Genomic DNA, 71466 nt, shown 5'->3' on the forward strand with positions numbered 1-71466 from the left:
GGGCGAGTTCGGAACGCCTGTGAACCGATTAACGAACCGCGTTGGAATGACGGTGAGCATCGCTGCCGGAGAAAATAGTGGCATCGCATGTTGGAGAGCGGATGTGTTTTCGTCGACGCGATGCTCGATCGCGTGCTGATCGAGCGGTATTTGTCGGACCGCTGTCAGACATCGTTCCACTCGTACGATCGGGTACAGACACGGTGATTGCAACCCGAATGCAACCACGCCGCGAGGAAACTTATCATTTCGAGGGACGAGTATTCTATAACTCTCTCGCACGCGCGATAGAATAATCGCGATTACACCGGCCCAGAAGAGAATTTACGACCGTCGGAGTTCATGCTGACTAGACTGATTTGTGACCTAGACTTTGACAACTTATTTTTGAAGATTCGTCACCTCGATACGGCACACGAAAGAACGTAATTTATTACGAAACAAAAAGAAAAACGACAAAGACGGATAACTAGACTCGGGGAGACTGTTGCGTGATGCGCACTTTCTTTGTCGAAACGTCGACTTTTATTTATTGCATGATAACGATCGCAAACGGTAGATTAGTTTTCCCGTATCGGTTTTTATTTCCAACTGTCCCGCAGCATAATTACGTGGGGTGGGAACCGTAGAGTAGGTAAATGTAAAAGCAAAATATGACTTCAGTTTTTACCGAAAGATTTTTCTTTGTCGCTGAACAAATCGTTTAGATTTGTAAGTAATATCATGAATGTTATATTCCTAGATAAATTTATTTACTATTTTCTAAATAACATCAAACAGGAATAAATGTGGTTACCAACACTAGAAATGTCAATCATAAAAAGATAGACGCGATTACTGCCACATATAATCATATGTAGATATGCATAAACAGAATTATAGTTTGGACAAACTTGTTCAAGAAAAATCTCACGTTTCATGACGCGAAATAAATAATTTAAAAGAAAAGGATATACTGCACTTACCGAAATATATCCCACCGATTCGAAAATCCTTCCTCCAACGCTATTAAAAGCTCCAAAGAAGTACGAGATCACGGTTTTCAACTTTCTAATAACGAAATAAGAGACTGTATGTAAAAATGAATAATTCTGATGTGACAATACATAAAACGTTTAATATCGATGTTATTTCCCACTATTTTGCAATACCAACAATTTGACTCATGAAAAAAAAGTTAGTCAAAAAACTTTGTTTCTTTGAAATACCACCGTACCCTTTATTTTGATCAAAATGTTTAGAAATATAGTGGTGTAAGTTATAGCTGTACGTATTTATAGCATCAGTATGTATATGAAATTTTTTATTCTTCGACCCGAAGTTACCTGAATGCAATTCGATCCGAGAACACGGGATGAACTATCCGGTTTCGATACCGCAAGACCGTTTCGCCGCTACCAATGGTACAAAAGAAACTGTTCTCCTTGAACAACTATCGATCTTCTATTTATCGCACAGTAACGATCACAAAACATTCTTCATCATAACAAATTCTTATATTGATCTTTATTTCAAACTGTTTCATAACAAAATATAATACTCTTAAATCCTTAGTTACCTAAACATAGATCCGTGAACACGGGACGAATTACGAGGTTTCGATATCACGAGCGCTTTGAAATGCTGAAACAAGGGCATTCAATTGTACCGTTTCGCTGCAACCGATAGCTACCCTTTTCTCAATTTCTGCCATTTTTATCACTAAATCGTTAAGAATCGAGTCCGGGAATTCAACTGAAATGGAATAATTGAATACGTCGCGTCGTTCTGTAAAATCTTATAATAAACGAGCTACTTACTTTTATTTACGAACAAATGGAGTTCTGTTAGTATATCTTGCAATGCAAGTCCTTTCTTCAGTTTTATATCTTGTATTTCTGTGTAACGGTATGTTAAGGAATATATAAAGAGTTTTGTATGTAAAAATAAGGTAATTAAATGTAATAATTTCGTATACATGACAAAAAGGATACTGCAATAACATAGTTCGTATGACTCGTTCAGTAACCAATTCGCAATATTCTTGATATCGATGGGACGAGGATGTCCAACGCAGGAATAAACGTTATCTTCCGTGACCTCGCCAAAAGCAAGTGACGTACTTTGAAGAACATTTAAAACTTTCCTCATATCTCCCCCGCTTAACGTTATTAACGCGTTCTTTCCATCTTCTGTGACGTTTAAACTTCAGCGTTCATGTTTACATATATATAAGTTTCATTAGCGTATTTAAGTATTTATGCAAAAATAATAAACTTACTTTTCTTCTTTAATAATGTCATCCAGTCTTGGCATTATTTGATTCGCAGACAATGGACCAAATCTAAATTTAGTGCATCGAGACTGAAGAGCAGGGATAATTTTACTGAGGTAGTTGCATATGATGCAAAACCGTACATTGTCTGTGTATTTCTCGATAACTGGAACACAGTCTATCAAAAGAATACATTCTTTACGTTTAAAATATCTCAATCAGCGATACATACTTCTTCTGAGAGCATTCTGAGCATCGTTTGTCATAGCATCAGCTTCGTCGAGGATGATTAATTTAAAACCAGATCTATACATAGTACCAGTACTTGCAAAACTGAGTATTTGTCCTCTGACAATACCAATACCTCTGTCATCCGAAGCATTCATTTCTAATACCTGTATATAAAAGAAACGTATAAATACGATACAAATTTCTATACTATTAGATTAGTAAAATGGAAGAAAAATGAGACCATCGAGTTGAATTGGCCTGACGAGTATAATTTACGGGCGCACGCAAGTATCGTACTTGTCTTCCCTGTTCCGGGAGGCCCGTAAAACAAGAGATGAGGAAGTTGGTTTTCGTCAATAAATCTATTTACTGTCACAAAAAAGTAATCGTTTATTAAATATTAAATGGCCTTAATCCTTCGTGGAACTAACAAATCAATGGAAAATACTAACCAGTTTTTATGATTTCCTCATGAGATATAAGATCATCCAATTTCTTTGGACGATACTTTTCAACCCTACAGCATTAAAGTCAAATCATTATTTCGTGTACATTTACGTATATTTATAACACAATAGCCAATGCAATATAATTCTCACCATGGTAAATTCTGGAACGTTCCAGGTGTTACTGTCATGTCTTACAACTCGAATATTTATCACAAACTTTAGTATAAATACGATAAAAGGTTAGAAACCGTGCGTCTTTTCGGCTATTTTAACCGGCAAAAATGACGTCAAAAGCGCGGTATTTTCCTTTCAAAATTTTCGAACCGAATGTAACGATTGGCAAACGTTTGTAACCAGTGTGGCCAGATCAGGCATAATTGAGTGCATCGAAATCGACAATAGTGACGACGAAGTTCCTTAGCGTCTAACGGAGTGGTGGGGATAGCAGGCATATGCTACCGCACGAGCCACGTGTATGTACGTGAGCTCGGCACTTCGTACAATTTTGGGAAAACGATAAAGAACGCGAATGTGAGCCTTTCCTTCTTGCTCTTGTAACAGCTGAAATATGACCTGGCGATAATCTGCATATGATTCCAAGTCTCGACTGCCTCAGCATTTTTACTTTCCGACCTACGTAAGGTATAAGGAAAGTACCATCACAGACGAGGTATGTGGTACCATAATGAAAAACAAATTTCGAAAATTTTTTTAGTGGAAATACACGTTTTAGGACCCCCTGATCATATTGTGACTATTAAAAAAAACAGAAATTTTTTTTTGTTCCTATACTATTACCATGATTGCGTCTAAACAACCGAATGAATTTCAATGAAACTTTACATTTAAGTTTTATGTTCTCGTTTCAAGGTTTGATTAGATTTTGAGCGTGATCAGCTCCCGGATAATGATGATTATACGTCTTATAGTTTTATAATTATTTCGATACATATACATTATTTGTAACAAATTTTTAAAACGATTTATATAAATCTGAAGAAAGAGCATGATCGAATAAACTTTTCTTCTATCTTTTCTAGAAAGGAAAAATTAAACAAAATCTTATACATTGCATAACTACCTAAACCCCATTAAAAACATATTCCACAAATATTTTAGAATAATGTTGTTCAAAGCACTCTCACTCGTAAAGGGTTAATTAAGAAATAAATGTTTAGAAATTGAAATAAGTAAAATCGATTAAAATGAAAAACCACTCTTAACCAGTACCGTGCATGCTGTAACAATCTTCAGTAACAAATATTTCCTAAAGATATGATCTAAATAGGAAAATTAATTGCAACAGAAATAGATTAATAATGGCTTTCCCCGCTATGATTTTCAATAACCGTATCAATTTGTTACACAGAACCAAATGTTATACAGGGTGTTCGGCCATCCCTGAGAAAAATTTTAATGGGAGATTCTAAAGGCCCAAATAAAACGAAAATCAAGAATATCAATTTCTTGACTGAGGCTTCGTTAAAAAGTTATTAAAACATTAAATTAAAAGATTTCAAATCATTTTGAAAAATTATTTTTGGTTGCAGGGGTCAATTATAATCATTTTTTGTAAATAGATATACCCCCAAAATCCTAACCATTTTCGAGAAAAAAATTCCTTACCGAAAATATAATTTCAGGCCATGCACCCCCGGAATTTCATGCGAATCTTTAAAATGTCATAACTTCTGAATGGATTGGAGGATTTTAATGTTTCAAACGGCAAACAACGCGTATTTTGACGAAGAATATGTACAAAATTCTAAAAATATTCGAAAAGTTGTTCCTTAACCCCGTAAACTCACAAAAACTCCATAAAACTGGTCCAATTTTCAAACGGCCATAACTCCTACAATAGTGAATAGATTTGATTGAAATTTTTTTTCTGAAGTAGAGGTCATGGGTACCTACAAAAAAGTATTAAACAAATTTTCTGTACAGCGCCAACCAAATTTATTACAAATAAAAAACGAATTTTTAAGAAAAATCGACAGGGTAGGGCTTAAATTTTTCGGCGAAAAAAAAAATTTTTAAATCTTTCTGGAAAAACTATTTTCGGTTGCAGGAGTCAATTACAATCATTTTTGGTGAATAGACATACCCCCCAAAATCCTACGCACTTTCGAGAAAAAAATTCGAGTAGGTCGAACAATTTTTCAACAAAATTAAAATATTTCAAATCATTCTGGAAAAATTTTTTTTAGTTGCAGAGGTCGATTACAATCATTTTTAATGAACAGATATACTCTCGAATTCCTACTCATTTTCGAGAAAAAAATTCAGAGAGGCCTAAATTTTTCGACGAAAAAAAATTTCTTTTTTTTAATAGTCACAATACGATCAGGAGGTCTTAAAACGTGTATTTTCACAAAAAAAAATTAAAAAATTTTTCTTTCATTATGATACCACAGACTGATGATACTTTCCTCACAGACGAGGTATACGAGTGACCTTTCACCACAGACGAGGTATACCTTGTCTATAGTAACACACACCACTTTTCCAGAGAGTTATTCGAATACATTCTCAAACGGCGGTTACTTTAAATAATTAAAATTAAATTGGTGAATTGAAGAACAGTAAAAATCCAAAAATGACTAACCTATGAAATATGTAGAAAAGTTTCAACAGTAAAGTAATTATAATTGGCCATTCTATATATTTTAAAACGTAGCAAAAAAAACTCTTATTTTATGGTTTCTATGGTTTCAACCCACGTTTCATTCTACGCATTTGAAATGAAAAATGAATAACAATTCTTAATTAGAATTAATTAATAGCAGGTACTAACATGCAAAGAAAAAGTAGATAATTCAAAAAATCGTAACGCTTTGTAGTTTAATTATCGATAGTTTAATGTTTCTTATCATTTTTGTGTTATTTCGATATACAATTGCTTATCGTTATGCAAATAAAGTTGGTTAAAAGATCTGAACAAGTCATCGATTAAAATGAAAACTTGATAACAAAAAAAAGATAGGTCCAGGTACCGTTAAATAAAAATTAAAACGAAAGATCCGAATACTATACCGAAACTCAAGTAGTAACATTCAAAGGAACATCAAGAATATCATGAGTAATTCAGAAATATGGCACAGAACCCCCGATTACATGCTGCTCTCCAAATTGCGGTTCAAGCTAACCCTACCGGAACTACGAAGCGACGAAAATTTAAGAAACGAATTCCTCGACGTAGTAACGAGCAAAAACATGTCCAAATATTACGAAGACGCGTGTAAAACGTTCGACTGGAACATGGACGAAAATCTGCTCGAGACAATGATGCACGCGAACGAGGTTAAGTTGCAAGAATTAGAGTCTTCCGACAATACGACTCTCGAGGATGTTGCAAATGCAAAATGGCGGGAAAAGGTAGAATTGTTTTGCGAGATCGGTGACCTCGATCGTGCCACAGATGTCGCGAGCATGATCTTCGAAGACGAGAGCAACTCGTCGAGCGTTAGGGTCGAGGCTGCTTTCGGTTTATTTAGAATAGCGTATCTCGGATACAATTTTCGCTCGATGGGAAAAATAATCGGCGACATAACGAACCTGATGGAAGTAACGTGCGTATCGAGCAGTGATTGGTGTTGCCGGAATAAATTAAAAGTATACGAAACCGTCTACTGTCTCGCAACACGAAACTTCGCACGCGCCACGTTGCTTTTATTAGATTGTATACCCACCTTCGAGTCTTACGAATTGCTAACCTTCAAAGAAGTCGTCGAATACACTATATTATCCGGAATGATCTCTTCATCTCGATCGGATCTCGATCGTCGATTCAACAATAACGGTCTCCTGCAACAGGCTCTCATCATGGAGTCCCCCAAATACAAAGAATATTTTTATTCCCTTTACGATTGCCGTTACAAAGAGTTCTTTAAGAATCTTGCATGGGTCGAGTCGGAGCTCAAGATCAATCCTTTGCTGCATTGTCATTATCGTTATTATGTAAGGGAGATGCGATTAAGAGCGTACTCGCAGCTATTGCAAGCGTATAGGACCATTAACTTTAGCAGAATGGCGACAGAATTCGGTGTTACAGAGGAATACATAGAACAGGAGGTGGCACGGTTTATTGCGAACGGCAGATTGCATTGCAAAATCGATAAAGTGGCTGGAACGATCATTACCGTCAGTGCTGTAGGATGCGACAGGAGCCAAGCACCCGATGCTACTTGCGGTCGCGGAATGATTTATCAAAATACAATTAAAAAAGGCGACGGGTTGCTTAATCGACTGAAAAAACTCGGTCAAATTATCGATTTTTGAACACAGTTTCAAACACCGTAAAAACTATTCCCGGACTTCGCATTTCCTAATCCTTTCACGGTATGATTTCATTACAATTTTTCAAATATATAGCATTTAATTTGTTCGCACACTTGTCATTTATTGGTGAAGTATTAACACGTTGACTGGCATACCAATACAGTAAAATTGACGATAGAAATAATAGTAAATTGATTTTAAATCTTCGATTGAAGTATCAAGTCCTGCATATTATACACGTGCTCCTATTGTTCTTGGACTAATACAACAATGGCGTTGCAAATACCGTAAAGCATTGACAATGTTTAACGGAATAAATACTATTTATGGAACGGAGTAATTGCATTTTAGTCTACTGATCAAAGTTATAGTTTAAAGACACAGTATCAGAAGTTTGTTGTCACCTTCGAAAATTTTCGGCGAATAATACTATAACATAACCTTAATTACGTACAATTTTTGGAATTAAAGTGAGTACATACAAGATCTGGAACGTCCTTCAATGAACTATGGCTCATCGAATTTTTAGAAAATATCCTAGGTCTATTTATAAGGGATCTAAAGAAGTCAAGCGAAATTTCGATTACTTGCTTGTACTTGATTTTGAAGCTACATGTAAACAGTTTGAGAAATTGATACCCCAGGAAATCATCGAATTTCCTTGTGCGGCCGTGTCTACGAAAAGCTGGCAAATAGAGAACATGTTCCACGAATATATCAAACCAAAAGTTCATCCAGTACTAACACCATTTTGCACAGAACTCACAGGAATCATACAAGACATGGTGGATGATCAGCCTCATTTTCCAGAAGTGTTTGACAAATTTTGCAGTTGGTTGGATGAAAATAATTTTTTCAAGGATAACGAGTGCGCTTTCGTTACATGCGGTGATTGGGACTTAAGAGTGATGCTTCCACAGGAGTGTAAATTGTCGAACATAACGCTACCGGTATATTTTAAAAAGTGGATAAACTTGAAAGACAGTTTTTGCGACGCAACGCAATATTACCCCCGAAGTATGACTGATATGTTGACCCATCTCAAACTTTGTCACGAAGGGAAATTACATTCTGGTTTGGACGATGTAAAAAATATGGTCAGAATAATACAAATTCTTAGTAAAGATCACGATGCACAGTTCAAAATAAATTCTGCCCCCGAAGTGTTGAAACAATATTTAAATAATACATTTGGAGTGTAATTAATTAAATTGATTTATTAATAATAAAAAATTGCTCGTATAAAAATGTAAAACTACAGCGTATTCTTAACGATACATATTTACGTAAAATTATTAATTCTAACATTCTAATTTATGGTCGTTTAACGTTTACTTTTATCTGTACATCTAGCTTGTTATTTTCTGTAAAAATTTCAAGTACTGCATTAATACTGCGTTCCATCCTCGCTTTGCATTGAATTTTTAATTGGAAATCTCTTCTCGTGGGTATCATGCCCTCCGTAGGAACGACGCTCAAATATTCTGTATTTGACAAACAAGTTTCAAATGGCTCTGCCACGGTAGAAGAACTTCTGATCGTCACGATTGCTTCTGTTCTAATCGGTGGAGTTAAAATTATGGTGGACGGACTGGCCGTAACATTGCTAGTATTAGTGTACATACAATTTCCTACGAACGTTCTGAAAATGTTGTAAATGAAAGTAAACATTCATGAAATTTTTCAACCATTGAAAAATTTTCGAGACTTACTCGGAGGGTAAATAACTTTCGCCGTGTCCTTCGTATACATGACTATTATCGCTACAAAGAGAGTAAAACATTTGCGATTCGTCTGCGTTGTCCTGGAGGACAGACAACGTTTCGTCAGCACACACTTCCATCGTCAACAATATCTCATGTTGACGTATTCCTCGGCAAAGGTCTCCAAGGTTTTGCTTTAGAATGTATAAACTAATTTATAATACAACCATAAATTAGTTAATAATTGTTACAATTTAATTGGTAAATTTGCAGTCGTTTACCACTGAATCACGAATAACATTTATGTCCGGCATTAACTGTTCCCCAGGGAAAGCTTTGCATATTGGGTGAAGTATGTTTCTAAATGCTTCGTTTTCGTTTCCGTTTAGTTCACCGGTTTCCTTCATTTTGTTGTACAATCTGAAGGTTCAATTTTCAATTAGTATAATCTTCATTACAAAAGTGATGCAAGTCCGTTTTTATTACACGAGTCTTGAAGATATCTAAGAACTACTGGTAAAAAAAATAGATTTACAGTATCCGAGATCGACCAAATTAATTTAGAGGAGAATAGCAGAAACGAGAACTCTGATGCTCAAAATTTAATAAGAAACTTACACCACTTTTATAATAAATGGTTAAATTAGTGATTGCTTTTAAATTCGATAACCGTTCACCTACGAATTCGCCAACGCGAAGGTTCGTCTCCGTGAGTGATTATTACTGTTCCTACGTGAGATACATCCGAGCGTTGTAAGAGTGCTAAATCTTCTTTACGCGGTTGAAATTTCAAAGTCACCCATTGAATTTCTTTCGGATTCAACAATAACTCGGTTGGATTCACTTGCCAACTCGAAACCATAGTAGGATACACGGCTGAAATTATTCAGAAACAAAAGGTAGTGATCACTAGAAAGTGATACACATTTATTTAACACATTCATTTGTTTAAAGAAAAACCTTTTGGCGTTAATTTTATTTTAACGTATGAACACAGATCCCCCGTGTTTTGTAATTTGATCTTCGAGTTCAAAGAACCTCCGGAATTTAAAGTACCGAGCGATAACCACATTTTTCCGCTTGTGTCCTTGAATGCCTCAAAAAATTCGACCCTGCTATAACCACCATAACCGTATAAAAACAACTGAAAACGACAGGGGTTAAATTCAATATAAGATTATTGCGATAGAAAACGAATAAACGAGAGAATAGATTTGATCGTTTACCGCTTTTGTCGGTCGAGATTCGTTATCTTCCCTCCTAGGTTCATAGTGTCTAAATACTATTTTGCCGGTAGCTGCGCTCAGATGATGGGGACTAAACACGACAGACAGCGTTCTGCTCTCTGAACCTTGTAAAATTAATACAATGGTCGTGCCAACGGCTTGTCGTTCGCGAAGGAACTAAAAGAATGTTTAATGTCTGAAAACTCGTCGATTAAAATTAACCGGTTTTGCAATTATTCGTAGAAATTACCCGAAAATTCTTATCGTTGTCCGATATAACGGCTTGAATCTTAATTTTGTTGTTGCTTGTGTTGCGAATGGTAAATTCCTTAATATCCGATTTGCCAGTCTTCACGCTGTTCCATACCAGGGCAGCGTGAGTGGTTCTTATGGGAATTTTATCACCGGCAACAGTCGAACCCGACACCGAACTAAGAGGCGAATTTCTCCCGGATATTCCAGATCTATTGTATCCAATATGGGACAATTGAAACTTGACGAAACTTCGATCAACAACCAAATGAACTTACTTATTTGAAGTCACGCTATTCGGGGACGATGGAGAACTAACGGACGATAAGTATTGAGGCGTTTCGCAACGAGGAAAATTCTCAGCCTCCGGTTCCGTGCAAGCGTTCGATTCTCCGATTAAAGAATAATGATATACATTACTGGCAGCCAATAACTTGATCTTCGCGTGCCTACAAGTATACTAATATAATACGAACAAGTTTGCCAGGAATTATTAGAGAGTTGCGTACTCACATTTTTGAAACATTCAAATTTTGTTGTTTGTACGTAATAAAGAAACAGCCAGTTTCATTAGGTCGCAGGCATATATTTTCGGGCTGAACTGAAAAACATTTCGTGGCTTTCTCGATCTCAGTGTCTTGTGTAAACGTAGCGGATATTGTCACCGACATATTGCCGGCGTTGATCACAGTCAACGGTTTAGTTTGCTTGTTGGGAAGGATCAATGGTAAATCTGTATCGATTACTTGTATCTTACAAATTCCTACTTGCACAACAAGAGGAATTTCCTTGATCATTATGGTATCGTCAGGACCGTTTTCCACCTGAATTATTAAATTGCCTTCGTAACGTTGTAAAAATCGTTGAGCTTTTGTGTTCTTTGGCAAGATACCTTTACACTGTATATTCATGGTTAACGTGTCTTGAGGTTTAATGATCACGCGTTGCAATTCGTCGGAATTTTCCAGACTGAATACTAACGGTTCATCCTACATTGAACAAAGTAATAATAGAAAAAGGATAACTATTTAAACTAGGTATACTCATTTGTATAATTTTATCACCTGTAATATAGCGAGTTTAATAGAAACATTGATGCTGTTTTTATTGTTGATTGTAATGGGTAGAACAGCCGTACTATTTTCAACGATAGATTGAAAATCGTATTCTCTTTTTTGAGAAGGGTTCAAGATGTTTATATTGAGCTCCTCGGGCTTGAAACAAATTATGTGTTTCATAACCCATTCGGATCTGGTTACCATGTCCGATACTGTTATGTTTATAACTGCTATAATTGGTTTACTCATTTTCACTACCGTTACGGCGATCTAAAACGGATATACTTTGGCTATTTTGTTACTATAAAATTTATAGTTTTTTATCTTTACCTTGGCGTGTTGTTCCGCGTCCGGTTTAATAAGAATGACGTCTTTTGGTAACGTGAGTTTAACATATTTCTTGTCCCCTTGAATTTGATTTACGCTCAACGAACATATTAACCATCTATCACTTTTGTTTAAAAGTTCAATGTCAGTCTCCCTTGACATACCAACGATACAATTGCACAGTTCCTCTGTACTTTTACCTATCACAACATCTACAAAATGTAAACAATTACTATCGACGAAACGGTAAAATGTATGAAAAACTCTAATTATTATATTATTGTAAAAGCATACTATTTAATTGAGATTCAGATCGTTGTAAATTCGAAATGTCTTGTATAAAAGTTTCGGATTTGTCTTTATAAGAAACATTTTCTTCTTTTTTAATATCGTTCTTTCCTACTTCTTCATTTTTTGAATTAACAGACTTATTCTCTCGATTATGTTCGACATTAATTATTGAAGTGTGAGGTGAAAGTTTTTTGTCATTATTATAATGCAAATGAGATAAATTAGAATCTTCCAATAACGACTTAAAATCTAAAAATAATGATCATTCTTAAGCCAATTCAAGCAAACATCGTTTTAAACGTATACGACGTTATTTAATTAAAGCTTGCTAATTTTTATATAGCAAAATTATACCTTGATTAAATGTACTCGTTAAGTTCCCGCTACACATTTCCTTTTTAAATTCTGTAGGAACCGAATGTTTAACCGCCATTATTTCATTCGCAGTCTTGCTATCTAGAGACAGTTTTGATGGAAGATTTAACAACTCCATATCTTTCTCAAAATGATCAATTTTTGTATTGGGAGTGGCGGGCATAGATTTTCGTTTTGAGGGCGAAAACGTGTAAGTATCTCTAGATTTATCCACATCTTGTATCTGGATTGGCTTTTTCTTTTTCTTTGCCATTATAAGTTGATCCACTAATTTTCGCGGTGTATTGATATCGATATCTTGTAACGCTTGAGCGATGCAAGTTAAACTCATAATGCTCTGTTCTTCTATATCTTTTGTTACGTTTGATTTATTCGATCGAGCACTATCCTTTGCAATAAATGATCCAGCCGAAGACCCTGTAATTAATAGAACGGTTGGATTGCGGCACACCGTCGGGCCACTTTGCTTTGTATACCTACATTTAGCCACGCGTAATACACGTAATTCTCATTATTTTCAATCAAACAAAATAATGTATGTACATAAAATGGTAACGAATACGTGTTCTAAAAATTACATAAGAAAGTTTTACGGTTCTTTTAGAAAAAATTCTCAAATAATAATTTCCGGCCATTTAAACCAGAGTACCCCCTTAAACAAACGATCATTAATAGTACCTTCTGTTATTATGGTGTTATCAACCAATGGTATAAGTTGACCCGTTCTTTTAGGACTATTTACAGATAGTCCTAAACTCGGTCTTTCAACCCCATCGTGCGATAATTCTCCGAATGCTCCACATTTACGCTTAAAATATTCGTCCACTGATACTTTGCGCCCAGCACGAGATCTGAAATTCAATCGTACAATGAGCGTAAGATAAAGCCTAAATGATTTCAGAAACTCACTCTACTGATAAATCCAGTTCACCGATGATACCCGAGAAACACGATAAATTTAAATATTCCTTTTCGGTGGTCGGAAGAGCGTAAGAGTAATTCTGCTGCCAGGATAGATCGTCGGCTAACAATTGACTAGCCATCCCAGAAGCAGAATGAAACTCTTCGTTGTTGAATTGAGCCATTAATTCGGCAGTAGTCGAATCAAATGTAATCGCATTTACATTTTTATCCGATAACGATGACAACTGTTTCTCTGAACTCCTACTCAACCCAGACGAACGAGCACTTATCTCGTTGGGAACAAAAGCGATCTGAAAAGAAAATTCTATAAAATATACTTTCAAACGAGGATACACGTTCCTTTTTCGTAATAATACTTACGCTGCTTGCTTTACTATTTGCAGAATGCGATGTATTTTCATTCTGGAAATTCACTTTGTTAGAGCATACTGACTTACCCGGATCAATAGCGATCGATGACAATACATTGTCAGACATGTTTTGAATGTTTGCATTGTTTTCTTTGTTTGTCTCTGAAAGAATTATAAACTATAAACACAACCTTTGAACAGATTTAGAAATATAATTGCTAAAAGAAAATCTTACCATACATAGGAGATGTCTTCTTTAAGTCACTGCATCTCTGAAGTAGTTTCCTGGCAAGTTCACGTTCTGCTTCTAACTTATTTTCGCTTTGTCTCTCCATATCGTCCATATTACTCACTTCAGCTAAAACTAGAAACATATATTGAGAAGTATTGTATTGATACAGTTTGGTGAAAAAAGAAAGAACATATATTACTCACAGAAAGATATATTATTGAGTATACCCAGAGACGAATCATCGGGTTTTTGTACTACATCATCCTTCTGTATCTCAGACTGTTTATATGTAATTTCATTATTGCAATTCTCAAGATACTTGCTTTCCAATCTGGAAAAAAGGTTTCAAAGTCCGTTATGTATATAAATTAGATAATTACAGAAATACAACTAATTATAAATAAAATAAATGTAATCGTAGGGAATCGAAAATATCTCACGTTGATACTTAAGAGTTAAATATTAGGAACTTTAAGTATATTTTAATCTAAAAAAAAAATGCTGTCGAAACACCACGAAATTAAGTTGAACGAATTTCGTTTTCGCGTGCAACGATTTTGATAGACCACCGTACGAAAAAAAGAGCTTACGTGTTTTTCCTTTGAACGGTCGAAGTTGCTTGCGGTTGCGGAGTGTTTAACAAAGTTAAGTCCAGGAAATTCGCCCCTGTGGGCTTCGACGGTGTAAACATCGTTGAACGATTCGTTTGTCGTATGATTCTGAGGCGCAAAAATCGCTCAAAGGAACGTTGCGGACGAACAGAGAACTCTAAGCGATTTTTTAATCGCTAAATCAATCCAACAATGGAAGGATTGTACCATATTACACTTAACGTATTGTTTGACAGTTGATCAATTTTAGCGTTCAAATTTGAAAATGTTTCGAGATTGCACGATCATAGAATACAAACTCGTACGGTGTCAGATCGACGACTCTTGTATGGTAAACGTAATGGAAACTGCCATCTGAACTAAATAGCATAAAAGCAATCGCCATGTGCACAGAACAATGGCACTTGTAGTAACATTGCTTCTGTGGTGCTACCGTGCCACGAGAAGAAATGCGTAAACGGGCAGATGATGATCAATTGTAATAGTGACGTTTCAAAAATCGTCATACATAACTAAAGATCGATGACACAGAATAATTATATTATTCGACGAACTGTGATTAATTTTTTGTCTCGCTAGTAGGTTATGTTTTCCTTATGTTATTGTATCCACACTTGTAAAAACCGAATTAAATATTAGAACGTATTGACAATATGATGATAGAAGAAACAACGACAATGTCAGAACGAACACGTTTAACGTACGAGAATAAAGTTATATTGGCGCCTATGGTGCGCATCTGCACACTTCCTATGCGCCTTCTTGCACTTGATTATGGTGCAGATATTGTATATACAGAGGAATTAATAGACTGGAAATTACTGCGATCGTTTCGACGCGTTAATGGTAAGACACTATCAATAGTATAAGGTTGCAAAAAAAAAAATGAAAAATTTATTTAAATAAACTTATTTTTAGATGTTCTGAAAACAATTGACTATATAGACAAAACAGATTGTACGGTAACTTTTCGGACCTGTAGTAGAGAGCAAGATAAAGTAGTTTTACAAATTGGCTCTTGCAGTGCAACAAGAGCTTTACAAGTTGCCAAAATGGTAGAGCAAGACGTTGCTGGAATAGATCTCAATATGGGATGTCCAAAACTGTTTTCTATAGTAGGGAAAATGGGAGCCGCTCTTCTACAGACTCCAGAGGTGGCAACGAATATTCTGAAGACATTAGTTGATAATTTGAGCATTCCAGTAACGTGTAAAATTCGTGTGTTACCGGACCTAGACAAAACTTTAGAACTTTGTGAACTTCTGGCGTCGACTGGTATATCGGCTATAGCAGTTCACGGTCGGACTGTTCATGAAAAACCACAGCACGCAAATCGCAATGAAATTCTAAAGAAAATTTCGGAGAAACTTTCAATACCAGTCATAGCGAACGGCGGCTCGAACGATATACAGAAATATTCCGACATTTTTAAGTAATACTGCGCTTACTTTCCTTGCAGATTATTAGTAACGTAATTTATATGTTGCTATTTATACAGTTTAAAAGTAATTATAGTTGTTTGCAGATTTAAAGAAGTAACTGGATGTAGCAGCGTGATGCTCGCTCGTGCTGCCCAGTGGAATTGTTCGATATTTCGTAAAGAAGGTTTAGTTCCCATGGAAGATGTAATCAAAGCATATGTTAAATACGCTGTAGATTGCGACAATCCACCTTCCAATACCAAATACTGTATACAAAATATCCTTCGTGAACAACAGGAGTCAGCTTTAGGCAAAAAATTCCTTAATTCTCAAACTCTGGAACAGATATGGTAAGAATTAAAGAGTTTGAGCGACTTCTGGAAATGTAAATTTATCGGGAAATTGCTCAAATTAGGTGGGTCATCTTGCACATTACATTTATGTTATTGTAGCGACGTATGGGAATTAAGCGATTATTGTCGTACGAAGAGAATGGAATTTAAAGAAAAAGGTTTGCTAGGCAGATCTCAAGTTTTTCCAATGAGAAACGAGGATAAACAGGACGAGGATCAGTCGTCTGGTAAAAGAAAACTATCGGACGATGAAGATGTAGTTCTGATGCACTGTGCATTCTTAAGAAATAATTATGCGACAGATCTTGAATTACCGAAAACCGTATTATTTAAATGGGCGCAAACGCACAGAAAGAAAATGCCGCACTACGATACGCATAGAAAAGAAAAACTTTTCCGTTCCGTTGTTACTGTCGATGGAAGAAAATTTGGATCATCCTTCTGGTAAATAGATGACATATAGTATTATATAGATGCAAATACACGTAATTTTTTAAATAATATAGAATTCGATTTCTGGACTATTTTTAGGGAAAAGAATAAAAAAGGGGCAGAACAAGGTGCTGCGTTAGTTTGCCTCTTTTCTTTGAGTCTAGTCAGCGAGAAAGCTCTTATTGCGAGTGGCAGTATACTTTCCTGATGTCGAACAATTGGAAAATAGGAAAGATTTATCATGTATCAAGAAAGCCCAACATACTTTCAAGGATATTTTCCGCCAACAAACGAAATATGTTCTTCATTTTTTTAATCGGTTCTATTGTCAATAAAAGGATTTTTCTGTTACACATTTGCGTAATATTTTCAATTTATGTTTATTAGGACTTTATTCCTCTTTTTGGCGAGCACTATCTGCCCTGGAAGTCCTGAACTCTTCTTTTTTTCAGCTTGCATAATAAACGGCCTACGGGGGCACTTTTTGCACCCCCACCAGGAACGGCCCTGTAAAATAGTACTAAAAAGGCTCATTTACCCATACTTTTATCGAATAAAATTCACTCAAATTTCTTAATTGAGATACTATTAGAAAATCAAATTAATATTAAAAAATCAAAATGAAAATCTTTACGAATTTGTTGAATAATGTCTTTTTGATTCTCTCGTTACTTTTGTCCACTATCGTCCAATAACGAAGCTGAAGATCCGAATCAGATTATCAAACTATCTGATTACATTCGTTCCAATCTGTCAATTTAAGATTGAGCAGTGCCGAGCACAGAGTTACTATTGCTAAGTTCAGTTGAAGTTATAACTGCAATTAACGTAAATTAATAATTTTATTTCAACAACAATATAAAGTACATTACTGACTATTAATGAACAATGGGTCCGCCGAAACGTTTCAAAAAAGACAACGGTACGAAATTAAAGCTGGGCAAAATGTAATCTCTACGAAACTAGCTTTTTCCTTTTATAAAAGATTCTGTAACGTCTCCTGTAAATAAATATTGGCAGTTGAACAAAAGGTTATCTGGTATCTGTCTGTTTTTGCAGATAGAGGTAAATGGAAAAAGCGTAAAGAAGATCCTGAAGAGTATAATGACGACGAGTCTTTGGACGATAACGAAGCTGAAGGTATACCGGACGCAGCCAAAAATGATGTCGAAAAGCAAGATGAAACAGCATTAGAAGACGAGTTTGGCGCGAAAGATTATCGTTCGCAAATGATTCTAAAGCCAGATTGCATTTCGAGGCCACTTTGGGTGGTAGGATATTAATCTTAAATACCATCTTTTAACCTTCTCTTTGAAAGATCAATATTAGATTATTACTTAAATAAAGATCATTTGTTTAGGCACCAAATGGACATATTTTTCTAGAGTCTTTCTCGCCTGTTTATAAACATGCCCATGACTTTTTGATCGCTATCTCAGAACCTGTGTGTCGTCCGGAACATATACACGAGGTAAAATTACCTAATTTTAAAATTATGGTTTAGTAAAATTTGCAAAGAACATTAATAATATGTTTTTGCTTCACAGTATAAATTAACCGCTTATTCCTTGTATGCTGCTGTTAGCGTTGGTCTTCAAACGCATGATATTGTAGAATATTTAAAAAGACTCAGTAAGACCAGCATCCCTGATGGAATTATAGAGTTTATAAAATTGTGTACACTGTCGTATGGCAAGGTAAACACGTTAATTACAAATCATAAATATTTGTAAAATGCAGTACCTTAAATAATATCTAAACATTTTATTTTTATCGCAGGTAAAACTAGTGTTAAAACACAACAAATATTTTGTTGAATCTCCCTACCCCGATGTATTACAAAAGTTATTAAAAGATTCAGTAATTCAAGAATGCAGACTGAGAAAGAATGTAGAAGACGAGAAAGAGGAAATAATTACAAATATTCAAAGCAAAACAAAACTTCCGCAGGTAGTAATATATCCGCGCAGCGATTTTTCGACAAAACGCAATATCGATTGATTTCTCTTGCAGTTTGGAGTAAAACCAACGACCACTGTTCCAGCTGTAACCCCCAAAACGACCGAAGTACCAAGTGAACAAGCTCCGCCGGAAACAGTTACCGTTCCTGAAGATATAACCACGTTTTACGATAAAATGGACAAAGAAGACGAAGATGAAGAAGAAGAACAAGAATTAAAAACCGTTAGTTTTGAAGTGAATCAGGTATATAACTTCTGTTTCGATTCGTGAAGTACGTGCATAATCATTCTCGAGTATAACAAAATTTTACCGCAGGAAAAAATAGAAGTCATACAAAAGAGATGTATAGAGCTGGAGCATCCCTTATTAGCAGAATACGATTTCCGTAACGACACCGTAAATCCAGACATAAAGTAAGTATAATTATTCGAATTATCTAAGTATATATTATGTAAGTAAAAAGGAATTTGTGAAAAATAAACGTGTTGAACAATTAGTATAGATTTAAAACCATCGGCTGTATTGAGGCCCTATCAGGAAAAGAGTTTGAGGAAAATGTTTGGAAATGGACGTGCTAGATCCGGCGTTATAGTTTTACCTTGTGGTAAGTTGCGTAACGTCATCATCGTTATCATTGCCAATTAGAGAAATGGATGTATTCGATCGGAAACATCCTAATTTTTCTACTAATAGGTGCCGGTAAAAGTTTAGTCGGAGTAACGGCTTGTTGTACGGTACGAAAACGTGCATTAGTATTGTGTAATTCCGGAGTATCGGTGGAACAATGGAAACAACAATTTAAGATGTGGTCGACCGCAGACGATTCGATGATCTGTCGATTTACAAGCGAAGCCAAAGACAAACCTATGGGATGTGGAATTTTAGTTACCACGTATTCAATGATTACTCATACTCAGAAACGTTCTTGGGAGGCAGAGCAAACTATGCGATGGCTTCAGGAACAAGAATGGGGAATCATGGTCTTAGATGGTAATCTATTTCAATTGGATTGTCATTTAATCGAATCGGTTAACGCGTTCATTTTTAGAGGTGCACACAATTCCTGCAAAAATGTTCAGAAGGGTTTTAACGATCGTTCAATCTCACTGTAAATTGGGTTTGACCGCGACGTTGTTGCGAGAGGACGATAAAATTGCTGATCTGAACTTTTTGATCGGACCTAAATTGTACGAGGCCAACTGGTTGGAATTGCAGAAGAGAGGCTTTATTGCGAGAGTTCAGTGTGCTGAAGTTTGGTGTCCTATGACGCCAGAATTTTACAGAGAATATCTTGGTTGCAAAATGAGTAAAAAGCTGTTACTCTATGTGATGAATCCTAATAAATTTCGATGTTGTCAATACTTAATACGATACCACGAAAGACGCGGTGACAAGACCATCGTTTTCTCCGATAATGTTTTTGCTTTGAAACATTATGCCATTAAAATGAATAAACCGTATATCTACGGTCCAACTAGTCAAGTAAGTATCGATATATTACTAATATATAAATAAATACACTGTCAACTTAAAAATACATGATATCGTTTTAATGTTAATTTCAGAGCGAACGAATACAAATTTTACAAAACTTTAAATTCAATACCAAAGTAAATACGATATTCGTGAGTAAAGTGGCAGATACGTCTTTCGATTTACCGGAAGCCAATGTTTTGATTCAAATATCCTCGCATGGCGGTTCACGGCGACAGGAAGCACAACGATTAGGACGAATTCTAAGAGCTAAAAAAGGTAAAAACCAGTATGCGTTAAGCGGGACATTCTCGTGTCTCGAACGTTGCAATTTTAATATTTTTTCTTACAGGTGCTATCGCGGAAGAGTACAATGCATTCTTCTATACCTTGGTATCGCAAGACACAATGGAAATGAACTACTCGAGGAAACGTCAACGGTTTCTCGTGAACCAAGGCTACGCGTATAAAGTTATTACAAAGCTTGCTGGAATGGACGAGGTATATATTATTTTGGAATTTGACAAACTTGCTGTAAGAACGATTCAAATCCTATTTGCTTAATTTTTGATACAGGAGCCAGACTTGATGTACGCAACTCGAGAGGAGCAGGGTCATTTGTTGCAACAAGTTTTGTCTGCTAGTGATATGGACGCAGACGAAGAAAGAATACCTGGAGAAGGACCGAGACCGGTAACATACATCGTATCGACGGAATATTATTCGAAAGAATGCGTTTTAAATTTTATTTAAACGATTGTTCCAGATTCTACGGAAAGCTGGTAACATGACGTCGATGTCTGGTGCAGATGACGCAGTTTACTACGAGTACAAGAAAGCTCCTGGTTCATCCACAGCGAATAAACATCCTTTGTTTAAAAAGTTCCGAACATAATTACCTTCGATCGTATATGTATATAAATATATTTTACATTTATTATTATTTATGTGATTGATTAAAGAGTAACTTTCGTACGTGTGGATTTTGTATGTTTGATAAAAAAGGATAAATTGGTCGATCGAAATTCTAATTCCATACCGTTCCCTTGGTATTGTCATGGACAAAGTTGTTTTTAGAACATGTTTTCCGAAAGCGACAATCAATAATCACACCGTCTATATCTCAAGCACTTCATGCCTGTTAGTTCTCGGTAAACTTGATACGCTTGCTCGTACGATTTACGTGGCAGTAATGCAATTTACGCAAATGTAAACCCGATGGTCGGTTGACTCAAGTAATGCGATAAAGACATTTCCAATAAATTTGTTGGCTCGAAGCGATAACATTTTGCTTGTACGTATGTATGTACTCGTAATATGGTAGGTATTATAGTAATCGTAGGTAGCTTTTCGTAGACGATACGAATAAATATTTACGTTAAAAATATTAGTTGAAAAATATGTACCGAAGAATAAATAAACAAATAAGAAATAATGTTAACCCGTTAATTTATTTGACGCGTCGATTGAACGGCAACATGAAACGATTGGTTCGATCAATATTTAATTCTAATTTCGTAAGTCGAGCAAGTGTAAACGACGGTGAACAGATAACAATTTGAGATAATGAAAAGCCCAGTATCTTGTTGGACAAAGACACGCCTTTCCGGCTGATTAAGAGTATCGAACCCGCGGCACGGCGCGAATACATCCCCATTTTTCATAAAAGTAACGGGTTACGCGCGCGAGGTGTCAGTTGGCTGTGGCAGCCGATGACGCGTTCGCTCTGAATCTAGGTGTAAATTGGCCGTACGAGCTGCCGGTTGTCACATGCAGCCAGTTGTCCCGTTGACGGATAGCGGTGCGTCGTAGTGTGTGTATCCGAGGCATGTTCGGTTGTTCGTACGCTGTTTATTCGACCCTCACCTCACAATTGTCTTTATCCGCGAGCGTCGCGTTCGTTCGTTCATTCGACGAAAGTTCAACCTTCGAATATGACATGCATCGGCACGCGACGCCAGTGCCGTAGCCACGGGCGAACCAGAACGAGACAAGTCCGCGAAGGCGCATCGTCGTCGTGAAAGAGAAACGGTCGGTCGAAGTTGTCCGTGAACGCGGCACATAACCGTGCAGTAACATCGGCGGCAGAACGTGTTCGTGACCTGGTGTCCGGGCATCGAACGCGAAAGACCCGCGAATGCGTCACGAGCGACGGACCCGAGAGGAAATATCCATCCCGGGGAAGAGAAGAAGACGACGGTGTACGTCGGGCATTGTTCGAGAACCGCCGAGGGAAGAACGACAGCAAGTAAACGAGGTTCGGCGCGTCGTCGAGAGGGGTAAAGTTCAATGCATCGGTGAAAATTGGGGAGCATTGTTCGGTGGCTGCGTCGCGTCAAAGAGGGTGCTTCGGTTGTGTATATGTCAGTGATCGGTGAATGCAAGCGATCCTTGTCCGTTACGGATAAAAGTGAAAGAAGTCGTGCAAGAGGGAAAGAGAGAGAGAGAGGACGTGGATAGATTGGTCGTCGTCGGCAGCGTGCCGGCGTTTCGAACGGCAGTAAGGTCGTGGACGGCCACCCTCCTTAAACGCGAGGGAAGCTAGCGCGTGAATGTGTTGGAAGCGGTGGCCGCGTATCCGTCGTCGTCGTCGTCGTCGTTGCTGCTGCTGCGATCGCCGTGAAAACGGTGCCGCACCGTGGAAGTCGTCGAAAACGCTACACCGATGGCCCTACGCGTCACGATACAACGGCGCGTATCGTGATCGCGGCACGACGGGAACGTCGAGGATGCCGCGGACATCGTTCTCTCCGCGCGGATGGATGGCGGGCTTCGTGATCGTCGTTCGGATCGATAGACAGGAAAAAAGGATCGAATAATAATCGCGACGACACGGCGCGGCGAGGTGAGAGGCGAGCAGAGAAGCCAGCCCCCCACCGCCCGGGAGGTTAGACCTCCGAGAGATACGAGGATCCTTGTTCGAAGATGAACTCCATGATATATACCCTCTACGGATTCGCGATATTTTTCATGGTATTCTGGTCAGCGATGTGGATCCTTCATGTGCTGGCATTGATAACCGGTCGCTGGAAGTTGCACCGTAAAGTAAACCAAGTACCAACCTACGAGACGCCGTTGCCCGGCGTGTCAATCATAAAGCCCTTGATGGGCGTAGATCCAAATCTGTTCAGCAATTTGGAGACGTTCTTCACCATGGAGTATCCTTGTTACGAACTGTTATTCTGCGTCGAAGACGACTCGGATCCTGTGTTGATGCTAGTGCGTAAACTGATCGAAAGGTATCCGCAAGTGGACTCGAGCCTGTTTATCGGCGGCCGTAACGTCGGCGTGAATCCGAAAATCAACAATATGCAGCCGGCGTACGAGGCGGCGAAACACGAGTTCGTGTTGATCAGTGACAGTGGTATCAAGATGAAGAAGGACACGCTGTTGGATATGGTCAATTACATGACGGACAATGTCGCGTTGGTGCATCAGATGCCGTTCACCTGCGACCGCGAAGGTTTCGCCGCCGTATACGAGAAAATATTCTTCGGCACGGTGCAGTCGCGGATATACCTCGCCGCCGATATACTACGAATAAACTGTCACACGGGGATGTCGGCGTTACTGAGGAAGGCGCCCCTCGACGAGGTCGGCGGATTGAAAACGTTCGGTGTGTATCTGGCGGAGGACTTTTTCTACGCGAAGGCGTTGGCCGACCGCGGCTGGCGCGTCACGGTGTCCTCGCAACCGGCATTGCAGAACAGTGGCCACTGTGAGCTGCATTCCTTCCACGCGAGGTTACGAAGGTGGGCGAAGCTCAGGGTGGCCATGCTGCCCACCATTATTGTTTTCGAACCGTTGACAGAGTGTTTAGTGTTGGGTGCCTGTGCTTCCTGGGCAGCGAGCGTACTATTCGAGTGGGACTCGCTTGTTTTTTATTTGGTACATATACTGTTGTGGTTCATGCTCGACTGGACGTTATTGTGCATCGTGCAAAACGGCCCGTTGCCGTTCAACAAATTAGAGTTCGTTTGTGGATGGTTGCTCAGCGAGATCACCAGGCCCTATCTTTTCCTCCAGGCGGTTCTAGATCCTCTGATACAGTGGCGATCGCGCGTTTATAAGCTCAGGTGGGGCGGCGTTGCGGAAGAGGTTAAGGCGAAAGTCAAATACTAAAGAGGACGACAAGATACACGTTCTCTTTTTTTCTTTTCTTCGTCTTGCTTTACTTTCATTCTCTTAGTTCAATTAACACATTGTGGACCATGCTTAAAATACTACAAAATATTGCTTGCGAATAGATGTTTAAGAGAAGCGTCGCGATCGACACCGGGAACGAAACTTCTTCTCATTGTCGGCATCTTCGATTTCTTAGTCCTATGGGAAGGGGGGAGGGGAGGGGAGGGGTACACTTGTCACTTTTGCTACTCGTCTTTTACTTAACGATGGAATTTCGGTGACGTCTGAAAGAATAAATACGTCAATTAATGTAGGCGGTCCACAATGCGTTAAAGTAAGGCCAATGTGACCAGATACATAGAAAACAAATTCCAGCGTGGGATAGCACGAATTGAAAACGTACCTCCTTTCCTCGTACGGAATCGTCCGTAACATTTTGTTTGTTTCTTTTTTTTTTTAACGAACTCATTCTACGAACATAAGGATGTTTCGCGAAGCTTAATAAAACATATTGTGACGTTAAATAAGATTGTTACTATTATAAAAGAAACGAAAAAAAATATTTATTTAATATTTATTAAATATAAACAAATGAAAAAGATAATAATAAAAACAATACAGTTGTCCCTCAAAGTACGCGGGGGTCCGGGACGTTGACGTATCGTGTAACTGAAAATCCGCATAATTATTTTAATTTTAATGTATCTATCATCGAAGGATTTATATCGTAAAAAAAAAATTGTAAAAAGTTGTCATTCACTGCGGCGGAAAGACCGCGACTTTGAAAACCGCGTACTTCGAGGGACAACTGTAATTGAAATTTATCTTGAAAATTTATCAGAATGGGGCGTATCATGCCACGTTCGGGACGTCTGGTCACGTTTGTTAATACGAACATTTTACCATATGCGCGGAACAGCGTATGGTATTTCTTTCTTTCCGTAATGTCCGATACATTATTCTATTACGCATACGCTACTTACTATATTTGCATTACGTTTGATCGACAAAAAATAAATACACGCCGTATACGCACGTCATAGACACCTGATAAAAGGATGTTGCGTGCGCGCATACAGCACGCGCACGCGTCTTACGTAAATACCATAACCGTCAGATATATACCCTCAGATACGCACGTATGGACACGATTTTCAATTATTTTACATATTTATCCACTGGTTGAAACGATTCCTAAAATAACTGTCTCAAATTATTATACATACATTGGTTCTGAATTAAAACAGTTATACAGTAACAGTAGCTGTTACAGATATATCTGTTCCGAAGAACCGTAATTGAAACCGAAATAAGCTAAAACCGATATAACTATAGCAGTTATAACATTTTTCCAATGTTCATAACTGTTTCGAGAACTAAAACCGATATTATATTTGCAACCTCGATATTTATTTCTGCTCCCTGATAGTAAGATCATTTTATCAGATTGATAACTATACAGTTCCGTATCATCGCACATAGATGAGATATTTAGATGAACTTGTTTTGGGTGGAACATCCAGTTCTTGCCATCTACTTTCTTCGTTTACTTCATACTTCTATTTACATTCCAAGAGGGTGGCCACGGATATATGTCATTATGTTTTGTTTTTACCGTCGTCACGTCCGATTCCTCGAAATCTTGTATCGGTATTCTGTCGTCTTCTGTCGCTCGTGAGATACGTTCCCGTCCATAAATCATCGGACGTTTAACGAACGTGAGATAAAAACGAACTAACACCGTGAAGCGATCTAAATTATAAAACGAAACCAACACTTATTTATTTATTGCTTTCAAAAGCAAATGCAACTCATATTTTATGTCATGGATTTCACCAAAATGTCGGCGGATAATTTAAAATTTTAATTACACTTCATACATAATACGGTTCCGTTCCGATCGTTCACAAAACCGTATGTCAAAAACGGCCGAACCGATAATTTTATCGTGTACACGCACATATAAAATGCCCGTGGTATGTATAATATTACGCAAGACGGCAAAACAATTGATTCAACAAACGACCGATTTGCCTTAGCGTGAATATAAAAGCTTGTGCACACCACGGTGAATCGATTAATTCATACGTTCGCGTTCGAGAGCTGAACGTGCCACGGAAATGCAAACATAACTGGGAATCGGTCAAAAAGTCGTATCGTGCGAATGTGTATCGTCGCACTTGTGCAATTTTACTTAATCTGTGACAGATGGATTACGTTAACCGATAACAAGGAATAATCGATATATCCGACCCTTCTTCGATGCATAGGAACTAGACGGACTTTTAAGTCCCTTATCGCAATACAAGCAACGCGAAATAATCGATGTGTTTTAATAAAACCATTCCCGCGAGAAAACACAACAACGGAGAAAGTTATCGCGATCGACTTAACGCCTTGTTGACGTAGTGTCGCATGAGTTTAGAATATTTGCATCTTTGTTATTTTTATCGTTGCAATAGATAGAAAAAGATTATTAGAATTCAAATGGTAGACGACGATAAGCTTGCCAGCAAAACGTAACGTTTGTCTCGTACGAACGTTTCTTCGCCGCGTCACAATCGCGCAACAGTCGAAAGGGTTTTATGATGTCCTCTAGCGTCGAACCTTCTCACTTTTTGTGTCTCACGGCGATAGAAACTGAATAGCTGTATTCTTAGTCGTTCAGACATTTCCCTTGGTGTTATTATGTCGTTGGTTTCTCCAGATAACCGAAATCTAATCACCCAGTAATCTGTAATCAAAGCGATAAATTAAAAAATTTCTGCAACTCTCTTTTGAACTCTCGTGTAAATATTATTCAAATTACGTTGTGTTTGGTCTCATTTTAATTAGGAAAGTGCCAGGAATATATTACAAAAATTTGTACGCAAAGGAAACAAAGAATACAAAGATTTTGCATTTTCCTTAGTATTTCACGTATATTCATGACCGGATCGTATTATGCTACTCGGTGTCCGACAACGTGCCTAATTTCAAGGCTGATTCCCCTAGTGGCGGGGATAAAATTTTCACGTATAATGTGATTAGCTTTTGCACATTTATTATAGTAGTTTAAGAGGGTATGGCGTTTATTAATACGTTAACTATTGCTGGAGTATGTGATACTTATTCGACGGCGGCTTCCATTAGATTCTCTTCCTCGCGCCAGCTGCGAACGAACTTCTCGTCGTTGTTACGTCGTGGAGGAATGGGAACTGGAACTCCTGTAGTTGATCAGGCTTCAAGATCGGTTTCGTTTTCTACATATATATGTATATGTGAGTTCTTTGACTGACTAATAGGTATTAAAATATCAGAGTGCGAAGTGCTACAAAACTGGAGGTGTACTGCGTGTTTTTGGACACGTTGGCCCGTCTTTACTCAGAGGGCAAGGTGACGAGACCATCTGCAGGATATCTCCGGGATTGAATTTTATATCTACGAACGGGGTGATCATCGTAACATCCTCGCGGCAAGTTCACAGGGCCTTACAATATAAACATCGAGACATGTTGACAATTCGGCCATTCTGACCGTTGATCGCCTCGATTAATCCATTGTATGCAAACACACGCAGTATTGCACGCAAATTAACGGTCAAAATGGCTGCGTCGAGCGTCAGTCCGATCGGCATTCGTCGCGACTCTTATTTCTGATACATGGAATTTAGGTTTTCCAATTTTAAATTTGGATTTCTTTGTAGTACTTGGTTTGGTGGACAACGAAGGCTATCGAATGTCGATAGGAGGCGTAAACATTTCAGAAATCAATGGTTGAGTTAATACTGGAGGAGTACCATACCAATTGATTCTAATTAGGATTGGTATTCTTCGATCTTGCTCCCTTCTTTTCTGATACAGTCTCAACAGTCTCGATAGTGTCCAAGCGAGAACTTGGGAGAACAAACTGAGTATTTTTAAATCTTGTCACCTTTTCGAAGAAGTAAGGGACAAATAATGTCTGTGATCACCGTTGGCTTCCCATCCAATTCTTTCTTACGGGATACATCTTTCACAATTTGTTGTAAGTTAACTATTATTTAATGTAACGACCTATCGAATAATCCTCTCCCTTGGTCGGATCATTGTCTTCTTACTCGAGTATGTGGAAAAATGTTTTCTAAATTTTTGAATTTGTCAAACTTCTAATGCTTTGAGGCGCTCTCACTTTGCCAGTCAGCCGTTATTGGCCGCCACCACGTGTATGTGATTTTACTGTTTCAGTCACGTGATTGAAAATATTTAATTTTGAATACATTTTCTATCGCAAACAAATTTTAAATTTCAACTTATTGTGTTCGTTCAGATTCGACCTTTATCTCGTATGCCTATCATGCTCAGTGTCATAATAATAGTCTTAACTTCCTCGTGTGCTTCACTACCAGTTGAGCTATGTGAATTAATAAAATTGATGTTTCCATGGTTGCTTAAAGATAACATTATGTAGAGCTAATATTTGAACATTCGTAAAATATTAATTTTAAAAATATCAGGTCAAAAATAGTTTAGGAAACTTTCATTAGGTTGAAATTGTCGTGAAAATTGCCGTGCGATCAAATTTATTTCTTTTTTAAAAGAGTTACAAAACAATTTAATTTAAAATGTATTTTCAGACCATTCTCTTTGTCTTTCTACGTAATTCGTGCTTTTGATGGTCGCTTTGAAGTTCGATCCGACAATCCTTGCTCTCAGCGTACCTCCAGCTTTTTTGTGCTCTTGCCAAAGGTCATGGTAGCAAGTTGCTACTGCATAGTGATCTTGGCCACTTGTACTTACAATTGTGCCGGTGATTATAAAAGTGTTTCAGGTCATATTTTCTTCGTTTCAAGGTATTTACACTTTTGCGTTTGGATCGATTGAAAAATATTTTCTCATTGTAACGTATAATCTTTCATTAAATATTTGTTCATGTAGGAAAAAACTTATCCATGATCGTGAAATCTTACGAAAATCTGATATGGAAAAATGTTTTTTTAGAACCTCGAATAACAGATTACAGTGAAAACTCGATAAATGTCCTCAAGAGCTGTTCCATAAATGATACATTTTTATCCCCACCACTAGGGGGATCCCCCTTGAACCAGTGAGGCGAAGTGTAACCGGAGACGTAGCGGCTTTCTTTAAAAATCTTTATTGCCTTCGTCACCTTAGTTTAAATGTCCCTGTCAGTGTGACCACACTACTGTACAAGAAGAAAGTTTTTTATTTTTTACTTTTTTTTAATAAAAATTTTACTATCATGTGGGGAAGATTTTTCTAATTAAAATGAGACTAAATACGATATAAATCGGCCAATATTTGTTACCATAATATTGAATTAAATATTGTGTACTCGTATCTTCGCAAGGTCAGTGGATTGGTACATTTATCGAACAGTGGTAGCTAACGAAACCCCCTATTTCATAAGTGTTGCAGTTTTTGATCACTTACGAAACGGTGGAACTGTTCCGTTTGAAAATAGCTACTTACCTCCCGTTCGATAAATGTAGCCAGCACCTCGATGCGTCGTTCTTTGATATTTCCGAACATAGAAAAGGACAGCACAAGAAGGATAAATAAAGAGAGAAAGACTCGCAAGTACAATATTTAATTCAATATTATGCTACCAAATATTGACCGATTTATATCGTGTTTAGCCTCATTTTAATCAGAGAAATCTCCCCAACATGATAGTGAAATTTTTATTAACAAAAAGTAAAAAATAAAAAACTTTCTTCTGTGCAGTAGTGTGGTCACACTGACGCGGATATTTAAACTGGGGCGATAAATCCGAGTTTCAGTCCCTCTTTCTTCTTTAGCTACTGACTCTTTCTACGTTCGAAGCGTCGGCAAACTACAATCAAATTCGAAAGACGATTCTCCTATTCCGTAAGTGTTGCTGACCGGACCCGGAGTAGCGACATTTATCGAGTTTTCACTGTACATTCAAAATTGATGATATATCTTGTGGTAATATATTTTTAAAGACGGCATTAAAAATAAATTATAAATTATCTGATGTCACAATTGAAAAATAATTATGCGCTTCTGTCGCAAATGACACATTTATCGAGAAACAAATGACGCGGACCGCTTAATCTGCGGTTCACGGACCCTAGGCGGCCAAAGATAGATTTTTATAGGAACTTATTAAATATATTTATTTTTATTACGTTTAAAAATATTAATATAAAAATTTCAGTGCTTTAAAATTGTAGTACATTCGTCTGTACAGATATTGTAGAGCCTTAGTATAGATTTCTTTTGTTTTAAGAATATCTTCCAATATGGACTGTGCCCATACTTTTCTATGATTATTTTTTCGGTGCTTTTAGTCATGCGATTGCCACACTGCGAGGACCGACCGGCACGTGGATGAACACGAGGACCGACGACGAGATCTTAACTTGAACTTCGAATCCATTTGGTCGTTCTCGCTTCTCCTCTTTCCAAGAAATTTCGCTTAACTGGCGAACGAACCGTGAAAAATTCATGCCCTTTTATATTACATTCGTAACGCGATAAAATATTGTAGTTGCAAAAGACTGTTTATATTTCTGTTGTCTATGACAAATAAGTTAACGTAGGAAAAATTTTCTAAAATAAAATGGTTCACTAACTTTTGTCCACAACTGCGATTCACGACTCGAAATTAGGACACGTGCTTTATCGGCTATTTCCATCTCTCTCTTACTCTGTCTTGTTTGCGTTACGTGTTCATGATCGTTGCATGATCTTTTTTTTACTAACACGGTGCTTGACAGTTTTTTTTTTCGTTTGTTCAGAAAAGATATCTATTAACGCTTATTGAATGTGTACTCTGTTTTTATCGTGATAAATTTTATCTAACGGAAGTGACGTTATCGTGGATATCAATTTCTTAATTGTTTTCAGTGACTGATACATGCGGGAATATATCGAAAAATAACACGCTGATTAAATTGTTCAAACTATCTTGTTCCTCATTTAAGAGAGTCTATAACAGCGTTTTTGTTACCCGATCAAAGCAATAACGTAATTGAAAATGTTTTGTGACAAAAAGACGTACTTTCGGCGTCTCAGATTTAACAAATTAACAATAACAACGACGAACAAATGTTGATAATCGTTGAAGCGACGACACTTTAAAGTAGTGTTTTTCAAAGTTTAAGGGGGGAGATACAATTTTAAACATAGAATGATGTGGATAACTTGAACACTTCTTTTTATTACTACATTGGTCGTCAAGATTTGATAACTATTAGGGTATATTTTTTGTCGTTTTGTACAATATAGCACCATCTGTGAAGTTTGGAAACCATTACTTTAAAATATACTAGCGAAATTCGATAGAAGGGAAACGTTTTAATAAATAGGTTGCAGATGTCGTGTCGGTTGTGAGCCATTGAAATACGTTTATTTTGTGTGCGTGCAAAGTTACGTGAAGATCGATTTGGGGAGACCAAGCTCGGAGAGACTAGTTTCGACAAATATGGCGTTGAAGTTTGACAAGTGACGGTTTCATCTGCGCAAGCAATTGTATATATTGTAATAAAGTTCTATACTAAAATTCAATGATTATCTCAATCGTGTCACATCCATCATTGACCTTTACGTTGACAACGGAACGGTTTTATGTTTGTTTGGAACATGGGGTATTCTTTCCAAACAGTGAATACGATCATTCATAAAAGAAATAAATTCGATACGAAACCGAGACTTATGAGGTGGTCTGTGACGCCAAACTTGATTTCACGAATGCTTTCATGTTTGTAGTCACATTCCTTGGCATGTGTCGCCACAATCTCGATTTGTGTCGTCTGTTTTTTGTTTTCCCTGACGCGAGACGAACGAGAACGAATAATTGTCTTGTAACTGCCATTATTTGCGCCGTATTTTTGCACAATCTTTGCCCATATTTTTAACGAACTCCTTTTGTATTCCAAATTGTATTGTTTTAAACGATTGCGTCACGCTGTGTGATTGTGATCCGTGCAACGGAACAATTATGCGAGAATTTGCATTATGGGTATTCCTGCATTCCTCTTCTTGCGCGTATTCATGAATTAGTCATGTTATCATCGGATAACAAAAGAAACGATCGGAAAATAACCGTCACACAAAAAAGAACATGTCGGCCAACTTTCTATTTTATCGCCGTTATTCGTCATTAGCAACAAATTGATATTGTAATATTTATACAGGGCGATCACGATGTTCGTGTACATCTGACCCTCTAAAATTGATACTAAATTTCAATTAATAGAAATACATTTTGTTACAAGAAGATTTATTCTAAGAAAGTATTATAAGGGAATAGCTACAGATGTACACGTGTACTTAATTAGTTCGACGACTGCCTCGCAAAATCTATTATTCGCGAATCTTCAGCAATCCGCGGTGTCGTTCTCGCATGACGTCACGCGCGTTGTCGTTGCCCGCGAAAATCGGTATCAGTTCGGCCTTTCCTGACAATTTGATAGCGTCCGCGCTATCATCATCAGCGCTTGTCTCCAAGCTTACTCTGCTCGCTTTTATCTGCAAACTTTCTAAGCTAGGATTTTTAGAGTCGACATTCTCTGTCTTCTCCTCCACCTCTTTCTTCGCGAAACTCTCCTTCGTTCGTTTCTCTCTCTTGTCCTTTCTTTCTTTTCCGCCCACCTTCATCACACGTTCGGTTGGAGCTAACTTCGCCCCTTTTCCCTTAGGACCTTTTTCAGTACGTCCACTTTCAGTAGCACTCTTCTCAGGTCTAGGCCTTCGATTGAAAGTCACACCTCCAAAATCAAACGTTTCGTTCATGTCATCGAATGTTAATACATTACAAATACGCACTGGTATGTCACCTTTTTGGGCGTTCACTACATTCATTTTTAGCGACATCTCTGGTTTGCGCATCGCAAAGTCAGTAAGTCGGCCTTGAAAGAAGTCTTCAACGTTTACCTTAATCCTGGTTACAGGTAAAATCGCCATCTTGCCGTTACCAACAAATTTAAACCCACGCGAAAGATCATCATCTATCGTTTCATCCTTAGTGTTAATGTTGTATAAATACTTTTCATCGTGTCCTTGAACACTGAAAAAGTTCGCACGAACCACCTTGCAATCCTTTTCGCGCCAACCGTCGATAAAAACATCTTGTCTGACTGCGTCATCTTGCGATAACTACTTCACGTAGCTTAGGTTTTTTTTGTGTATCGTCAGGTGCTATTTTAGGCAGATTGTCTTCCAATTCCTTAATTATCAGCTCGCTTGGTCGACTGACGATTTCCACATGCGGTTGCTCAGTAAATGGGTGACCAACAATAAGTGAAATTATTTGGCAGTCAGGTGGTACGATATGTATCGTTACTTTAGCTTCTACATTATCTATACGAAGATTACCCGTCATTTTTCCGACCGGGATAACAATACCGTTCCCATAGTCTATCAATTGTTCAAAGTTTCCTTCTAAGTACGTAAACCCTGCCTCGTCAGCAACGTCCCTACGCAAGGTGACAGAAGAGCTGCCAAGATCTATATAGGATTTTATATACTTTCCATTGATGAATGCATTCTTAAAATATTTTTCGTGGCCTCGTCCCGTTTGTGTGTGCAAAACAACATTACTCGCGTTGTTCGTATCGGACCTTTTGACTCCCGGTTTATTTTTACAATATTTCGCATAATGTCCGGCTTCGTCACACAGGAAGCATTTGTTGTGTTTTGGCTTTTCACAAGTTCTCGCTGTATGTCCTTCTCCCTTGCAATTAAAGACCTCTCTTAAGGGGCCATTCTACCTTGTAGGCATGAAAAATACGTGTTTCTTTGTGATTTTTTTTTGCGGGTTATTAAAGAGCGATTAATTCCGGATTTTGTAGGTACATTTATTATATATTTAGCTATATTTACGAATTTTTGCAACGCATAATATCTATTGATTACGCTGTTTTTGTTGATCATCAAACAACAGTTTTTACGAACGGCACCCGACTGCGTACGTGATATCTTGCGAACAAGTTATTCGAAATCCTAAAACCAACGATATTCTTAATATAGATGAGTGTGGTTATAGCATGCACTAGGATCTTTTCAAAAAAACAAAAAATGGCAAAATGGCAGCTATTTTACGAAAAAATACTGAATATTTTCATATATTTGGTTGCTTTTTTGTTAATAAAAGAAAAAGTATTGCATATATCGCAATTATCCTAGTTCATGCTATAGGGAGACCAGTTCTGAAGATACTGTATAAATTTGATGTTGATATCTTGAATAGTTTTTAGTTATCACGCACGCAGTGCCGAAAAATGTAGTTTCGAGAAAAACAGCTTTAAAGTTTCACGTCTAATTGTTATACCTGCGCGCGGTACATTTCAACAGGCTATAACTTCGTTAGTTTTCCGAATTTCAATTTAATATTTGGTAGACATATTTTCGAGACTACATACTAAAGGAAAATGCAAAAAAAAAATATCGATTTTTTTAATCCCACAAGGTAGAAAGGCCCCTTAAGCTAGCAGGACTAAAGCAGCAGAATCACATCGGACCTAGTGGAATATTTAGTACTTATTTTTTACTAATTTGTACCACAAATAATAATTTTGTACCTCCTGCCGTTTTAAAAAAAATCGTGGCGCTGCTAGCTTAATATTAAGCTGGCAAGGACCAAAAGTTAAAATTAGTGAAAATGATTAAATCAAAGTGGATACATTTAATGCTGAATTTGTAGTAATTTGTACCACCAAAAGAAATTTTGTACCTCTTACCGTTATCAAGGAAATCGGAACGATGCGAGTTTAACGTTATGCTGGCAGGACCAATGTTAAAATTAATGAAAATGAATAAATCAAAGTGGATACATTTAGTGCTGAATTTGTACTAATTTGTACCACCAAAAGAAATTTTGTACCTCTTACCGTTGTCAAGGAAATCGGAATGATCGGAATTTCAAAACGCAATTTGAAAATTAGCAATGCATACACTAAAGAATTTTTTGTAATTGTTTGTATTGCAAAGAAATGCAATAATGCGATGAAAACAAGTTAATGAACTAATATAAAATGAAAAAGAGAAGACAGTAATATATTAGCAATAATCCACATTTCTATCGACATGACTCATCGCCATTTTCTGCTACACGGTTAGGACAAACCCGTTTTCTTACCGGAGAAAAATCACTTTCATCGTCTGAAGTATCTCCTGTGCTTCGTATCAATTGCAATGGCGCCTGTTTTACTCGTTGTTTTAATAATGCCTTCGAACGACTCGTACAAACTTTCAAATCCATTTATAAATTTGTAGCTCGTTCAACATTCGGATCCTTTTCAACATGTTGTTTTAACTTATCAGCCAATTGTAATCCTTTTCGTATATTTGTGAATGTGGTTTTAAAAAAAAAATCGTGTAATATTAATGGCCTAAGCGTTCGGTTAAATATCAATGTAAATTTTTTGTTTTTTAACGTGGATATTTATCGAAAACAATTTACTTTCCACGTTTGGTATACAATTGCTCCACTGTGCGAGATATCGATGGACATTAATGAACATCTTTTATGGGAGCAGCGTGGCCTTGGCATTTGGCGAACCGATGAATCTATGTCAACTAAAATACCAGTTGTTGCTATTCGCAGCAAACGCATTAACGATTCATCGGTTAATAGAGCACGATGTTCCGATTTAATAATATTTCATCGTCGAGAAAGTGCTTTCACACTTGTGCGCAGAGTCAAATATCGAGCAAAATACACTGGTCGAGAGCATATACGTTATTCTTCGTTCAAGTCAACGTTTCTCAACCATTTTTCGGACCATGCCCCGCTTTAACCCTTTGCGGTCCTATGTCGAGTGTGACTCGACATCGCGTTTCGTTCTGCCGCGTCCTATGTCGAGTGTGACTCGACATCGCTTTTCGTTCTGCCGCGTCCTATGTCGAGTGTGGCTCGACATCGCTCTGTGTTCTGCCGCGTCCTGTATCAAGTTCCACCCGACTATATCTCAATTTTAAACTAAACAAGATAAGATAAGAGCTACAGTGTAGTAATTCTGAAATAAACCATGCATCTTGAACTTAAGGGCTTAATTTTAGTCTTTTCAAACCCACCGTGGCGTACAGATCAATTTTATTTTATATATCTACTAATTCATAAGTACGTTTCGTTAGTAAGGTCATAAATGTTTTCCAAAGTAAACGCTACCAAGCGTATAAGCGATTGGTGAAATCTGTGCGGACCGGTTGGTACGCACTTGCGAATCCAGCGCGGACCTGCTGGAACGAAACGGTGAAGAGCTCTCGGTCCGCAAAGGGTTAATACTTCAAAGTGGATGTGAGCCGATAAAAAAAGATACACGTGAAATAATTTTTCAAAAGCTACCTCTCGTAAATTCCATGAAAATCGACTTGTGCCTTATTATTTTCACGAATCGTTTCGATGACAGTCAATCGTTCTTCGAGCAATGTGGTAATCCATAGATAATTGTCGAACCAGTTATCTATTGTAATGTTCTGACCTGTCTTTGATAAATCAATTACGAGTCTTTCAGCTACATTATTCGCTGAATTATTTACTCGAAATGGGTCAGTTAGCTGAGGCCTGCTTATATTTTTCGATTACAACATACTAGCTGAATCATCTGTACTCTATATGGAATTATATTCCGCAATTATTTGCAAATCGTTGCTAAATAGAAACTTTTGTTGCAGAAATAGATCCGTTTCGAAATAAAATTCTCGTAGAGACGTCGACCTATCACGCATATTTAAAATAAATCCTTATCTATAATGCAACTTGCGAGTACAGCGTTGCCTTGGATATTGGTCGACGTTCGGGACCGAAACTGGCCAAATCTGAAGGAAGATTAATCTTCCAGGAAATCTTGTGTCTTTTTTTCAGCGAGTGCGAATAGGATGGAGATGTCTCGTGGTAGACTTACTAATATAAACATACTTGACCGCCGAGACAAGCTGGAAAAAGCGAGTTCCAAGGACTGAGGGATGGGGGATGGGGGGACACCAACCAGCCAATTTCCAAGGCATCACTGTCATTGTTTTCTTCTACTACACAAATAAATAATTGAAACGTAATTAATTGAATATCGAAATCTGTACGGTAATAGAATATTTATTTTCACGTTTTAACCATTAAAGTCCATTAAATTACTTTGCCGCTGACGTTTTTTTCTTAATTTGATGCTCATCTACATAATGTTTAAAATAATTTTGTTACACGAGTAAACTATTTTAGCAATGATTTAAGGGGGTATTTTAGATGATTTCAGAAGTAAAGAATTATTATATAATTATAGAACAAATGTTTAACAATTTTGTTCGTGTAGCACAGTAGAATTTACTACAAAATTTATCTACAGATGGATAATCTTTGAGGTGATTTTACATAGCAAAGCCATAATTCTTAATTGTTGAAAAAACACGAAAACTATGATTTCGTTAAATATTTTTTTTATTAGAGAAAATAGACAAAAAGTTCATTCACTTCGTTATCTTATCTGTACTCGTGATAGCAACATAAATAATATTTATCTGGCCGTACGAAATAAAATAAACCTACAGAGCAAACGACGTAAATAAACCGCAGAATAAACCGAGATAAAGATTATTTATGTTGGTTTCAAGAGCAGGGATAAGTGGTCATCGACGATGAAAGCGAAGCTGGGTGCGTGCCGCTCCAGATGGTAAAAATTCTTTGAATTTTCTCGGAAATTCTCCTTCGTTCAAAATTGTGAATCGATTTAACTACGAAAATATTTTCAGTTTCATAAAAAAAATGCCCCGATTCAATCCTGTTGCGTCTTGATAAGTTTGCTTTACGTTATTTTCAAACATTGTTCGGCCATTGTGGATATTTACGATCCAGAATTTCGAGTACAGCAATAAGCGTACTTTAACAAATACAATATATTTCAATACGTTTTACATCCAGGACCAACAATGGTCATCCAACATAAGGTGTGGAACTTCGAATTTTATTGTTAGCTCCCACAATGTTCGCGAATATAAGAAAAGTTCGATATCAGGATCTGGATAGCGGTCGGGCGTTTTAAATAAATCGACACGACTTGCTTCTTAAAACTGCAGCGTATATCTGCTCACGGCAAAAGCCAATACAGTTCGGTACCCTGACAGAAAACCAGGGTCGTGAGGGCACCCTTGACAGTACGGTCCTTCTTTGTCTAAACATTCTGGCCGATCCTCCTTTAAGAGGGGGAGGCGCGCTAAGGAGAAGCACATGGCCTGCTTCAGGCATTCCTTGATTTCTACGTTTCTAACATTCGGCCATACTGACATTCAAGTCTGCCCTCAGACTTTACAATAAAATTAGTCCTTTGATTTGGCTGAAAATAAAAAGGTTGTCGTCGTGACGTGATACCGTTGCACCACTCACGATCAACTATGGATACCGTTGTATCCCTTACTGACAACCACCCTGCCTGAGACAAGCCTTCGTGTCCGTCTGGTTCGGTGTCCTTCCCCGCCAAGATACCGTTGTATCTGCGGAGGATATTTGCCTAAGGTACCTGCGTACCTATGCTCAGCAACTTTGACACCGTCGTGTCCGTCTGGCTCACGCCCTTCTTCGCTAAGATACCGTTGTACCCGCGAAGGATATTTGCCTAAGGTACCTGCGTACCTATGCTCAGCAACTTTGACACCGTATGTGTCCGTTTGGCTCAACGCCCTTCCTCGCTAAGATACCGTCGTATCTGCGAAGGATAACTTTCTTGGGTCCGTCCCGTTGGACCGGTGTTGAGTGACCCCTATTTGTCCTCCTCCCTCGTCAGGTGCTTAGGCCGTTGCCCTCGCTTGCCGGATTTTGCCTGGTCGCCGGGCAAAGTCCATCCTGGCGCTTATCGAAGCCTCACGCCTTCGATCCACCCTGACGTTTCTGTAACCAAACTCAAATAAATGTGAGATTGCATTCGAACTTATATGACAGTCGATCGTTAACGAACGACTATCCGTACTAAAATCAACGATACTTTAATTTAACAAAAAAAAAGGATATATCGATGATTATTGTTCATCATCGTGGTCGTCCCCTTGGATCGTAATCCACGGTTTCATCTTGTCGGCTGCAACGACTGTTCGTAGCCGTTTCGCCCATTCCCGTAGATCTTCTACGTCATAGCGGTCATTCGGTAGCACCGCTCGAACCTTGAATGGTCCTTTGTACTTAGGCAGCAACTTTCGGCTGCTCCCCGTTGCAGGTTCACTGGTAATTCGTACCAATACCAGCTCGTCAACGGCATACGTACGCGCTTCTTTTCGCGTACGGTCATACCGCTCCTTTTGTTTCCGTTGATCTTCGGATATGTGCTGGCTGATGCTTCCTCGCAGAGCAGCCAAATCCAACCGATCCGTTTCTTCCTGTACGATACTCAGTAGTGTGCCTTCAGCTACTGTTCTCGTGTCGCACCCGATCAATGCTTTGGTCGGCGTCGTACCGATACCCTTGTTGCACGTGGTGTTTATTGCGCTTTGCACCCTGTTTACCTGAATGTCCCAGTCTCGTGGATCCAGGCCTGCCGAACTTGTCGCTAGCGCGTCAACGATAGTTTTATTGTATCGTTCGCATTGTCCGTTCGCTCTTGGTGTGGCTACCGCGTTAAGCACGTGTTTGATGCCATACGTTCGACATAGAATAGCGAACCGTTGCGACGTGAAACTTGTTCCACGATCGCTTATTATCCTCGTCGGCACACCGAATAAGTACATCAAATTCAATAATACCTTTTCAGTGTGACGAGTCTTCTGGCTTTTTACTGGTTCCGCGATCATAAATCTTATACATATTAATACGGTTCCTAATATCTTGTACCATAGTTACCTCTTTTTCCGGACAACTCTCTTGTCGGTGTCCTAGCTTCTTGCAGCTGTTGCACTCTGCCTTCGGCTTTCGGCATTCTCGTGCCCGGTGTCCTACTCTCCCACAATTGAAGCAGGTGATCGCCGTTTTGCTCTTCGGGCCGTCGCTCGTCTTCGTTGCGGAGGGTGGACGAAGTACGACCTGCCGGTTGTTCCGCAATCGTTCCTCCTTTCCAGGCATGCTGCCCATGGTGCACATCGACGCATACAGATCATTGGGATCGGTGTGCTTCGCCGACCTGATTGTCCTGGCAATTGTCTCGTCCGGTACGCCGAATATGACCATGTCGACAATCTTTTCGTCGCTCAGGTCGATGTCCAGCCGTCTGATTAAGTTTATCTTCTGGAAGCAACAATCTCCCAGGGCCTGTCCGGGTTTTGCTTCATACAAGTCTGCTTCCCTCAGCAACTTGGAAAATGGCATCGTTCGCCGGAATTGCGCCACGAGGAGGACCTTTGTTTCGGCCCACGTGGTCGCGACTCGCATCCGGGTATCATACCACTGGCGGGCATGTCCTCGCAATCTCGTCGCGATCAAGCGCATGACGCTAATGTCGTCCCATGCGAATCGAGCTGCCAAGTCGTTCACGTGTCGAACCCAATTCTCTATTGACAGGTCTTCCTTCGATGGGTCTTATATGGGCATTAAATTTTCGTCCCCTGGGCGTGCGTAACTGGGTGATTTCGCACGCGGCGCGGAACTTCGCGTTTCTAAACGTTCCCGTTCCACGCGATCGTGACGGGTATTCCGCGACTCCGACTCGCTTCTTCGCGGACTGCGTGATCGTCTACGCGGAGTTCGCCTTGCCGGGCTACGTAACGTGAACGTGACCGCGAACGCGAATCCCGCCGTTGGGACGCATGCGATCGCGCGCGCGATTGCCGCAAAAACTCCTCCATCATGTTTTCCAGCTTCTCAAGCCGCGATTCAACAACACTCGGTCGCTGGTCCGCCGCGTCGCTGTATCGACTGCACGATGCACGATCCATCGTTCGAACGGTTCAAAATCCGTTCACAAAATTCAACACAACGAACAAAAAGTATATACACAATTAACACTACGTCTTATCACTAAAAATAGTCTTACTCTAACTGCACACTTTATTGTTCAAGGACACTCGAATAGTCCGTACACACAATACGCGAGTATCCTCTCCAAATGTGCACTGCACTCACGGTAAATCCCGCTTCTGATATATAAGAAAAGTTCGATATCAGGATCTGGATAGCGGTCGGGCGTTTTAAATAAATCGACACGACTTGCTTCTTAAAACTGTAGCGTATATCTGCTCACGGCAAAAGCCAATACAGTTCTGTACCCTGACAGAAAACCAGGGTCGTGAGGGCATCCTTGACAGTACGGTCCTTCTTTGTCTAAACATTCTGGCCGATCCTCCTTTAAGAGGGGGAGGCGCGCTAAGGAGAAGCACATGGCCTGCTTCAGGCATTCCTTGATTTCTACGTTTCTAACACGAAGCCGATTTATGTATTTAACAAATTCGTTATCCATGAACGCCAGTGACTGCACTTACATTGATCGAAATTATAATAGTTACGTCAGCGGTTTATTTTACAATATGTACTGTTGCGTATACCTGGTATCTTCCCTCGGCAATGCTCGCCGGATACATAAATTCGTTAAATGTCACATTTTAATGGATTCCAATTCTAAATTCTATTGATGCAGCTAAATATTTAAGTGGTCTTTCATTAGTTTGTACATAAATAACTTGTTATGCAGTAATCAATGATCCAATTCTACCACTTTTAATCCATTTATAATCTGATACAACAAATCTACTCAATACAGTTACACTGTTCCATGGTTGAGTATTATACAAGGTGTTCGGCCACCCCTGGGAAAAATTTTAATGGGAGATTCTAGAGGCCAAAATAAGACGAAAATCAAGTATATAAATTTGTTGACTGAGGCTTCATTAAAAACTAATTAAAAAATTAAATTAAAAAATTTCAAATCGTTCTGAAAAAATTATTTTTGATTGCGGGGCTTAACTACAATCATTTTTGGTGACTACACGTACCCCTGAAATCGTACTCACTTTCGAGAAAAAAATTCGAGTAGGTACTGAAATTTTTAGACGAAATTAAAAAATTTCAAATCATACTAAATAAATTATATTTAGTTATAGGGATCAATTATAAGCATTTTTAATGAATAGATATATTCCAAAATCCTAGGCACTTTTGAGAAAAAAATTCTTTACCGAAAATTTAATGTGACAAACAACGCATATTCTAGTGGAGAATATGTAGACATTCTAACGATATTGAAAAAGTTGTTCCTTGACACCGTAAAGTGAGAAAACCCCCCTAAAACTGGTCCAATTTTCAAACGGTCACAACTCCTGCCATAGTAAAAGTATCTCATTGAATTTTTTTCTGAAGCAGAGCCCATGGGTACGTACAAAAAAGTATTAGACAACTTTTCTGTAGAACGTCAAACAAATTTTTAAGAAAAAATCAACTGGGGGGTGCCTAAATTTTTCGGTGAAAAAAAAATTTCAAATCGTTCTGAAAAAATTATTTTCGGTTGCGGGGGCCACTTATAATCATTTTTGGTCAATAAACATACCCCCGTAATCCTACCCATATTCTAGAAAAAAATTCAAGAAGGAATGTGAGCGAAAACTTAGTTTAATATACGATTACACATAAATATACATATATGTATATTACATAGATAATAGGTTAACATTCTGTACACGCACGATACGTCCGTCTGGTAGGGCGACCACGAGGCAAGAGAGCTGGTCGGACGTATTGTCACCAAAACAAAAGGTAAACGGAGGAAGTTGCATGTTTCTGGAACGTTCGCGCGATTTCTATCGCGTGCCATTCAACTTGACGCAAATCAGCTATCAAGGTACGAAATTTTTCGACAAAATTAAAAAATTTCAAATCTTTTTGGAAAAATTATTTTCGTTTGCGGGGGTTAATTACAATAATTTTTAGTGAATTGACATACCCCCGAAATCCTACCCATTTTCTAGAAAAAAAATTCAGTACGGGCGGAACTTTAAACGTTAATAACTTTTTAACGAAGCCTCCATCAACAAATTGGTATTCTTGATTTTCGTCTTATTTTGGACTCTAGAATCCCTCATTAAAATTTTTCCCTGAGGTGGCCGAACACCCTGTATACTGGAGGAATTAGGTCAACTTTAAGTTGCCTTCCTCTCGTTATTGCTCGCATTCTCTGGTTCACGAGCTTATTAATTTGACCATCTAGTCGCGTACGACCAGCGGTACTTTGGGTTCTAAGTCTTCTTGAACTGATTGTTGCCATGTTATCCCTCTTCAATTAATAAACGATTTCTACTATTATTATTACGAATCAGATAAACTACTATTAACAAAATACACAATGGAAATACACTGAAAATTACATCCAATGAAATAAATGAGGCTTTAAGAACGTGAAGATCAGAAACTGGTAATCGTGGAGTCTGGGATGTCACTTCAAGTTCGATACTACTGTTGGATTCCAGTAGAATTGACAACACTTTATTTTCTTAAGAAACTCGTACAACTTGTATTAGGCCGACTAAGTACTAGACTCTTTCTGAGAATTCTTCAATATTACAAGCTTTTATATACTATTGCTGGTGATGGATAGAGGTAGGGATGATGGTTAAGGGGCAGTGTGACTTAGGAAGGGTGCGAGGTTCAGGATGAGTAAGGATTAGAAATCCTGATTAGGATGTTTGAATGAGTAATGTTTGTGATGTTACTAAATGATGTTTGTATGGTCGTGTTGGTCATCCAACACTACGTCTATTTCTGACGAAGTTAGTTAAATTGGTTCTCCAATTACAATGATCATAAATATAACAATCATAAAGATTATCTTCGGGATAATCAATAACTATTTCAATATCCCTCAAAACTGACCGTAAACGAGCAGACAAATATTCCACTTCCGATCTAAGAACATTTAGACAAACTGTTAAATTAACACTATTGTAAGTTACGATTCCAGACATGTAACGTTCCCTAATAAATAAAGACCTACTAAATGCTCCTCCGGAGACTACCCTTATTTCAACAACAGAACTCAAACAACAAATGGTTGCAACAATTAAAATTCGCACTTATTCCACAATCGCTCAGTAGATTCAAAAGTTAAAAAGGATTTTGTATCTTTTTGGGAGATCTTTGAGTGCATTTTAGGAAAACGGACAAAAAGGACGTGATAGAGATCAAGGGTTGACAGGAAAGGGACGAATTTAGGTATCCGGCGAGCATTGCCGAGGGAAGATACCGGGTATACGCAACAGTACAAACAATACTCTGGCTCATAAGATACTGGGAGTGCGTTGACACATGCGTAATGAATCACTTGAAAGGTATACAAATGCAAGTGCGTTGGGTGTTAAACGTTTAATAGTTACCAAGCAATATTTGTCGACTGGGGTCGAGCGTATCCCACCGGAAATACTTTATAATACATTTATGATAATATTCGAAACTTGTATCAATCTGTATTCAAAGCATCGGAAGTGTCGGATTGACCAGAATCATTTAAACGATGGATCTTCGGTCAAAATCATCTTCTAACCGCGACACCGTTCAATTGGGCTATTTGTTTACTCCTACCTAAACATTTGCGACTCGTCTCATTGGACCGAGTATAAGGTTATTTCTTCGCAACCGTGGGTCGACAAACGACCGCCATATATACAGTGGTGCCTTGGAATTCGCCAGTGTTTTCTTTCACCGGTTCTTGGAACTGGCTTCCCGGCTGAGGTCGAGTATGTTTACGTCTTTAAATCTGCTGCGAGACATCGATGTACTGTGATACGTGTTTCCGCCTCGTTCGCACTCTCTGAAAGAAAGAGACAAGAGATTTTCTGGAAGACCTTCAAGTTTGGCCAGCTTCGGCCCCGAACGAAAATTAAAGTTAAATTAAAATATTGGTCGTAGGTGTTCTCAAGTGCAAACTAAAAATGGACGTTTTGTAATATTTACAGGAGGGTAACTTTTGCCGACTTTTACGTAACCTCCAATTTTAATAGACTATTGCTGGCCAATAAACGTAAATAAAAATTTTCGGATAAATTCTCGGCAATTCGAAACAATTTATCTACAAGACACGAGGCTTTTTTCATTCGTTGTTCGATTTATTGTAGGGACGAGGTTACACGCGTAAAAGCGAACAAAATTAACGGGACCGGGAGATTTTGTGATTAAAATTAAATTGTTATCCAGTGTTGAGTTTTCGCAGTAATGGTTTCTTTCGATTGTAAGTTTCCTGTTAAGATAGAGAGAGCATCGGCGTTCAATGTCGCGCGAAAAGTTGCAGATTCAGTAAGTTCGAGCGAAGTAGAGGCGCTTAACGATGAAAGTGAATCTAAAGCTGTTGAACCCTGACACTTTCATCAGTCAAGTGGACAATTACTCGTGATATTTATATTGTCCTACGACGACGCTGATATATGTAGTAACTTGTTCGTTAAGAGTTCGGATTTTCACTTATCGCAATAGCTAGAAAACCTTTGCCACTGATTAGAATATAATGCATTGTTAGAAACCGGCTAAGAAACTTGTAGGCCGTTGGTATATGTATACGTAAGGGCAAATTGGTGAGGGGTACATAGGATTTAAATTTAAATTTAAATTTTATATTGGCTCAATGTTTCAGCTATAGTTTTGCAATTAAAAGGTTTCAATCCGTTAAGATGCGCCATCTTAAAGCATATTAAACATCTCTCTTTACTATCTTTTCACATTACGGTATTGTCTCAGTTCTTGCATCAGTCTGCGTTTAGGATACTTGTGTCAAAATCCTCCCCCGCCCACCATTGTTTACGTTTCTTCGGTTCAAGTCGTCGGCAGTTGTGTAATCAACGCTAGAACCATCGACGTTTAACGTATACCTATTTCTACCGGACTAGCCAAAATTACTGCTACGTGAAAAATATTGCTAATCGAATCCTTAATAATTACGGTTAACGCAAACAAATTGATAAAAAGAAATTTTAATTTCGAAAGGAACCTTAAGAAAGAATAATTATTATTGCATAAGTTTCTATTCTATTTCTTTTATGAAGTTAATCGAAAATCCAGTCTTACAAATTTGAAGTCGAAAATTCAGGCTGAGTGAAACGCTGTAAATATCGTACAAACATATCGGTGAACCTAACAGACCGACACCGTCAAAGGCCAGTGCTGTTCAGAAAACGAAAAAGAAAACATACCGACCGTGCTATGTTGAATAGAAATTCGCAACATTGATCGCATCTGTCCTTCCATAGAAGAATACCTTTTCCCCCCACTCGTATATTGTCCAGCGTCGTCTATTATCCTGATGATTCTCTTTCTTTGCACGGAGACAGAGAATATGTGCCATCGCAGATACTCGACGGATCCGTCTATTGCACGGATAAAGTCCTGGTTTCTCATTCACGATAGTGCAATGCCCTATCGAATTCTGGGACCTCAGGGAGGTCGTGTTCGTGCCAAACTACTTGGCCTACTAGTCTTGTTGTTTGCCCGGACAAAATACTTCCTTGCTTGACCTTGACGCAGCTGCTGCATTTCTATTAACTGACTTCGTTAAAACTATTGCATCGGAACCGTTAGATTAAAAACATTCGCCCAGCACAGGGCCATTATGTTGGATAGTTATGTTCCTCAATCTTTTTAGAACCATGCCCCACTTCAACACCTTAAATATTTGAATACTCCTCCTCGACCGAGGTATTCGTTTCGTCCGGGCCTGCTAGAGGGCTTATCAGTAAGGCTTTCTAGCAGGGGCTCTGCCTTAGACGACTGGATATTGGGAAGTCGGTCGAGCGCTTGTGAGAGCGCGACCCCTCTGGTGGCAAGCATGGGAGATAACGCCACAAGTATAATATAAATAAGCATTTCAAAAAAAGAAAAAATATAGGTAAAATCGTTTTTATTATATTACAGTGAAAACTCGCTAAATGTCCTCAAGAGATGTTCCGTAAATGATACATTTTTATCCCCACCACTAGGAGGATCCCCCTTGAACCAGTGAGGTGAAGTGTAACCGGAGATGTAGCGGCTTTCTTTAAAAATCTTTATTGCCTTCGTCATTTTCGTTGAAATGCTTCTCTGTCAGTATGACCACACTACTGTACAAGAAGAAAGTTTTTTATTTTTTACTTTTTTTTTAATAAAAATTTTACTATCATGCGGGGGAGATTTTGTTGATTAAAATGAGACTAAACAGGATATAAATTGGTCAATAGTTGATAGTATAATATTGAATTAAATATTGTACTTGCGAGTCTTTCTCTCTTTGTTTATCCTTCTTGTGATGTCCTTTTCTACCTTCGGAAATATCAAAGAACGACGGATCGAGGTGCCGGGTACATTTATCGAATAAAAGGTAGTTATTTTCAAACGGAACGCTTTCGCTGTTCCGTAAGTGATCAGAAATTGCAACACTTACGAGATAGGAGGTTTCGTTAGCTACCTTTGTTCGATAAATGTACTATCCACTGACCTTGCGAAGATACCAGTATGTACATGTTTTGGAGGTGCTATTAAATATCTTTACTTAACTCCACTGAGACATTTCACTCGAAATTGAACACGTTTTGGTACACAATTTCAGATTTTGTACAAACTGAAATATTTTCAGAAATATAATGTGTAACGGATATTTAAACTGGGGCGATAAATCTGGTTCTCAGTCCCTCTTTCTTCTTTAGCTACTAACTCTTTCTATGTTCGAGGCGTCGGCAAACTACAATCAAATTCGAGAAACGATTCTCCTATTCCATAAGTGTTCCTGACTAGACCCGGACTAGTGACATTTATCGAGTTCTCACTGTAACATTCTTCTATTTTTTCACTTTGATCAAAATCAATCAGGTTTCTCGACTAGTTTGTCAGAATTAAATTTGCCGTACGAAGCGCGAATAAATTATCGTACAATATATTTATCTAGACAAAATATCGCTAGAATTCTTATTTGAGATAAAAGACACGGAGTGTCAATATTGTTGCGCAAAATACTAAGTATAGATATATCGACGGTTTAGAAGTCGATAGTGGATTTCTTTATCTGTAATTGTTTCATCACTGATAAAAATTATCGAGAATCATACGATATTAAGTATTTTTCGAACGTGATATAGTCTTGGATAATTATTAATAATCGATCATTATTAATGTGTGATTTTATCTCTGAATCATAGGTCTGTTGTTTACAACTTGTGAGAAGATCTCTAACATTGTTTTATTGAACCGATAAAGCATTGGAATTATTATTACATGTCGCAGAACGAATGATTTTAATTCTGCCATCAACTTGTCCATGCTAACTTAAACCAAATGATAATTTACCATACGTTTCGTAGGCTACCGGCTGTTTGTCGCGCACGAAATCTAAAATGGTTTCCGAGTTTGTCCACCTCCACTGTTCGAAAGTTCTCCTTAACGAGATTTTACTAGTAACCATTGGACGTTGAATTCTAAATGGTTTGGTCTCGGAAAATAACTATGCAGGCAGCCTTACCTATCAATTTTGTTTCAATGAGAGCCCTTGGTTACCCTCTAATCGAGAGTATACGATGTGCTCGCTAATTTAATCTGCCGTAACCACCGCGAAAACGTTGCATTCACGACATCTGTCAATGGACATAATAGTTATACGTGGCGTGTCGCGTCTCGCGTATGCAGTTCTCGTGAACTAGCCGAGGTCGTGAGTCTCGACACCATCACATGGCGGGAAGATTCGATTACTATTGAACAACAGCTAATTAAAAATTTTGACAGTTTGTTTCGAACCCAGGCAAATCCAAAAACTTGGAGAAAGAAAGAAACTTCTGCCTCCCTCGTTCTGTTCATCGAGATTGAAAGACTGCTACAATTTCCTTCTACGACAACCACGCGAATTCCCCAATGGTCGAGTGCCTTCGTGCAAACGCATTTAACGAACGAACACCCGTTTAAGTGAGCTCGATGTGATTCTAGAAATTAGATTGTACACCGTACTGTTTCGAAGAATGGTTTCGTTCAATGACGTTTATCTTTCTACGATCATAATCTTTTTTTCTCCCCAATGCGAAAACGACGAGATTTCGACTCGAGCGAGCATCCCTTCGGTACGATTAATTTTTTACTTTTCAATCTGTTTATTCGACAGCGACGCACGCGGTGATAATACGTCGAACGTGTCGCAGTCAACGAAAAAAGATCTCTATACACACCCGTGCAAAATATATTTACCGTTATGAATAATACTTACATTCCTTAACCGTGAAAGAATAACCTCGAAACGTGACGCTCGTTATCGAATCAAAAATAATTTGTGAACAATCGATAGATTATATAACGAAATATTGCGTATTTGTTTTAAAATAGTCTTTTAAAAAGTACAATGTTTGGCAACCATAATTTCATGTGACAACATTCCTTTACGATGCGATAACTTACGATGCCGTACAAAACAAAAGTAAAAGCTGTTTGGACACTTAAAGTTAGGTTAGGTTGCGCGTTTACTTTTAAGGACGCGGTAGAAAAGACACGGAAGCAGGGTCGCACCTATGTCGTACAGGACCCTCTGTTGCCATAAAATTCCTTACTTTGCATCCTTTATTTCATGACTATACTATAGTTATCGTACGCTGGAAAAATTACATTATTTATTTTTCAAATCTTTAAGAAAGAAAACGCACGATTTAGGTAGTTCCAGTACAGTAGGGCACAAAAATATCGGCACACCGCTAGAATTCCGTTATGAAAGGACCAACTTGTTTCTAATATACTGATATACAGGCTGATATGTTCGGCAACCCCTGGGAAAAATTTTAATGAAAGATTCTAGGAGCCAAAATAAGACGAAAATCAAGGATACCAATTTGTTGATTGAGACTTTGTTAGAAAGTTATTAACGTTTAAAGTTCCGCCTGTAGAACGGCAATCTGCGAACAGTTGCGTGCGCGTGATAGTGGTTCTCATTCAGCATGAGAAACTCTACTTACTGACGTATCGACAGTCTTACAGTTTTGTGAATGAGAACCACTATCACGCGTACGCAGCTGTTACAGATTGCCGTTCTACAGCCGGAACTTTAAACGTTAATAATTTTGTAACGAAGCCTCGATCAACAAATTGGTATTCTTGATTATCGTCTTATTTTGGCCCCTAGAATCTCCCATTAAAATTTTTCCCAGGGGTGGCCGAACACCATTTATTTTACAGACTATACAGGGTGTTCGGCCACCCCTGGGAAAAATCTTAAGGGGCCATTCTACCTTGTAGGCATGAAAAATACGTGTTTCTTTGTGATTTTTTTTGCGGGTTATTAAAGAGCGATTAATTCCGGATTTTGTAGATACATTTATTATATATTTAGCTATATTTACGAATTTTTGCAACGCATAATATCTATTGATTACGCTGTTTTTGTTGATCATCAAACAACAGTTTTTACGAACGGCACCCGACTGCGTACGTGATATCTTGCGAACAAGTTATTCGAAATCCTAAAACCAACGATATTCTTAATATAGATGAGTGTGGTTATAGCATGAACTAGGATCTTTTCAAAAAAACAAAAAATGGCAAAATGGCAGCTATTTTACGAAAAAATACTGAATATTTTCATATATTTGGTTGCTTTTTTGTTAATAAAAGAAAAAGTATTGCATATATCGCAATCATCCTAGTTCATGCTATAGGGAGACCAGTTCTGAACATACTGTATAAATTTGATGATGATATCTTGAATAGTTTTTTAGTTATCACGCACGCAGTGCCGAAAAATGTAGTTTCGAGAAAAACAGCTTTAAAGTTTCACGTCCAGTTGTTATACCTGCACGCGGTACATTTCAACAGGCTATAACTTCGTTAGTTTTTCAAATTTCAATTTAATATTTGGTAGACATATTTTCGAGACTACATACTAAAGGAAAATGCAAAAAAAAAAATATCGATTTTTTTAATCCCACAAGGTAGAAAGGCCCCTTAATGGGAAATTCTAGAGGCCAAAATAAGACGAAAATCAAGAATACCAATTTGTTGATGGAAGCTTCGTTAAAAAGCTATTAACAATTAAATTCAAAAATTTCAAATCGTTCTGGGAAAATTATTTTCGGTTGCGGGGGTCAATTACAATCATTTTTGGTGAATAGACATACCCCCGAAATTTTGCGCATTTTGGAGAAAAAAATTCAGCACGGGCGCAACTTTAAACGTTTATAACTTTTTAACAAAGGCTCCACCAACAAATTGGTACTCTTGATTTTCGTTTTATTTTGGTCCCTAGAATCTCCCATTAGAATATTTCCCAAGGGTGACCGAACACCCTGTATACACAATAAATAATATCCTAACTGTTTATATCGGGAGGAGGCTCCTCGCTGGATGCGTGGCCGGCGGAAATGCTAATTTGTAGTTTGATTTACGAGAGAAGAGCTCCGAGGGAATGGCAGTAGGCAGTGGCGAAATCGGGTAGATATTGGTCGTGACGTTGCCACACTTATCTATAAAACCGGAATATGTATGTCGCGATTGTGTCTAATTATGGACGAGGTTCTGACATGGTGCACTGCATTTCTTTTGTTACTTCATCTTTTTATTCTAATTCTCTAATAATTTGAATAGCTTCTTTGGGGATCTTACTAGTGCTAAATTAGGTTTATACAGTCGCGATGGTGGCTCTGTGAGTAGGATCGCGTATGTCGTACGACCCACTCGTTAGAAAAAGGCTGCGTCATCCAATCCGCGCAGAGTAATTCTCATGGATAAAATGACTGCGTCGTTCGGAAAGTTCGCCTTAATGATCGACCTAACCTTGCTAAAGGGACTGTCCTCTGCAAGTCGATTAACTACTCTCGATGCTACTTTGTACATCTGCCGTGGAGTTTCCTGCGACTCTCAGTCTTCGTCGTGTCGGCTCAGATTTCAACGCCGCATAGAAGGATGGATTATGTCACCGTCATTAGGAGAGGGCGCTTACTCGACCTCGGATCGTCAATTGTAGCTGTACGTCTGCCAAGCGCCGCACTGTTTTCGAGAAAGCCAAGTCTTTCAGCGTGTTCGATCCCTTCATTTTTGGTGTTGTTGGTTCCTGGACTCTCGGTGATATTCGTCACGACTATTATTTGTCTTCGAACATTGTTTAAATAAAATCATTTTTACTCCTAGGTTCCAATGTTGGTAAAACAGAAGTAGCACAACGAATCTGGAACGAAGAAGTCGTTTCTCGGTAACTTCCCGTTGAAAGTGGTTGAAAGTATCGGAATGTAGATGCATAATTAATCGACCATTCAATTATGGTAATAGACAATTTATTTCAACGTACCGAGCGCGTGAATACGGTCTTCGGAAACATGATAGTTGAAAATATTCATTTTTACAATATAAACTCGTAATCTTTAAACATCACAATTTAGTTTCGAAAAAGTTGGGATCGCGATGTACTTAGTGAGGATTCCTAGTAAAGTTTGATCGAAAAACGTATTACAGTTCCATAGTATAATGTCAATAAATAACAAATAATTAATTAAAAAATAAACCTGTTTCGATGGGTCAAAATGCTATAAAAAGATCAAATAACAAATTTCTAGCAATCTAGGTAAAAAAAAAAAAAGAAAATCACTATAGCACGAGAAAACAGACTTTCACAAATTATACGATGCACAGGCGTGGAAGAATTTCTTCGCGAGCAAACGTTCGACGCTTATAAAAAATTTTAGCGAAACCAAATCGAAAATGTTTTTTCCCCCGTGGACGAGAACCGCGTGCTTTTCGTACGCGAACGAAATCCAGAAATAATAAAGTAATATCGAGAATCGATTCGCGGACGGTCTTCTGTCTGCGAACACTTCGTTGTTCAAAGTCGTTCTTATGGATTAGCGTAGCGTAAATTCTTCGGGGAACTTTCTTACTTCGATTAAAAGTTTTCTCCCGTTTATTATTCAGCGTATTATTCGGTGTTACGGAAACTGTTTTTTTCGTTTAGCCGGATATCGATACGTTCGGTGCAATATTAATGTAATTACATAGTACTCGATAGCGCCGGCATGACTCACACGGTGCGAACACTCTCTCAATGACAGTCACAACGGGCCGGCTTTTTCCAGCGTTCTGTCAACGTTTGAACAATGACTAAAGGTTGAATCAACGATTGGAAATCCCGTGACTTTCACTTATCTCCGCGCGATGGCGTTGATTTTTTCTTGGATCTCTATTGCGCGTCGCCGTCGAGTCGCATTCGATCGAGAATACACGCACGACGGAGATCTGCCTTTATCTTTCGGGCTCATGCCTTCCGTTCGTGCGGATCGTCTCGTTTGGCAAACGAGATAGCAGTTACTGTTTGCTCGACGATCTAATCGCGATCGTCGTTTTGTTTTTTGCCGAGGAACGAGGCACGAGCAAACGGCACAGTCGACGAAACGGGGCGAAGTATCGTTTCTGTATCATTTCGCGGGGCATTATTCTTTAACGACGATGTATATGTCTCTGCACGCGTAACGGTCTCTCTGTGCCATACGTGGCCGCAATTATACGCTCACGCAAACGTTAACGACACGATCAAACCAGACGTCTAAGGACGAATCGAACCGAGTCTCGTTTACTATCATTATGTAATTGAATATCGTGACTGTCGCACTGCTGATTTCCGTCACCAGTCCACTTAATCCGCTCGCACGTGGAATCGCCTCATATATTCTACTGGCTCGCGCGTTTCTGTCGTAAATATATACATTCGACCTTATTGTTTTTAAAAAATGTTATTTATTATTTTCTTTTGCCGTTTCGCGAGTTCTTTTTCCAGAATCCTCGTAAAATTTTCTTGCTTTTGACGAGAGAGAGAGACATCGGGAATGCTTATTTATACTTCAATTTTGTATGATCTAAAAATTAGAAAATTACTTAAAGTATAGAAAAGAAGTAATGATAAAAATGAAAAAGAACTCGAGATGAAAATATCACCGTGTAAAGCCTCGTAGCTTTTTATTACATATACAGATAAAAATAATACGATGCTATATAGCTCTCTGATACCTTACTCTATGTAATACTACCAGCCACTGATTTACGCGTACAATTTTTGACTTTTGATCGTTTTATATTAATTATATTCAGTTTGTGCATTGTTCGATATCGTTTAAGTTTGCGTGGTGGTAAATCAATCACTGCTTCGAGAAAACAACCACCAAATGACTCGGAAATTGGCAGAACAGAGGGAATGTGATTAGAGCACAATTAGTCTGTTACCATTAATTAATGGGAGAAGTTTGGAACTCGGTACATGGTTCCCACATGAACTCGACCAAGCCACAGAAATCAGAAACCTATTCCTTTACTTGTCCTACTATGAACGTCGACCGTTTCTCCATTCGATCGTCAAATAATGTTGACGAATTTATAAAAACAGCGTAAGCTTTATTTCATTTCGACATAGAACATACAACTTTCGTAATCTTTCATCTTTCTTGAAGTCTGTTTCCAAAAGTGTCTCCAGTTTATAATTTAGGTTAGAATTCGGAACAAAACTAAACATTTTAGTTCAGTCCGTTTAATGTATTCTACATGTATATTAGTTTTCTCTCCCATTCATCGCGATGCGACTTCATTAAATCGATCTTATTACGATGTTCTTTACTGCTTATCCTCCAAGCTCATTCTACATATGCTACATGGAATTTAGGTCAGGTGATTAGGTGGTCAAGGGAGAAGCGATTCAGCTGTTAACCAATTCTTTATGAACACCAAACGAAGATTGAGTCACTTAATATTTCGCTTAGAATAAACTCGGACGATTCCTTGGTTACTCGATTGTTTTAAGGTCCGTTTATATTCACGTGATGAGCTGAGTTGGTTTTCGGAAAGAAGTCTTTGACACCTATCGTATTTCATTGGTTTTGAAGAGGGACACCTCCAGGTGGTGGGGGGAGTGAGCGGAGCTATACAGGGTGTTCGGCCACCCCTAGGAAAAATTTTAATGGGGGAATTTCGAGGCCAAAATAAGACGAAAATCAAGCATAACAATTTGTTGATGGAGGTTTCGTTAAAAAGTTATTAATAATTAAATTCAAAAATTTTAAATCGCTCCGGAAAAATTAGTTTCGGTTGCGAGGGTCAATTACAATCATTTTTAGTGAATACACATACCTCCGAAATCCTATCCACTTTCGAGAAAAAGAATCGGGTAGGTGCTGACATTTTGCGGCAAAAAAAAAATTGTTGAAATCGTTCTAAAAAAATTATTTTCGGTTCCGAGGGTCAATTACAATCATTTTTGGTGAATAGACATACCCCCGAAATCTTGCGCATTTTCGAGATTAAAAAATCAGTACGGGCGGAACTTTAAACGTTAATAACTTTTTAACGAAGCCTCCATCAACAAATTGGTATTCTTGATTTTCATCTTATTTTGGCCTCTAGAAATCCCCATTAAAATTTTTCCCAGGGAAACACCCTGTATAGCCTTATAACGAACGGAAGGTGGCGATCTTATAACGGAAATGTACTCTACTCGGAACAGATAACGATTCTTTTCAAGCAATCTACCTATTTTTCTCTTAATAAATATATTGAGATAAAGGGAGATAAAGCAATAGCAGGCGAGTGACGGATTATTCACCGTATGACAGCCTAGAGCGATTTTTATCGCTTGCAAAACGAGCCGTCTAATGAGAAATCGTTTATCTTCGTGATAGAATTATCGGTAGGAATAATTGTTTCTGAGAAGGATATAAATTTTGTGGAAGATGTTGTGCGGTAAAAAAATTCCACTTATTACGACATAATAAATACCTGGAATCACGAAGTTTGTAATTTTTTGTTATTAATAGTCTTGACATTTAAAAGAATATTCTCTGGTATTCTTTAGGTGTAAGAACTTTAATTTTACTTTATTCAAAGGTACTTTGGGTCATAGAACATGAATTATTTTTATTTTTTTTAATTGGCAACACTTGGATTGTTTAAAATTAGATGACCTTTTATTATCAATAAATCCATTACATATGTTATTTTACAAGTATAACTCGTTAGTATGCTCACTTGAGAAGAAGGAGGAAACGGAAGTGAATTAAAGTCTTAGATTTTCACTTAAAGATAACAAAGTCCTCTCTGAAACCGCGGTAAATTCAAACTTTTGTATAAGAATACATAACCTTAAGGGGCCATTGTACCTTGTAGACACGAAAAATACATGTTTCTTTGTGATTTTTTTTGCGGGCTATTGAAGAGCTATTAATTCCGGGTTTTGTAGAAACATTTATTATATATTTAGCTATATTTACAAATTTTTGCAACGCATAATATCTATTGATTACGCTGTTTTTGTTGATCAACGAACAACAGTTTTTATGAACGGCGCCCGACTGCGTATGTGATATCTTGCGAGCAAGTTATCCGAAATCCAAAAACCAACGATATTCTTAATATATGTAGATAAGTGTGGTTATAGCATGAACTGGGATCTGTTCAAAAAAAAAAAAATGGCAAGCTATTTTACGAAAAAATACTGAATATTTTCATATATTCGATTGTTTTTTTGTTAATAAAAGAAAAAGTATTGCATATATCGCAATTATGCTAGTTCATGCTATAGGGAGACCAGTTCTAAAGATACTGCATAAATTTCATGTTGATATCTTGAATACTTTTTTTGTTGTCACATACGCAGTGCCGAAAAATATAGTTTCGAGAAAAACAGCTTTAAAGTTTCACGTCCAGTTGTTATACCTACGTGCGGTACATTACAGCAGGCTATAACTTCGTTACTTTTCAGAATTTCAATTTAGTATTTGGTAAATATACTTTCGAGACTACATACTAAGAGAAAACGCAAAAAAAATTCAATTTTTTTAATCCCAAAAAGTAGAAAGGCAACTTAAGGTACTAAAAACGAAGGAAGAAACTTAAACAAAAACAGAAACTTCAATAAAGTCTAACCGAGCGTGTAGATAGAAAAACATGAAGCAATGAATTATACATAGAGAGCATTCACTATCTTAATAAGACGGCGTACAATTTTATTTATTTTTCATTAAGATAAAAAAATGTCATTAAATTAATCATGATCCGTGTTTCGACACAATGTGATAGAAAGAATTGCAAACCTACTTTAACTTGTTTCCATCGAGCGGCAATTTTCCTTGGACGTTGTTAATGGAGGACATTGCCCGTGATTCAACGATAATTTGAATATTACGATTTTTTTAGATAGGTTGACTCATTCCAGTTAATCGTTCGCCATTTAGAACCAGTCATTAATCCTCGAAATGCTATTTTCGTTATTGTTGTGTCTCTTTTCAGTCGAGACTCTTTAAACGCTCGTCGTTTGACTGCGGTACGATTTATGTAACAACAATTATCGTGTGACAAATTCGTTTATCATGCTTTACTCAACAGTGCTTGGTTACGCACGTGCGCCAAGGACACGTATTAAGAAAAACAAAGCATGGCGTGCAATGGGAGACTGCGTGTCAACAAGGGTAACAGTGTCCCAACTGAAAGCGATGGCTCGAGCCTGGCGAGATTGCGTATGGTTATTTTCGTTCTATTATTTCTTTGTTCCTACTTTCTATATTATTTCTAAAGGAAATACTTAATTCAGCTTGTAAATCGGTGACTCACTCTAGCGCGGAGAAAACCGTTCGACTGATCAACTTTTTACTGCTACGTGACTCACCACGTTTGTGTACAGTATTGAAGAAACAGACTAAGTAAAATGCAGACGATTGGTGGTCGTGATTTTAAGGCGCGTTCTAAAGCATCGTTGATCATGGTGCATCATTATCTTATGAGACCCAAGCTAGAATGGAATTCTAAATTCTAAAGTGTTAAAGTAAACTAATTACATAAAAATCACAATTTGAAAAAATAATTGAAATTTATATATTTTCTCCAGAACTTTTTCGAACTAACTTGTTCGAAAAATCCACGATACAAGCACCGATCGAAATTCGAAAAGTATAAACCTTGGTTCGTTGGCCTCCTTTTTGCAACTGTTTGCAATAAACTTTCACACGTATCGTTTTAAAAAACCACGTAACGAAGCTATCGAACCCGGACATATGCAAAATATAAGAAACAATACTAGACCTAGACCTACCTAACCTCTACACTTAACCTCTACATTACACCTATCGAGGTCTAACCTTTATACCCAACCGAGGTCAATTCCACATAACTTATAGACGTACACACTGACACGAGTATACGGCGTTGAAACGTGAAAACATTGTGTTTGAATTTAAATCTGTCATTTGCTTTCTCGCGTAATGTTCTTGCAACCGTACGATACGCGAGGAAACAAGGTGGACCTGAAACTTTGAAAATGATGAAATCCGTCGAGTCAAGACTGTCTCTGTCCCCGGCTGACACGTTATCAGTCGATACAAAGCCTCTTCGATCTTTTTACCGCGAAAGGTCGTATCGTCGATTGTAACGTCAGAGCAGACCTGAACGAAATTCATTAGAAATAATAATTTTAAAATAATAACTTCGTACGCGAGAGTTGATATTAATCAATCATACTAAACGTCCTTCTACGTTTCACGAATAGTAATGCTTAACAACAATGACAAAAACAAACCATAACAGTGAATCGGTTCTAAGAAGCGTAGGAAGAAACACATAGCAAGGAACATAGTAATGATATAAGGACAGACGAAGCATATTAAGAGACAATAACAAATAATAAATAATTTATTTCGTGTTGTAATTGCTTTGTTCCGAGGGCACAGATTGAGAAACGCTCCTCCTCGACGATACTTCATTTCTAAACGGTAGCTTGACCAATCGACTAAACGCATTTATTTGTTTCGAACGGTTCCGCGAATCAGATAATCGGTCCAGAAGAAACGAAAAAGAAACACTTTCGCTGTTCCGCGCGAAAGGAAACAACGAACTCGTGTGAAAGAATCGGTCCACCGATTCGAGCGGTCGATTCAGACAAATATCGGGACGTAAATATCGCAGACGTCTCGAACAACGGTTGGGCTGAAACCATTAGATTTTCCTTTGTTTTGTCTTTTTAAATCGACCAGTAGTTCGTAAGCACGACGGAAGTATACTTAAGAGTGATCGAAAAAGTTGCCAAGCGGAAGCAGCTGCTGTGATTTGCTTGCAAGGAGAATCTACGATCTCGACGAGCGCCTTTTGAACGGAACCGAGCTCAAATTACACGAGCCTGTGCGTATAAACAAATTACAAAATATAAAAAAGGTAAGCGTTGGTTTTGATTAAATTGTTGGCCGTTTGGTTTATCATTTTTATTATATTAGTTTTATTCAAATTTTCTTCTACTTTTTCTTTTTAACGACCCTGGTATGTAACAACGCCGAAACGATATAATTAACACTGACAGTATTTAATTGTTTTATTGTTTAACAGAACGTTGGGACGATGAACGAATTGGGTGTTTCGAAGACTGCGTGTCTACTTATACTTTACCAAAGAATTTTTTTCTCGGAAGTATGTACGTAGAATTTCGGGGGTATGTCTATTCACCAAAAATGATTGCAATTGACTCCCGCAACTGAAAATAATTTTTCCAGAACGATTTAAAATCTTTTTGTGTCGCCGAAAAATTTAGGCACCTACTCGAATTTTTTTCTCGAAAACACGTAGGATTTCGGGGGTCTGTCTATTCACCAAAATTGATTGTAATTGATCCCTGTAACTAAATATAATTTTTCCAGAATAATTTGAAACTTTCTAATTTCGTCGAAAAAAGTAAGCACCTACTCGAATTTTTTTCTCGAAAACGCGTAAGATTTCAGGGGTATGTCTATTCACCAAAATTGATTGTAATTGAGCCCCGCAATCGAAAATAATTTTTCCAGAATGATTTTAAACTTTTTTAATTTAATATTTTAATAACTTTTTAACGAAGCCTCAATCAAGAAATTTATATTCTTGATTTTCGTCTTATTTTGGTCTCTAGAATCTCCCATTAAAATTTTTCCCAGGGGTGGCCGAACACTCTGAATGTATCTGGTCGCGTTTGCAATTGAACGCATCCTAATCGGACAGAATTGAAACGCTTAACATGTTTCCTGCCTCTGACAATGAGCGAACTTCTGCCACATTTAGTCCCATCAACCGCAACTTTTCTTTCAACTCGAAGACAGACAAATTAGATAGATCCATTTTTGCAACTTTCTCGGTATCTTTCACGATTCACAAATCATTTATAACACTGTTATACTCCCACACCTGGATCTGTAGAAAGTAATGTATTTATTAGTAGGGGTTGAAAAAAATTAATTATATAAATTAATGAAATTACTTTCAGTATTCCATACAATAATATGTATTTAGTAGTGTTATACTATCCTATATTTAGTATTATATTATGTGTTATACAAATAATGTATTATTATCCCAATACTATTCATAGTACACAATTGTACTATTGCATTGTTTTTATTCTGTTTCTTCGTACAGATTGTTGGCGATAATTTGAACCAGCGTTTTTCTCCTAAACGGTAAACATTAAAGAAAACTGGGAAAGAATAAATAGCATTCCATTTAAAGAAGTCATCTTCGTTTGTCGAAGAATATTGCAGATATAACAAAAAAAAACAGATATTTTCTCTGTTTACCGTTTACGAGAAAAATTTTAGTCAAAATGGTCGCGAACATCCTGTATACAATGGTCCGTAGGATAATAAAAATTAAATACTGCTAGTGTGAATATTATATTGTCGGGGAAGAAATTAGAGCCGTAGAAAACAATTTTTAAAAAGTGTCAAAAAGGAGACAGAAACCTGTTATATACTATTAAAATTTGCAATTTTAATATATGATATTCTTGATCTGACTGTTAAGAAGGATCTGAATTTTTCAGATCATATAAAAATTCATGGAGACAAAAAATGCTTAAAGTGATGTTTACATAAATTCCTGGCCAAAAGCGACCAATAATCTGCAGTTTGTTTACGCTCTTTAAACTTTACAATTTGAGGGCAGTCCTATTTAAAACGCGTTCATCCGGAGTGTAAACTACCATTGTTAGATAGAATTTCCGCGCCTTATGTAATATATGTCATCGCGACACGTCGCTGCATCAACATGCATACATTTATTAAAAGCTCTAATCCATTTGTTCTACCCGGTGGTGTGAAGGAACCGAAGATCGTGCTAATTGTCGATGACGCAACAGTATTCGGGCAGCCTTTATCTCGAAGCATGACATTTCTATACATATCGGATTCGTAACTTTATTTTTCTTTATACATGTACATGTATCGTATACGTTACATAGTAATTAATATATAATATTGGTATTGATATTGTTAGTAATTATTATTAATAATATGAATATAATAGTATTATATGAATGTATATAAACGTGAATATCAAAGACTTACTGATGCTTTTACTTAAGCCTATTATTTTCTTTTTTTTTTCTAGAGAAAAAAATCTAATTTCTATTTGTATAGCAAAGATATTTTGTTTTTTTCGCCACTCGGTATATACTTAGAGTTACGAACTTGTTAGTCTACTAGTCATTTGTCGAGATATCGTACGCGTGCAACGTAAGAGGTATTCTTCCGGTAACCAATTTAAATTTTATCCGGAGACGAATGATGTCGATTCCGGCGGAGGTTTAACCCTTTGCGGCTTCATTGGCGCTGCTACACGACACAAATTTTATTTACAGTAACGGAAACTGAATTATCCATACGTATGGATAAAATTAAAATTATGAGCGTTTATAAATTTATTAGAAGAACGCTTTTAATTTTCAAAGGCGGCGCCATAAAAATGTGCTCGTAGAAAATGGTTCTCGGAGCGCAAGGGGTTGAAGTCTCGATGGAAATAAGACAGAATTTAAACGCTTAACACGTTTCCTGCCTCTGACAATGAACGACTTTTGTGCTTTGTCTCTGCGATCCGAGTCGTAGGAATTCATGGTATTCCCGAGAACGTGCTAACGGAAACCGATTATAACGTTCGACGCCGCGAAACGGACGAGTGTGCTGAATTCTTTGTGCTTTCGTCTTTATTTTGATACGGCACCAACGAAACAGAACATTTGTAACAGCGACGGTATTAAGAAAGCGAATAGTTCTCTGGCAAAATGTTCCAATTTCATTTTATTATTTCCTTAGTGGATTAGTATTTACTTCTTAAAAAGAAAAAAAGTACGGTGTACGTTACAACACGATACGTAGTCTTATCAGTGTAGAAAAGAAACGACATTGTGATACTTGACATAAAGAACTTACAAGTGTGACATTGCAAGGATTTAATAGTTCAATTGCTCTTTAGTGATTTCATAAGAGATGACTTACACAGTCTACGTGATCGAGAATACATTTGTAATTCTGTTTAACGTTACAGCGAATTCATTTGTATTGTCACAAAGCAACAACAAAAAAATATTAAATTTTTAACTTCATGAAACAGAAAGTTGAGAACCACGGATAATTGTACGTTAGAAAGTATGAATTACAGCAAAGCACGGTTGAATTTCACTGAAATCTTAACTATCCTTTAAAATTTATGAAATGTACGCACATTTTTCAGGGAACTATTTAAATGTCCGATTTCACCGTACTCGAAAACGTTAAGCTCGAATGTGGTTAAATATCGTTTAAATGAATCCAGTATTGGACGAACGGTAAATGACGTTCGATACGATTCCCCAAGTGTTTCCGTGAAACTGTTCACGGACAGACAACCACTTTCTTCCGCATCGACCATGAGCTAGCCAACAGCCGGTAGTATAATTTCTAATTAATCGTTGAGTTTGTTCCGAATTCGTACGAGCAAGTATCCGAGTCCCGCGAGCAACGCCAAATCGGGTCAAGGTATTCGTTTCCCCAATATTTCAACGTTAATCCCCGAAGATCCAATACCGACGAAGAAAATAGACGGGAATAGTTCGTTATAGAAGCAATTCTTCGGCATTGATCCGCGAACACGTGCCAGAATGGTAAGCGCATCGATCTGCAAGCAACAGAGATAATCGAGTCCGTTTCTAGTCCGTCAGGATCAAGCTATGTGTGTGGTTCGCGTCATGTACGAGTTGGTGGCGCGACAGTCGCGATACAACTCTCAATTAATTCCTCCGATTTGGCAAACGTTTCGCTCGACTCGAGGCTTTCTGGTGCTCACTCCTGATCGCCCGGCGACCTCTCGATCCGATCCTATTACCGCCATTGTCCATAAGCCGCGTTAAGAGGATTTCAAATCGTGTTATTACGCGCGTGGGCATCCAGTCTCGTTAACCCCTTAACTGCGGAAGGGAATCACTGAAATCGGTAATGGCAGTAACGGAGAAATTTCCTGTTTTCTATTCTTTAAGTCCATTACGATATCCCCCGATTATAACTTTGTAATTTTCTTCTTACCGTGTTTATACGATCGCGAACACAATTAGAAACACGAGAATGGTCTTGGTTCGTCCGTTGCGATTCACAGATAATTGTAAAAATAAGACGCGTGCGTCATATGGCGAGTTCCACGACAGCTTATGATTCCACAACCGCCATATGGTGTGCTCCGCGGTTAAGGGATTAAACACTCGCATCGGAAGATATATTCTTTAAGCTAGCGTCGTGTAATCGAAAATATCTCGTTGTACATACAGTGCGATATTCACTTTGTACGTTCTCCCGTTGAAGTCCCCGTACCGACGAGCACACCGGGAGAACGTACGAGTTTTTATCCGATCTACGTTATTTATGTTTGTGCGTACGTGTACGTGCGGTCACTGGCGCGGGACGCGGTAACAGTGCAGTACGCTAGTTTACCGCCTGCCTCGGAAAGGGACAAAGGAGGGGGCGAAGAAAAGGGATTTCATGAATACGAGACGTCGATGATTCATCGTTTCTTCGAGTTGCGATTCTCGAAATACGATCTGTTTCTTAGTCTTGTTTCCAGTTTTGACGTTTATTCGGTTACGTCACAACTTTAACGAATTCCAAGTTCGAAAATCTGCTGCACTAAGTCGCCACCATCGACTAAAAAACGATCGATTGTTCAACATATTTTGGTCTTTATTATTATTCTTGGAGACACCATAAAACGGTGGTTCTCGATACATTGATAACCAAAATGAGATTCTTCTCGCTGCGCTACGTAGAATTTTCGTGTAATGCTGTAAAAAGACAAATGTCACCAGTCGTAGGAAAATAACACTATTTCTACCACGGTTTCATACATACCTGTTTCGACTAAAGTGTATCTTCGGACACCTTGGCATTTAAATACAAATAATAGTTAATTATGTTATTTTAATATCCGTGCTATCAAGGAAAAAATGATAAAGCTTAATTAAATTTCAAGTAGAAACAATGTTAACGAAGAATAGAATGAATCGAAACGTACCCGCCTAAAGAATATTTCGCCGCGTTGAAGAAATCTATTCCTTGTTCTTTTAATTTTGCAACGAGTACGACGAATCGAATTCACGTCCGATCGAGTTTTCCTTTTTCCGACAATTCCGACGCGGCAATAAACGAACGCGTCACACGATATGACGCGGCACACATAAATGCTATTGCGAAGGAATGTACGTTACGAATAGAGGGGAGGGGGTGGTTTCGTTCGAAACTATAGGCGGGAACATTCCGCCGTTAGGTTGATGAACACTTTCGCTGCGATATACGAGTCACTGGTGGCTCGTACGTTAGTCTTACTGTAATTTTTCACTTTTAATGGTAATTCGTGCTCCCTCGGGCCGCAGGCGTGATATATTGCTTAAGATAGTTTCAAATATAGCGGCTACTACCATAGGAACAACTGCGAATTTCTTATTGCGTGCTCGAAGCGGACAACGTTCCGTCGTACGTCCGTCGAACGATCGAAGCAGAGATTATTACGCACACTCGTAGCAAACTGGTTTTGTAACAGGAAAACAAAAAGCAGACTGTGACCGTTACGATCGACTGAGAGGTACTAGAGGCATTGTTATCGATTGTCGATAAGTGATCGATACCCGACTGATATTTAACGATATATGAATGATACCGTTAATTGAAACAGACAAATCAAGAAACTTGGAAAAATATTTCAAAATGTTGCTAGTAATTTTATCATATTAATTTATACATCCTTATTTGAACATCTCTTAAAAAAAAATATTAAAATTAAATTTTTCTTATCGATATCATATTGATATTATCGATAGTCGAGTCGCCCGTTGGCCAAATCGATCGATTCCACGAAAGGAAAAATAAAGTGACATTCTTTTAAATTTCTGTTCGTAAATTTCTAGCGTCGAACTAAAATCTGAAAAAGTTCAAAAAGCAGAGTTAATCGCTTCGGTTTGCAAGTGACTCAGTTATCGATAACTTTATCGATAACAACGTCTTTGGCAAGCACGTTGGACCGCGAATCGACTAGAAACGTAAACAACAGAAAAGACGAGAAGCTCAAGTATGGACGTTTTATATAGACACCGTCCGAGGACGGATAACTCGTACGAACGGAGAGAGAAAGAGAACGAAGGAGTGATAAATGGTTGTAAGAAAATGTCGCTAATAAAAGAAACACTTGTTACTTATCCGTAGGTTCTATGTTCTTCTGAATCAACGATCACGAATCTTTTCTGTTCACTGGCATATAATAACCATCGATCTCATCCTGTTTGAAAAAGCTGCGCAAGATAAAACTCGTTATTCGCGAACGTTCCTTTCGAGTTGAAACGACAGAGCCTCGGTGTCGAGTTTCGACCCCACACTTCATTTCCAAACGAATTTTACCGTAGCGCTATATTGTACATATACCTATGTATAGATGAAACGTTGCATTGCCGTAGCAAGCGTGACTCCGCGATATTAATTCCTTGATTTCTTTACTGCCAAACGGAAAAGGGGATTGAAACGCCACGATCGAATGTTCGTACACTCTGTCGAGGAAATCAATAGCTTGTAATACAGTAAAAGAGTTGGATAACTACGTAGGGAATCGGGATCCAAGCCAGATACTTATCCAACGGAGGCGTTGGTTTCTATATCGAGCTTCCAAGTTTGGCTTTGCATTGTACCGAACTTAGAAAAGGACAGGGAAAGAAAAAGAGAAACTGGTCCGAGAGTCGAGGCGAGGAAAAGTAAACACATCGGCGAGACAATGCTGATTCATCGACGAAACTTTTTTATTTTTGGTTATTTCTTGATAAAACTTTTATATTATTGTATTCACGAGGTTTCTCCGATTAAAACGAAACAAAATATGCTAAAATTTGGATTATATTTATTTATTTAATAATTTGTTAAATACTGTTTATGTTGTATTTAAAATTCTTCAAGTTCTATCGTATTTGACCTTATTTTAATCGAGAAAGACTGACGAATACTTCAGTAAAAATTTTATTGTTGCATCAGTATTGTTCCACCGATATTCGAGTTGGAATTTATGGCGGAGATGAACAACAGAGAGTTATACCGTAGATCGTTTCTTGCAGTTATCCAACTTTTACTGTGTTCGATGGCAATATGTGTATCTACCGTTCGCTGGCGGAGCCTGAAACGTGAATATAATAAGTTAAATGTGTATGAAAGTGGTGCGTGAGCGCGTGTACGCGTTAAGTGCGATGTATACACACACGCGTGCATGTGTGAGATTTAGGCATTAGCGAATTGTTTAAAACTGGGTTTTGAGGACCGAATTTTTTTCGGTGTCCCTCGGAAAATCTCAGCGTGAAAAGATGGACAATCTATTTCGATTTAAGATTGCAATTTTATTTTTTATTTCTTTTTTTTTTTAACACCGTGCCGGACCAATTTTCAGCGATTTTCCGTTCACGCAGTCGAGAATAACAATTATAAGACTGTAATAATTATTATTATCAAGAAGTTGTATCTTTTGAGATGCAAAACAAAGCAAACGTTCTTGTTTTAACAAATTATCTTTTTGTTTATCCTTTGTTTGCCCTTTGGCTAAAATATTTATAATTACAAACACGTAACAAGATACTTTATATTAAAACCCGGTGGCCTGGTTTAGATGGTATTTAACGAAAATACAATTATATTTAACAATGAAAGTATCAAACAGCGTGAACGGAAAATCTAAAGTGGGACGTATGCGACCCATGGCGGCAGCGAAAAAAAAATGTTAAGATATTTATGACACATGTACATACATCTATATATTTATAAATTATGCAGTTCTTTCCTAATGATCAAAATCATTTTAAAAAGAATTTTTTCTTTAAATTCGACGTTCGTGAATATTTTTCTATCGAGATTTAGAGAAATCGATATTATTTTGAACAACCTTTGAGCAGTAAGTTGCAAGCAAGGGATTCGCACATGCCTAATAGAATCAGAACATAGTACCGTTTTTATCAACACGGACGTTCGACGAAATCGAACGTGCATACACTTTTTTTTGCATACATTTCTGAACAAAATATTGCTCGCAACTAACTCGCATTCGAATCGCACTCTGGCAGATAGAAAAAAGAAAAGACAGATCCAGGAACGCGTTTCGACAAATTTTCGCTATCTTTTCTAAAACGTTCTAAAAATGAATTAAAAAGCAACGTAAAAAATAAAAAAAAAAATTAAAAAAAGAATGGAACGATAACGAAGAACAATGGATCTCTCGACATAATTTCTTGTATCGCGCGAAACATTACCAATTATAATTTATAATTAATTTAATCCAAATACGTATTAGGCGGGTTCGAAGTCGTTCAATTATTTCGCTGTATTTCTCGGTCATTGTGAAATGACATTGGACTCCGCCCGTGTTCGAAACGTGATATATACATCATCAAGCAAACAATAATAATACGTTCAACAAAATTAAGTTCAACTGTACATGTTTATTAAAGTACCTGAATGGAAACAAGTAGCTTGTGTTTTCTTCGACGCCGAGAGCAGATCGTGTTCCCGTCGTCTGTAAACGATACCATCGCGTGTACTTGAGACACTTCTCTTTTTTTACCTCTGCACACGCGTGTGTATCGACACGTGTGTACTCGTGCGTGTACGAGACTATTTCACTGTCGCCACTTTCCTCTCCTACTGTTTCCATCCGCAAATGTACTTTCATGCGTATATACCAAACACTGGTGGATTACACCAGAGACAAAAAGACGATCCAGGGCTCGGGTTTGTTAAACAAATGAAAGCTACATTTACTTGCATCACCGGAGAGAATGTACAGTTTCTATGAAATAATCAATTACACGCTTTTATTTAACTTTATCGCTCAGCATTAAAACATTATCGTATTCGATTTTCTTTTGAATAATACTATGACCTCATTAATAGAAGCTTCTACAATATTTAACTGGAAGTTTTGTACCGTCTCGAAGAACTAAAGGTTTTTCATTTATTTAAAATTTATAAAACGAATGTTTTAGCGAGTACGCTTCATTTTATAATTGTTCTCTCGAACAAAGGAAAGAATACTCAAAGTATCATGATAATTATTTAAAAGTTTAACCTAGCCACCGATTTTAATACTTTTTGGATATGTTATAGAGAACGAGAGTTAAAATAACTTTTCCTCTACATTAGTTTTAGAAATATTCGCAAAATACTTTTACATACTACATTGAATTTGACTTATACGCTTTGTATGCAATCCACTTTGTATGGCGAATGGACCAAACGAAAAACAACGTGTTGTGATACTCTTTAAGAATCTAAACGAGGGTTGATGAACTAGTATGCTCGCGTACCAGTTGCAGCGCAAGTCTCTACGCTACTGTTCCGCGCAGGCGTAAAAGAACCCCCCACTATGCCTACTCAGCAGAGTTGGGACGAAGGCTCGCTGGGCACCTACTTATGTATAACTAGAACGGAATCTGATAGTGGGACTCTCGCTCTCGGCAGAGGAATTCGTTACCCCGCTCTGAATCGTTTCGTAAAATCTAATGTTACTCAAAACAATATTCGCGAATTAAAGTTAGGTTAGTTTCTCTCTCGTACCAGTTTAATTCACGCGTGGAAAAGAAATCAATACCGAATCCCAATTTATCAAGATTTTACGGACACGACTGAGATTACTTTTAATTATCCTATACTTAACAAATTATAATATAATTTATTTAAAGGAAAATGTTGTTCTAAATCTTGGCCTCTATAACACGTCCAAAGATCATCAATATTGGTAAGCAAGCAAAACTTCTTATTAAAACTTAAAGGAATATTTTAAATATACCATTCCATTTCACGAAAACCCATAATCCGTATTTTTTATATTAGAACTATAAAACTTCGATATTTCATTAAAATGTTACTGTTTTTAATGTGCTGATATTTTCAAATTGTTTAGTTATTAAAATGTGTTACAATGCACAAAATAAGTGATCATCGAATGGGGCAATGTGTGCAGAATAAGGTAAGTGTGACTAACTTTCCTAACGAAAACCTAATTTCTTTTGAACATTTTTTAATTAACTGACCACAGTTAGTGTCGAAAGAGAACAATTTTTGTTTATTAATAAAGACAATAGAATTGTCACACAGCCTCCTTTTTTTATGACAAATTTATTATTATAATAATTAAAGATTAGTAAAAGGAAAACTGCTTCCTTAATTTATGACACGTTCACGTATGCTCTTTTTATTGTTTCTGTTACTCTTTTTGTGTGCAAGGTCGCATGGAGCTATTTAAGTAAGTATGTTTTACCGGCCAGTAGTTACCACCTTCATTCATTTCGACAAATTATTTATGTAATTCGCACAAAATTCGTGGTGCGCTCGATTTCTCCAAGGCCGGGAAGCGATATTTAAAGAAAACGTTCGTAATTCTTGAACGCATCACCTCCAAGAAGCATTCAAAAGCTCTCTCTCCCGATGCTTTTTACAAAATTGCTTGCGAGGTCGTCGGAGATCACTTGAACAAAATCCATTGAATAGGCGTAGCGAACGAAATTTCCATAGTTCACAAGTATCTTCAAAGTGTGCAAATAGACATTTCTCCTTTATTCCTACAGAAAATTTTTGACTCATTTTTTACATGAATATTTATTTATAACTATGAATATTTCGTCTACTGTATGTCGTTGTTGCCCAAGGTGTCAAAATAGTCTCGCCTCCGGGTTAGATGTTTCTGGTATGGTTAAACTTCAACCGTTGAAGTCTGTCGTAGCTCTGTCCGCGAAATAATGATTCTGCGCAGACGTCAAACATCTTCGCACGCGAAACCAAGTCACGTGCTTCGAAGAAGAAAGGGTAAATGGCACTGAATGACACTTTCCCCTTAGATGGCAAGAATTAATCGGTCGAATGTTCCTCATGCGTTATGACTCAACCTAATGTTAAAATAAGATCACGTACAAGGATATTGTGCATCCGCTTTGGAGGTACAAATATATGTATATACAAGCGAATTGTTTCAAAGTATCCCTAACAAAGGGACCGTTCTTTTTTCGTATACATTAGGAGCGAGAAGGAAAGGAAACTGTAAAAGCACGCGAAAACTAAGATAATATAACCGCTCGAAGATACATTCGGATAAATATTTAACGCGTTGAATGCACTGATGGTCACTGGTGATCGTCGCTAGTCTTTCTAGTCATGAAAAATTAATTAGTCGAAATCTTTTGTCCTTTGTTATAGAAATATTATTGGAAACAAATTTATCCCGGTAAATCTTTAATTACGTGTGATTATATTTCGAAAGAACGTCATGTAAATACTAATAAAATTAAGTCGAACAGAGTTCAATCTCGTGTACGAACATTTTTGTGGGCCACTGTATATCAATGATCAATAACAGCACAGCCTGCTTTTCTCATATTACGGATGATACAATACCGTGTCTAGGTCGACGAAATCTCGAGATCCGACAACGCTTTCGACATTAGAACTATGTTTTTTTCATACCTCATTACACGTGTATTGTGCCTACTGAGACGATAAAATCTCTAACAAGGAAATACTTCAAGTTATATCTCTTTAACCTCATAAGACCCATACATTATGACACGATATATGTATGTATGTATGCGTCCTACGATAGATATTCGTGTAAACTATAAATTAAAGATAACATGGGGGAAAAAGTACTACAATTTAATGCTACTGTTGCAAACCAAATTGTTAATACAACAATCCTCGACGAAAAGTTTATCAATATTCAACAGAGTCGAAGAGGAACTTTTCGTTCTTTCGTTTGCTATTTCTGGTAAGTGAGAGCAAAACGAGATAGCAGTAAAGTGCGTGGAAATTATGTGTAAAAAGATTTCAGCGAGGAAGTAATACTAGAGTTTCTTGCGAGCAATAAATTTAGCACGTAACAGAATTTACGATCGAGAGTCGAGTAACATGTGCACGAAAGGTAAAAACCAAGATAGATCAGTATCATCGGCATTGATAAATAAAGAAAACAGCGCCTTGTGTGTGTTTTCCTCGTCACGTAACCTAATTGTAACAGTATTACAGTTTCTAG

General features: G+C 37.8%; 7 protein-coding genes across 11 annotated transcripts; 4 read left to right on the plus strand and 3 right to left on the minus strand.

Moving 5' to 3' along the window:
* Positions 1–1577: 1577 nt before the first annotated feature.
* Positions 1578–3262, minus strand: LOC122397219 (replication factor C subunit 5). 2 transcript variants are annotated; one of them, XM_043396238.1, is made up of 8 exons: positions 3085–3262; positions 2938–3002; positions 2727–2854; positions 2487–2649; positions 2261–2420; positions 1974–2185; positions 1800–1877; positions 1578–1734 (listed from the first exon to the last, which is right to left on the minus strand). In XM_043396238.1, the coding sequence occupies exons 1-8, from the start codon at positions 3120–3122 to the stop codon at positions 1589–1591; spliced, it is 990 nt and encodes a 329-aa protein (XP_043252173.1). In that variant the 5' UTR covers positions 3123–3262; the 3' UTR covers positions 1578–1588. The 2 variants fall into 2 exon arrangements, with proteins under 2 accessions (XP_043252173.1, XP_043252172.1); XM_043396237.1 differs by having other exon boundaries at positions 1800–2185.
* Positions 3263–5977: 2715 nt separating this feature from the next.
* On the plus strand, positions 5978–8461 carry LOC122397530 (26S proteasome non-ATPase regulatory subunit 6-like). The gene is given in 2 exon segments (XM_043396756.1): positions 5978–7159; positions 7705–8461. Coding segments are annotated over 2 exon segments (1860 nt in total). The 5' UTR covers positions 5978–6009; the 3' UTR covers positions 8415–8461.
* Positions 8455–14862, minus strand: LOC122397529. 2 transcript variants are annotated; one of them, XM_043396753.1, is made up of 19 exons: positions 14541–14862; positions 14154–14281; positions 13954–14082; positions 13729–13880; positions 13354–13658; positions 13123–13295; positions 12424–12861; positions 12073–12318; positions 11782–11990; positions 11458–11721; positions 10907–11382; positions 10672–10842; positions 10392–10605; positions 10142–10318; positions 9876–10059; positions 9593–9791; positions 9197–9335; positions 8925–9109; positions 8455–8854 (listed from the first exon to the last, which is right to left on the minus strand). In XM_043396753.1, the coding sequence occupies exons 1-19, from the start codon at positions 14639–14641 to the stop codon at positions 8527–8529; spliced, it is 4218 nt and encodes a 1405-aa protein (XP_043252688.1). In that variant the 5' UTR covers positions 14642–14862; the 3' UTR covers positions 8455–8526. The 2 variants fall into 2 exon arrangements, with proteins under 2 accessions (XP_043252688.1, XP_043252689.1); XM_043396754.1 differs by lacking the exon at positions 12073–12318.
* A 105-nt stretch (positions 14863–14967) lies between these two features.
* On the plus strand, positions 14968–17048 carry LOC122397531 (tRNA-dihydrouridine(20) synthase [NAD(P)+]-like). The gene is made up of 5 exons (XM_043396757.1): positions 14968–15407; positions 15480–15993; positions 16087–16332; positions 16435–16779; positions 16867–17048. The coding sequence occupies exons 1-5, from the start codon at positions 15215–15217 to the stop codon at positions 16973–16975; spliced, it is 1407 nt and encodes a 468-aa protein (XP_043252692.1). The 5' UTR covers positions 14968–15214; the 3' UTR covers positions 16976–17048.
* Positions 17049–17524: 476 nt separating this feature from the next.
* Positions 17525–21547, plus strand: LOC122397175 (general transcription and DNA repair factor IIH helicase subunit XPB). 3 transcript variants are annotated; one of them, XM_043396136.1, is made up of 14 exons: positions 17525–17689; positions 17827–18038; positions 18128–18238; positions 18315–18464; positions 18547–18717; positions 18781–18972; positions 19045–19142; positions 19227–19333; positions 19423–19719; positions 19778–20211; positions 20295–20481; positions 20555–20703; positions 20779–20895; positions 20969–21547. In XM_043396136.1, exons 1-14 carry the CDS (start codon positions 17656–17658, stop codon positions 21095–21097), a joined length of 2388 nt encoding a protein of 795 aa, XP_043252071.1. In that variant the 5' UTR covers positions 17525–17655; the 3' UTR covers positions 21098–21547. The 3 variants fall into 3 exon arrangements, with proteins under 3 accessions (XP_043252071.1, XP_043252072.1, XP_043252073.1); XM_043396137.1 differs by having other exon boundaries at positions 17833–18038; XM_043396138.1 differs by having other exon boundaries at positions 17599–17714.
* A 476-nt stretch (positions 21548–22023) lies between these two features.
* On the plus strand, positions 22024–25008 carry LOC122397439 (ceramide glucosyltransferase). The gene has a single exon (XM_043396591.1). It carries the CDS (start codon positions 23128–23130, stop codon positions 24322–24324), a length of 1197 nt encoding a protein of 398 aa, XP_043252526.1. The 5' UTR covers positions 22024–23127; the 3' UTR covers positions 24325–25008.
* A 12502-nt stretch (positions 25009–37510) lies between these two features.
* On the minus strand, positions 37511–41998 carry LOC122397440. The gene is made up of 2 exons (XM_043396592.1): positions 40093–41998; positions 37511–39150 (listed from the first exon to the last, which is right to left on the minus strand). Exons 1-2 carry the CDS (start codon positions 40672–40674, stop codon positions 39124–39126), a joined length of 609 nt encoding a protein of 202 aa, XP_043252527.1. The 5' UTR covers positions 40675–41998; the 3' UTR covers positions 37511–39123.
* Between the last annotated feature and the right edge of the window lie 29468 nt (positions 41999–71466).

The sequence above is a fragment of the Colletes gigas genome, unplaced genomic scaffold (assembly GCF_013123115.1).
Source record: "Colletes gigas isolate AHSC1104 unplaced genomic scaffold, ASM1312311v1 Colletes_gigas_Sc00009, whole genome shotgun sequence".
NCBI classification, from domain to species: Eukaryota; Metazoa; Arthropoda; class Insecta; order Hymenoptera; family Colletidae; genus Colletes; species Colletes gigas.

Coding starts and splice junctions, on each gene's coding strand:
- LOC122397529 (XM_043396753.1), bottom strand. CDS start 14,641: ATGTTTACACCGTCGAAGCCCACAGGGGCGAATTTCCTGGACTTAACT. Junction 13,881..13,953: donor GAAGACATCTCCTATGTATG/GTAAGATTTTCT, acceptor TAATTCTTTCAG/AGACAAACAAAGAAAACAAT. Junction 8,855..8,924: donor GAAAGTTATTTACCCTCCGA/GTAAGTCTCGAA, acceptor CAACATTTTCAG/AACGTTCGTAGGAAATTGTA.
- LOC122397175 (XM_043396136.1), top strand. CDS start 17,656: ATGGGTCCGCCGAAACGTTTCAAAAAAGACAACG. Junction 18,465..18,546: donor GTACACTGTCGTATGGCAAG/GTAAACACGTTA, acceptor TTTTTATCGCAG/GTAAAACTAGTGTTAAAACA. Junction 19,143..19,226: donor ACCGTAAATCCAGACATAAA/GTAAGTATAATT, acceptor TTGAACAATTAG/TATAGATTTAAAACCATCGG.
- LOC122397531 (XM_043396757.1), top strand. CDS start 15,215: ATGATGATAGAAGAAACAACGACAATGTCAGAACGAACACGTTTAACG. Junction 15,994..16,086: donor AAATATTCCGACATTTTTAA/GTAATACTGCGC, acceptor AGTTGTTTGCAG/ATTTAAAGAAGTAACTGGAT. Junction 16,333..16,434: donor CAAACTCTGGAACAGATATG/GTAAGAATTAAA, acceptor ATGTTATTGTAG/CGACGTATGGGAATTAAGCG.
- LOC122397440 (XM_043396592.1), bottom strand. CDS start 40,674: ATGCGCTTGATCGCGACGAGATTGCGAGGACATGCCCGCCAGTGGTAT. Junction 39,151..40,092: donor AGAGTTGTCCGGAAAAAGAG/GTAACTATGGTA, acceptor GTTTGGTTACAG/AAACGTCAGGGTGGATCGAA.
- LOC122397219 (XM_043396237.1), bottom strand. CDS start 3,122: ATGACAGTAACACCTGGAACGTTCCAGAATTTACCATG. Junction 2,855..2,937: donor TGAGGAAATCATAAAAACTG/GTTAGTATTTTC, acceptor TTTTTGTGACAG/TAAATAGATTTATTGACGAA. Junction 1,735..1,799: donor CCATTTGTTCGTAAATAAAA/GTAAGTAGCTCG, acceptor ATTCCATTTCAG/TTGAATTCCCGGACTCGATT.
- LOC122397439 (XM_043396591.1), top strand. CDS start 23,128: ATGAACTCCATGATATATACCCTCTACGGATTCGCGATATTTTTCATG.